At 48.8% G+C, this 60,948-nt stretch overlaps 1 protein-coding gene across 1 annotated transcript; it reads right to left on the bottom strand.

The window, feature by feature from the left end:
• Positions 1-1,194: 1,194 nt before the first annotated feature.
• On the bottom strand, positions 1,195-21,282 carry LOC137095103 (E3 ubiquitin-protein ligase ZNF598-like). The gene is made up of 12 exons (XM_067461354.1): positions 20,973-21,282; positions 15,902-16,014; positions 15,033-15,162; positions 14,710-14,921; positions 13,635-13,852; positions 12,755-12,872; positions 12,035-12,213; positions 11,853-11,937; positions 7,107-7,849; positions 4,259-4,385; positions 3,191-3,329; positions 1,195-1,637 (listed from the first exon to the last, which is right to left on the bottom strand). Exons 1-12 carry the CDS (start codon positions 21,186-21,188, stop codon positions 1,293-1,295), a joined length of 2,625 nt encoding a protein of 874 aa, XP_067317455.1. The 5' UTR covers positions 21,189-21,282; the 3' UTR covers positions 1,195-1,292.
• Between the last annotated feature and the right edge of the window lie 39,666 nt (positions 21,283-60,948).

The following is a 60,948-nucleotide window of genomic DNA, read 5'->3' as shown; positions in this document are numbered from 1 at the left end:
AAGGATTCATTGGCTCCAGAGAAGGAGGGCTCAAGGGCTGTGTGCCAGTGAGTTGCCGTCCCTTTTTTTGCTTAGTTGGTTTCTCTTTTGATTTCAATGGTTTAGTGATCTGTTTGGAAGTTTTAGCCTTTTTTCTCGGCGGTTCCGCAGGGGAGACCATTGCCGAAGGAGAGGCTTGCCTTTCCCCAACAAGAGGGGAGGGAGGCTGGGGAAGCTCCTGAGAGGAGGAGGGGTGAGCAGCGGCATTTGCGGACGCTTGGGGAGCGAGCGCGCGCTCATAAAGGAGCGCTTTAAGCCTGGCGTCTCTCCCTTTACGAGCTCTGGTGGTAAAAGCCAGACAAATATCACATGTTTGGGGGTTGTGGGATTCCCCCAAACAGAGAAGGCATTTAGAGTGCCTGTCTGCTTCGGGGAGCGTCGCTCCACAGGCAGAGCAATTTTTAAAGCAGAGAGAAGACATATCAGGCCTGGAAAAAGGGAGAAGGCAGAAGGAGGGTCACAAAACGGTCCGTTTGTCAGGATTGGAGAAAGGTGGTCGTCGGTAGTCAGAAGATGGTCAAAAGTCCGTAAGAAGCGAGAGGAAAAACCGAGAGATGCTGCTAGCTTGGCGCGGAAAAGGAAACTGGCAAGAAGCCACGCCTGCTGGCTATATACGGAGCGGGGGGGGGGGGGGGGGGAGCGATGGGCGGGCCATTCTTCTCATTCTAAAAGACTTTTTTAACTAGTATATTTCCGAAATGCTGCGCATGCGCGAGGTAGAACCCATAGGTGCTTATTTCACAGACGACACGAAGAATAATAAGGAGGATTCTCTTACCCAAAAACAATATAAAGGCTTAACAGCAGCTTCAAATTTGCCATAAAGAAAGGAGTGAAGAGGGACAGGGCTCGTTGCGCCTATCATCACTTCCAGCCTCCTCCTGCCTGCACTTTTCGCCATTCCCAATGGTTCCCCTTTGTGGCTAACCATCCTAATCTTTTTCAGTAAAAACGTCCCCACCTGTGCTCCATGTCTATATTCAGAAAACAGCAAATCCCCTACCTCTGGTGAGGAGTCAAGGCATAAAGCCTGTAACCCTGTGATGCCAGCCTATTTGGAAAAAGCAGAAAAGCTGCCCTGGCTCCACTGCCCCCCCCAATATGCCAGCGCCTTTTCCTTCCCCTCCAACTCACACAGACATCCACAGTGCCATCTACTCTCTTGAGAGCTCGCCCCCCAAGAAGCATGTGTTGCTTGTTTTTTTTTTTTTAAAGATGGAGACAGCCCTTTTTTATTGGTTCACCTGGCACAGCTAGCTGATGATCCGGCTGATGGCCTGCAGGGACGGGAACTCCTCATCCTCCTGCTCCAAGTGCAAGGCCTTGTGGGAGGCCATGTCCTGCAAAGTCAGCACCTGCTGGCAGGTGGAGCAGACACAACAGTCCAGGTTCAGTCCTGGCTCTGGCTGCCAGGCCGCCTTACGGGGGTTCTTCCGTGGCTTTCCAGCCTTGGCCCGGGCCTCATTGTGGGTGGCCAGCAGTTCCTGCTGCTTGGCCGTGTCCGGCAGCAGCACCAGCAGCTCACTGAAGATCCTTCGGAAGTTCTCGCCAAGCAATTCCTGGCAGCTTCGGTAATACTGCTTTGCAGAAATCTGGCCCTGGAACAGAGAAGGAGAGTTGAACATTTTAGAAAATGGAAGAGTTAGAAGGCAACTCAGAAACCTACATACGCAGAAATTAGTATTTTTAGATTCCTTGCATAATAGTCGCAAAACTGTTTGGAGCAGATTTTCCCTTCCTTCCCCAAAGGCAAGACCATCTAAAAATTATAAATAGAATGGAGGTTTCTGGAACTCGGTTCTTCCCTCCTTCCTCTTGAGATAGTTTTAAAAACCTGGAATGGAAGTCTCTGTAATCTGGATCTTTCCTCCTTCCTCTAAAGAGCTCCATTCCATTTTGTAAACTGCCTTGCCTTGGGAGAAAGAAGGGACTTCATTCCATCTTTCTCTGAGGCAAGGCCGTTTAAAAAAAACAAGCAAACAGAAATAGATCTGTTTGTTTGAGGCTGGATCATCCCTCCTTTTTCTGTCTCACAGGTAAAACCTTTTTAAAAAAATAAATACAAAAGTCAGAAGATTCAAAGGTAGAATTTTTTCACCGCGTAATAGTCACACCCACCTTTTTGATTTTAAAAAAGGGATTAAAAATGTGGCTATTATCTAATGAAATGCCGTAACTGGATTGGAAGAAGAATGCTACAAGACGATGCACTCGACACTAGGGAGACTTTCTAAAGAGTGCAAAGGTAGCTCTAGAAAATGCTGGAAATGTGAGATAAAAGTTGGGACATTTTACCCTATGTGGGGTTCTTGCAAAAGGAACCAGAAATACTAGACTCAAATAACAACAACAGCAAATTATTTGTTACCTGCCTCTGCTCGAGGCAGGGTACAACAAAGTGTAAACATATCAACATAAAATACATAAACTATAATACAAATATTAAAACATGCCATTATAAAATATTAGATATGCTGGAAAAAAACTGTTAAGGTTCCATCATAATGAAATCAGAATGAAACCTGAATAATAAATTAAACCCTTGTGCTGACCAATAGGTCAACGGTTCAAATCTGGAGAGTGGGTTGTGTTCCCTCTGTTAACTCCAGCTCCCCAGGTGTAATGAGAGAAGCCTCCCACAAAGATGGCAAAACATCAAAACATCCAGGCATCACCTGGGCAACATCCTTGCAGATGGCCAATTCTCTTACACCAGAAGTGACTTGAAGTTTCTCAAGTCGCTCCTGACATGAAAAAAAAAAAAAACCAAACTAGAAAGAAAACACGGAGGATTACTACTATATGTGATAATTGCAGTCTCCAACTTTTGGGACAAAACAGAACAAAAGAATTATACTCTGTGAACTTAAGAAGACCACATGCCAAATTTTCACCTTGAATAGACATGTGACAGCCCAGTATAAACAATACAGACAAAATGGGGGAAAGGTTTTCCCTCCAAAAGCCCCTTTTTGTGAAACAAATCATGGGATATTTTCTTTTAGAATATTCAATAAAACATTTAAGAAAAAAATATAGATTCAATTTACAGGCAGGATTTCTTGAGGGAAAGAGCTATTTGAGAGTGGAATGAAGAGAAGTGAGGAATGAGCAAAAGGTGGCAAATGCTTCAAAAGTGTGGGCTCCTCACCTGCCTAAACAGCCCCGAATAGGTCTTGAATTTGTTGAACTGAGACTCCTGAAGGAATTCCTTGATGGACTGGATGAGTTGGATGTTCCGCTGCTGGAAGTTTTCTAGGATCAGGTAGGGTCCTTGGCAAGGTTTTGGCCTGTTGAGGGGTGGGGGGAGAAGTATCTTCAGGTGTTTCTTTTATAAAATATTTTCTGATGCAGATGCTCACAGAGAGGCATCAGAACACTGTGCTGCAGGTGTAATTCATTTCTCCAGCTCCAAATCCAATCAGTTAGGAAACCAATTGGATAGGAAACTCTTTGTTGTGCAATTATAGATAGGAAACCCTTTTTAGTGCAGGAAGATGGCCTCTGATTTTAATTCTGAAGGCATTACAAAGTGTGTAAAATGGTGCCCAAACTTGTAAGTAGCAGTGCCTCTCTCACATATCTATTACAGCGACCTTTATAATTGTGAAAACCTTATCTATGCTTTCCCTTTACCCACTTTCAGAGAGAAAATAGTCTCTCTAGAAATGTATTATGACCCTCCAGGCAACTCTATAGTATACTTTCTCCCTGAAAGTTGCATCGGCGGATCTAGCTTGCACAGACTTGCATTACTTTTCCTCTTCTAAGTCCTCCAGTGCAATGCTATGGCTGGTTGGAACCAGAGATGAGGCAATTCAATGGTATTTTGTTGCCTCTGTGATTTCGCCATAAATGTATCCCCTGCAGATACGGGATCTTGCTGTATAGTATTTCCATCACATACTTCAGTTGAAATGGAGGGGAGGGCCCAAATATAATTCACAAAAAAATATTTCAAGGACTATGGGGCAGCATGTTCCTCAAAGTGAGCCCAAAAAGCGGTCAATTAAACTATGTCTAAAAGGTCTGCGGCAATAAGAAGGCATTTGTTGGCACAGGAAGGGATCTCTAGAAAACGCCTCCAGAATCCGAGGGCCACCATGAGAATACCCGCCTCCTTCTTTGCTGCAGCTGCCTCCCCCCAAACAGAAAGCCTACGTCACTACATAAATGTAGAATAGAGATGATGCAGGAGCTGCCTCAAAGGGCCACTTACTCTTTTGGAGGAGCAGAGGCAGTGTCCGAAACAGGTGTAATTGGAATGAAGCCTGGGGGTGGTTTGCTCAGGGGGGCCAACAGCCCAGGAGGCGGCAGCAGGTTAAGCAGCACCACAGAGTTGAAACCTAGGAGATTCGGAACCAAGGAGAGCCATTATGATGTCAGCCAAGGCGAGCATTTTATTCACAGCTCCTTAGGGCCTTCATGAATTTCCTTCCTATGCACTGAGGTTGAGCCAGAAGTGCCTCCTTGAGTTATTTTCACAGATAGTCTTTACCATTTTAAGGACCATGAACCAAAGCTGGGGAACGGCACAGATTACCGTAAGCATGAAGTGCTAGCTCAATTCCAGTTAAAGGCTCTCAGGGAAAATAATTGTTAAAGGCCTTGGAGAGCCATTTCCTGCCCAAATAGGTAAAAACTCAGCTAGGTGGCCTGTCTCAGTATTAAGAGTGGACAGATCAAAAAACAACCTGGCAAATTGGCACTACCTAAAAGAATCCTCCACCTTGTGCGACTGTAGAGCAGAACAAACAACTCCGCATCTGTATGCTTGCTCATAATACCATGCCTCATGTACAGAGGAAGAACTGTTTAAACCTACAGACAATACGGGCGCTGTTGCCCGTTTTTGGTCAAAAAATATTTAGATGATTTTGGTCCTTCTATTTTTATCAGTTTTATACTTATTTATGCAATGCTTTTGATAAAATAAATAAATAAATAAAGTATTAAGAATGTCCTGTCTGATTTGTGTGAAGGTTTGGGTTCAATTCTATTTCATCCCAGAATGAGCTGTTCAGAGAATTTAGCGATGCTCGGAATCTGTTCCTGGGAAATCTGATTAACAGCAATAATAATAATAATAATAATAATAATAATAATAATAATAATAATAATAATGTGTAGACTCTGCAAGGAAGCATATGAAACAATAAATCACATCTTCAGCTGCTGCAAGAAGATCACGCAGATAGACTACAAGCAGAACCATAACATCGTTGCTCAAATGATACATTGAAACTTGTGCCACAAATAAGATCTGCTTGCGACAAAGAAGTGGTGGGATCACAAGCCGATTTTTTTTTACAGAAAATGAACATGTCAAACTACTCCGGGATTTCCGAATTCAGACTGACAAAGTTTTGGAGCACAATACTCCTGACCTCACAATCGTATTAAAAAATGAAGTATGGATCATTGATGTTGCAGCAGGATTGAAGAAAAACAACTAGAAAAGCTGACACAGTATGAGGATTTAAAGATCGAGCTACAAAGACTCTGGCACAAGCCAGTCAAGGTGGTCCCAGTGGTGATCGACACACTGGGTGCAGTGCCTAAAGACTTTGGCCTGCACTTAAACACAATTGGCGCTGACAAAATTACCATCTGTTAGCTGCAAAAGGCCACCCTACTGGGATCTGCACACATTATTCGCCGATACATCATGCAGTCCTAGACACTTGGGAAATGTCAACGTGTGATCCAATACAACAGCCAGCAGAGTGATCTTGTTTGCTGTGGACTCATCTTGCTGTGTTTCAAATAATAATAATAATAATAATAATAATAATAATAATAATAATAATACCCTCCATTTCTTCAACTGTATGAAACCATTGATTGGCAAACACAGTGCCATTGCTACTAATGGAAAAACATAAGATACACCTGCGATACTAAGATGCATCTAATTTTAATAGATGTTTATGTAGAGAAATGACTTAAAGAAATATAATAACAACGACAACACTACGTAACGTGATTTTTGTTCCTGGATAACCTTTCCTGGATATCCATTCCTAATTGGTTCTATCACAAAAACATGGAAAAGGTTTATTAAACTTCAAAAACTTGTTTTTGTGAGACTCCCTGCAGACCATTTTGCTATAGTTTTTCAATGAATATCTCACAGAGTCTCAACTAATTCAACAGTTTGTGGCAGCCACAAAAACAAAGTTTCTGGAGTAGAACAACTAGTTTTAAAGTAAGTACCACACAATTAAAGAGGAAATAATACTTTCAAACCAGGAACAGGAAAAAAAATCTTCTTAATGTTCAGTTCTTGTGGGTTTTTTCGGGCTATATGGCCATGTTCTAGAGGCATTTCTCCTGACGTTTCGCCTGCATCTATGGCAAGCATCCTCAGAGGTCTGCTGGAGCTGGGAAAAAGGGGTTTATATATCTGTGGAATTTGTATTTCACCCAGCTCCAGCAGACCTCTGAGGATGCTTGCCATAGATGCAGGCGAAACGTCAGGAGAAATGCCTCTAGAACATGGCCATATAGCCCGAAAAAACCCACAAGAACTGAGCGATTCCGGCCATGAAAGCCTTCGACAACTTCTTAATGTTATTTTCATATGCTAGGTTTCTCTGGGATTTTATATCAGTACTTGTTTTATGAAGGTATTGAATGTTTGCCGTTGTTATGTTGGAATTCGCCCTGATTCCCCTCGGAGTTATAGGGTGAAATACAAATACTATTATTATTATTATTATTATTATTATTATTATTATCTTTTATCTGCTCGAGGAGAGGCATGCATAGTTCAAAACACATAATCATAAAATGTATTTTTGGCAGGACATTAAGGCCTACAGTCCCGTACTTTCTCAACCACAGCTGGTGGCATGGCCCTTTGCACATGTTAAGGGGTCTGGCGGTAAAACAGCCATAACCCAGTCCATATGAAAGGAAGAGCTCAGGCTTTGCTCCTGAATCTCATTCAAGCACATATGGAATCCATTTTTGTAGCCACCTGGCATTTTTAAACATTTTTGGGATTAATGAAACAGAACTCCTAATCTTATGGTGCATTCTGAATTCCCACCTGCAGTCCTTACCTGGAGGGGGAGGCATTTGGGGCGGTCCTGCGTTTCCAAGGACAGGAAAATCTTCTTGAGGCAATGGGACCTGGTTCGGGGAAGGGGGCTTCTTGAGGACGGGGAGCTCTTTGGAAGCCTGACTAGGGAGGAAGGCCTTCTCAGAGTGGCCATTCACAACAGCTGCTGCTGGAGTGAGGTCAGGGGAGGGCTTAACATCCGGCCCCGTCTTTCCCGAAGCCAGGTCAGGCATGGCTTCCTGTAACGTGGGGGGCGAGGCCGCCTTTGACTTCTCCGCCCCAACCTCCTTCTTCCGGCCCACTCTAATGAACCCTTGGGAACTGGAGGTGGCCAGCAAGGAGGAAACGTCCACCATAGTTGGGGCCGCGTGGATCTCCTGGGTGGTGAGGCCACCGCCACTTCGGTCCTCCTCATCTCCAGAAAGAAGTACTGCCTTGGTCTTTTTGCTCCCTCTTGCGCCACCACTTGGGGCTGCTTTCCGAGGCGGTTGGCTGGGGTTAACGGTGGCTACGGCCCGGGCCACATTTTTGCCAGAGCTGCAGCTCCAGGCGGAGGTGAGGGCCGAGACCGGGTTCGGCTGGGCGCGGGACACCAAGGCCGGGAAGTCCTCCTCCTGGAAGGCAGACCTCTTGGCGGTGACTGTATAGCTCAAGGAGAGGGCCAAAGAAGTGGCAGGAGCGGAGGAGGAAGAGAGGCTGGGGAAGTCTTCTTCATCCAGCTTGACCGGGGCTGGCTGGGAGGAGCTGCAAGGGGAATATCGCACGTGAGGACTCACCCTGTACAATACCATGCAACCGCAAACTGTTGGAAATGACAACCTTCTTCAATCCTCCACTAGTGATATGTTTATCTATTATCCTGTTGCTTATTTTTTGTATATATGTTCTAGTATGCAGCGTCCTTCATTCTATGGTTCCTGGGAAGTTATAAAAAGGGCTGCAGACCATAGGATCACTTCAGACTATTACAGACTACAGATTACTTCAGACCTTAGATCACACACTGTGAAGGAGCGTAAAATTACTGTCACCAAATTTGTGAGGAAGCCGGGCAATGACCCATATCAGCTTAGGAGCTGGTTTATAAAGGGACTATTATTTACGGAAGTATTTATTTATTTGATAGCGTAGCTCTAATTTGGTTCTTGATTTGACAAAATTCTGAAAATCTACTGAAAATCTCCTCATTGGGATTTTCTCCTTGTGCAGGCTTTTTGGCTTAGAAGTAAGGGTAACAGAGGCAAGGCTTGTAAAAAAGAACAGTAACAAGTTTTATTAGAATATAACCGATTCAACATTTCTTCACTAGAGGCACAAACTTGGTTACAACAGTAAGGTTTCATGAGTAACTTTAGGTACAGACTTTAAGAGGTTTCTGTAAGCAGTTTTATCTTTCCTGGACAACTGTCCTAATAAAACAAATAAGCTAAAAGGCTGATTTAACAGAATTGGCTCCCAGTCAAACCTTGATTCTTAACCCAGAATCAATCACCCCCTGTAGTTTTATCACTACTGTATCCTTTCCTGTAACCCTTTTGGTCACAAATTTGTTTCCTGAATCTCCACCCAGAGATTTCAGTCTTCTCTGCAACTCGTTAGAGTCACATACTCTTCCCTGTTTCTCCCACTAGAGAAATCAGTCCTTTCTGTAACTCTAACGGTCACAGACTAGTTCCCTTAATCTCCCACCAGAGATTTCAGTCTTCTCTGTAATTCTAACGATCACAGACTGCCTATTTCAAACAGATGCACTCAAGCTGTTTGAAGCCAAGTCATTAGCCCAACTCTTGTATGGTGCTCAGCTGGGCCCCTTCCCCAGTTTTGCCCCATTAGAGCTGGTTCAGTCAAAGTTTCTGAGATCGGCCTTGCAGGTCCCTAAATGCGTTTCTAATGCCACCCTGCGACTAGAGATGGGCTTTATGAGAGTGGAGGCCAGGGTGTGGGTGGCCATACTCAACCTCTGGCTCAGACTATCCCGTGCACCCTTTGGTCTTGCCCCACTAACTATGAAGGATGACTTCAAATCGACATGGAAGCAGGTGGTAGCATAAAAAATCTCCTCATTGGGATTTTCTCAAGGTCTACTACTCACTATGGATTACAATAAAGCCAAAGCACTTATTAAACAACGTATACCAGACACAGAGCGCCAACTAGATCTGGCCTCGGTTCAAACTTTCCTTATCAATGAAGACAGCAGATATCTTGCCTCCCCTATGGCATATTTAACAAACTTAGAGGTTCCCATTCATCGAAGGGCTTTCACCCTGGCTCGATGCCACGCTCTCCCATCAGTTGTATTCGAAGGCCGCTACTGGAAGATCCCTTTCCCAGAGAGACTCTGCCCCTGTGACTCGGGTTATGTAGAAACAATAGAACATGTGCTCCTTCAGTGCCCGTTCTACAGGGATATCCGTGCGAGGCTTATCTTACCTCTGTTATACAAGCACCCAGGCCATTCAGGACAATTTTATACCTCCATGCTACTTGCAGATATTAATTCAGCTACAACCTACAATGTTGCAAAGTTCTGTGCAGCAGCATACAAAATCCGTCAGGGAATGACTAGTCCCAAAAGTTAACTGTGTGTCCAATAATCTTCTTCTCTGAATCTAAAATTTGGTGATGGATCTGGGCATTGTATGTTTTTACCCTGTTTCCCCTTCCCTTCTGCTCCCTCACCCATATTGTGCTTCAGTAGTTATATTTATATTTTTAATGTACCAAACATACCAAGTTTGTATGAAAATGTTATTATTTCCTGTGCTGGTCAATGACCGAAATAAATGATTTAATTTGAACAGATGTGCAGTTAGGTGACAGTTGGCTTCACCCCCATTGTTATGGCAACTCAGCTTAAGCCAAGCCAGCCACCATTTCTAACAAAATATAATCCTACATACTTACAATTTATTAACTACTGTTTAAACAACACATAACCATAAAAATAAAAATACTCATCGTCACACACACTTATTTGCTGTTTTTGCTGTAAGAGAAGCCCTGGCCAGATAGCACAGAGATTTATCTCAAACCTATCTGAAACTGGATAGGTTTTAAAACTGTGTATGCTGAATACATGAAAGTTGTGAGTAAACAAAATATGTTATTATACAAAGTCTACTTTATTTCGTCTCTTGAGTGCATAATATAAACAAGTCATTTTTATGGGGAGAGTAGATATATTTTTGGACATTGAAAAACACTTCTGAAGCTCTGCTATTTTGATGCACTGGCAAATCTGTTTTCCTAACATATCAGAGATAACAGATTATTGATTCTAACAACTGAAACCATTACCTTGCATAATTATATCTGGTTGTATACCACAATAGAAGTACTCTAAAGGGTTTTTGGCTCTTCTTTGAAAGGTCACGCTTTTCTAAAAAGTTATGAACTCCAAAAGGTGTTTTTTTCCTCAAAAGGTTATGAATGCCATTTCCCAAAACAAACATTTTGCATAAATGCAGGGAGCCCTGAGGCCATGAACTTGCTTGGGACTCTGGGTTGCTACTGGGTCGTATGGTGGTGGTCAAGTTCAAATCCACTTTCCCAAGAGGCAGAGGATTTGGATTTGTTTCTAAATAGAATCCTAGAGTTGAAGGGATCTCTAAAACCACCCAGTCCAACCCCATTCTGCCATGCAGGAAAACCACAATTAAATCCCCAGTGGCAGATGGACAGCCAGCCTCTGAATCCTAGAGTTTCAAAGGGATCTTTAAAAACCACCCAGTCCAAACCCATTCTGCCATGCAGGAAAAACTAAATTAAAGCACTCACCACAGCTATCCATCCAGATTCTGTTAAAAATCCCCCCCAAAAAAAGCCTCTGCTGCTCTCCGAGGCAGCGACTTCCACCCTTGAACAGTTCCTATGAATTTTTTTCTGATATTCAGGTGGAATCTCCTTTCCTGCCCTTTGAACCCACTGCTCCGAGAATGGCCCAAAACCCAAGTGCTGGGGATTCTAGGGCATGTGCAAAGTGTGGATCAGAATACAAGGGGAAGAGAGGCTTGGGAGACCTCCTGATGAAGAGTCATGGAGGGGAAACAATTTTGATTTCTGAGGGAACAAGCTCTTTCTTTTTTGATGCAGATGAAATTCCCATCCCATGCCCACCCTCATTCTGGCTGTCTGCTAGCTCCATGATCAGAATAACACACTCTGAAGTGAGCCTAAGTGATAACTCCACAAACAGCTCTGTGACAATTAGTCCATAAGTTTTATAGGGAGGGCTGCTTGAGAAATGGAATTTTGGCCTTAGACAGCAGAACAAGAACATTCCTATATCTTATCAGTGCCCTATCCAGATCTAATTACACTGTATATGTCTGCCTATATCCCTTTTTGGTGGATGCAAAGGTTGCTCCCCCCCCCCCCCATGAAAGCTACCTCCCAATGCTCCTCCATGCTCTGTGAAGAGGAAGAGAGTGAATAGAGAAGGCCACAGAGCCAAACACAAACAATTACATCCACAAGGACCACTTAGCAGGTATTATCATTTTGCCTCTGGCTATGGGAAAGTAACCAGGCACTTTGCTGCACTGTCTCCACTTTCCATCAGCAAGGAGAAGGCTGGTGTGTCACAGGATGTTTGATACGGAGGGGGACAATGGCCATAACTACCAAAGAGAGTCTAACTTGCAACTTTCCCCAAGCCACTTCTTTGATCTTACTTGCATAAATTATTTTACATGAACCTACATAAATCTGGCTTGAGCCTGGCCCCGCCAAATCAAGACCTCACCTCTGCAGACAGCCCACAACCGGCGTGCCAATAGCAGGGAAGTCTTCCTGGTTCAGAACGGCATTTGGAAAGGCTTCCTTGGAAGCTTGGGAGAAAGAAGAGAAAGGCAGGTTGAACTAAGAAGGCCTCTGAAGAGTCCTTTCTTCTAGGTAGGCTACCTTCTGATCCCATGGGTGGCTCACCTGGTGCTTCAGCCTGAGGCTTTTGTCCTCGCTTTAAGGCGTTCAAGTCTGGGTCCTTTGCATCCTCCTTCTTCCCATGGACACTCTCGTCTTTTTCTTCCCCGCGCTTTTTCTCCTCTTGCCTTTTGGCAGCGACTGAAGCCCTGACTGCTGCAGCAATGTCTCGGTCTTCTTCTTCCCTGTTTTTTTTTTTTAAAGCAGCAGGAATAAAGTGAGCCAGGAAAGGCAAAATGTTCTCCCCTCTTCTGAAAGCACAGGAAGGCAGTCCCTCTTCACTAGAGAACAAATTGGGGGCAGCTTGGCAGGACACACCAAGGGCTGGTAGGAACAAATTATTCAGGAAGAGACCACTAGCAAGATGGAAATTTCTATTATCACAGAGAACATCTGCTGATCAAAGGCAGAGCACACAAGCTGCAATCAGAGGCAGAATTTATTACGTAACAACTTATTCTGTACTTTCCAGGTGGTTGGTTTATTTTGAAAAGAACTGTTGGGAAGTATTTCACAAAATGAAAATTACACCATGTATTGTATAAATGGAAACAATCTGGAAAAGGTGCTGAAAGCTTTTGCCACAAGAGTAGTCTAGTTCTGTCAGCAAGTTCCAGGAGCATCCTGAAACGATGCAGAGGTTACACTCCTGTTTCCCAGTTTAAATTCCTTCTCACAAACTGTTTTCCAACTTGCAAGTCCCCCCCCCCCCCAAGGCAACATTACCTTTTGTATCTCCAGCTGCCCCTCCTGTTTTGTTGACCACCTCGCAAGCCTGTCCTGCCTCCTCTCATTTGGCGGCTGTATCGATCAACCTCTTTGTAGTCTTCCCCGCTCACGACACCTGGAATTAGAAGATACAGGGCGCATCAGCCTCAAAATGCCCCTTTTTCCCAAAGGATTAATATTCCACACCACAGAGGATTACAACATGCTACAACAGAGGTGGACTGCATGCTCTCCAAGACCTAACTTGTTTCCCTCAAGCCATAAGGAGAGGTGAGTAAGAAATAAAAATTATTATTATTATTATTAGGAGCCCTTGGTGGTGCAATGGGTTAAACCCTTGTGCTGGCTGCTGACCGGAAGGTTGATGGTTCGAATATGGGGAGCAGGGCGAGCTCCTGTGTGTCAGCTCCAGCTTCTCATGCAGGGACATGAGAGAAGCCTCCCACAGAATTATCCAGGCATCCCCTAGGCAACGTCCTTGCAGACAGCCAATTCTCTCACACCAGAAGTAACTTGTATTTCTCAAGTTGTCCTGGATATGAGAAAAAATTACTATTATTAGTAGTAGTAAAATAATAACAACAATGGCCTGCTAGTTAAGTCTTCTTGGATATGAAAAAAAGCCAGAAGACTTTCCACAGACATTATTCAATCATGCTTTCTATGATTCAACCAAGCAAATCCTTGCCCATTAAGAAAGCCAAGACTCTGAAACACACTGCATCCTACATCTACATCTGTATTCAGTATTTTTCCTCTGCCAGGGAAACATGCACAAAGCAAACATTACAAGTACCCTATAGCTGTAGAATTTGAAAGTTAACCCTTGTCCTCTAAAAATTATTGAAAAATGAAAAAACCAGCCAGTCTAGCATACCCTCGTTCCTCCGCTGATGCCTTGGCGCATAGTTGAACTGGAGGTCAATCTGCCGGTTCTGCCGGGCCTCTGCCCGGTTCTTGCTGTGGCAGGCCATCTTGTGGGCCTTGTAGTCTATCTCAGTCCGGAAGGCATGGGTGAACTGCTCGGTGCTGCACTGGCCTTCTTCACAGAGGAAATGCTTCTCGCAGAAGTGTTCCCGGAGGTATTCGTAATCGCTACAGTGGAGAAATAGAGGCAGTGCCTGTTAACTGATCAGCAAACTCAAAAACACAGATGCATTTGCACCAGCAAAAACAGAAATGGAACACCTAACCAATTAGCTTATATTATCAAAAGCACAACAAAGTGTCTTGGTATAAATGTGCCGAAATAGGAACCTTTACACATATGTGGTGACAAGATACAACAAAGGGTGAAATGGAAGAAATATCTGGGCTACAAACAGAGCTGAATAAGAACTAGTTTTTGCCATGAAAATGGAAGGAAAAGATTGTAATAAAGATTGGGTATTATAAAATATATGATAGGAGCGGAACAAGCAACGTTTGTGCTGGGATGGAAAGAGCACAAAAAATGGGAAATTAAAAGTGGCATGAATATTTAGCAGACTATGCTTCAGGATTATATTATTAAATAAATAGATATCCTATGAACAATTGGGTCTCAAAAGAACTGATAGCCAAAGTGAAGGGGAAAGGAAAATACAAGGAACTAAATCAGACCATCTCCATGATACAACAAATAGGATAAAAGCCAAAATTGAATCACAGCTGTTCCTGGAGGGAGGACTAATAAGGAGAAAGGTATAAGTAGGATACTAAGATGGAATTAGAAAGAAGTAGAATTTGAGCTATACCAGAACACTATGCAATCCCTTTCACTTGTATTAATTGATTTTGTTTAATACTTCTGTAATATAATTGTGACAGTTATACTGTACCTATACAATCCAATAAAATGGTAGATAGATAGATAGAAATGGAGACAAATCAACACAGAGCTGGGCCTGGGGAGAACCAGTGGCTCATTTCTAAGAGGACATAGTAGGCCCAGGCTGTTGCTGTGCACAAACCTGTAATATTCCTGTGCGCCGTCAGAATCACAGAAGTGGCAGAAAAAGTGGTCTCTTCTCAGGTGTTTCAGTAACTCATCGTTGTCCAAATAGCGCTCATCACAAAATTTACACAAGGGGTGGCCGCGGTGAGATGTGTCGTCGGGGTCCCCGTGGATCCTATGCCGAGCCAGGTCCTTATGTGAGTACCACTTGCGCTCATAGGTAAAGATCTAGAATGCAAGTGGGAGAGAGAGAGAGAGAAAGCAGAGACTTTGTGCTGTGGCAGGCAGCAAGAGGTTCCTCTTGACTCCAATTGCTCCTGAGGCCTCGTGGCCACTTACCTTTAGGTGCTTCAGGCAGAGTTTGCAGCAGAAGAGTTCGTGCTGCTTCCTCATATGTTGCTCCAAGTCCCCAACAGTGGCAAAAGGCCTGGCTTCCGGGCAGATTGGGCATTCATGCTGCAAAAGCTTCCTGGAAAAAAAGAGCCCCCAAAAAAACAGTTGCAGAGAGCTTTTTCCCAATACAACCCCCTTTGCTTCTCATGAGAAGTGCAAATATCTCTCACAGTCATTTAAAAAATAAATGCCACTGTTTCCTAAGTGTCTCGAGTGTGGGCCAGATTTTATTTTGATTTGCAAATGCATGCTAATTAATGGAGGATAGGCTTAGAATAACATGATGCAAGTTTATTTATTAAGCCAACATGCATTGCATATAACTACATCTCATGAACACATGCTTGCACATAAATGCTGCTCATTTGCAATATTTATTCTGCTTCTGCCTGTTTGCTAGATGGACACGGAACACTTTTCTCTTGAACATGGAAGTCTTGCTTAGTTCTTTTCCTTTCATCAGGCACATATTTTCATCCTTAACTTCCTGGCACTGAGAAAGCAAAAGCATTTACGCAGCTGCTTATTTGGCATTCCTATTCTCACTAAAGGAAGCTGTTTCTGTTTTCATTTCTAGCCTCCGCTAAGGAAACAGTTTGGGACAATACAAATCAGATATAGTTATTGTTATCATGCCTATGGGGATTTCACTGCTACTGTAATTTTAAAGAGCTAGTTTATAGAATAAGTTTTAATGTTTCTATTGGAAATTGTATACTGTACTTTTAAAAGTTCTACATTATTTGATGTCGTGGTCTATAGCTGGCACAATAAACCATTTATTCATTAAAGGAAGCATGCTAAAGAGCAGTTACCTATAGAGAGCACAAACTTTTCCATCAGTAAAATAGATGTCATATTTCTTGTCATGCTGCAACTGGCTGAGGTTGATTGTGGAGAATGATGTCAGCTTCCTCCCAAAGACCACCTAAACAGGACAGGGGGAGGAGAGTTAAAGCATGTGCCAAAATACAAATAGATCAGCATGGGTCCAATGGAAATCATCAAGGAAAGAACACAGACTAAGGGAGTGCTGATGGTAGCTGCAGGAGGAACAAATTCTGATCCCAGATAAACAGAGATTTAATTTTTGCCATATGATTTCCAGAGAGGAAAGAAAAGTGGGATATGTCACTGCTTCCCAAGGTGGGAAAAAAATGAGGAAAAAAACACCTCAATTTTTGCTGGAGTCAGAGAACATAGGATCCCTGTGAGAAAGTGGAAAAACCACAAATATAAATCTGCTATATTTTTTCTCTCTCAGTATTTCTAAGTCCTCCAGTGCAGTTCTATGGCCAACTTCCGGAAAACATTGACTGAAGAATCACACTGAAGACCTTGAAATACTAAGGGAGAATATACTTTTTTGGTCACATATAGGGTCACGGCAAGCATAGTCATCTGCAAATTATCAAATCTATGAATGCTTTACTTCCAAACGTGGAAGGATAACTGAATCTACTAGTTCTACCCAGGTGAGCTATTTAAGCAACCTAACGTTTGAGACACTAGGCTTTGTGTTCAAACTGAATAATCACTGCTGGATCAAAATGTCTGAACAGATACAGAAAAGACTCAAAGCAGGAAACAAAGGGTGTCATTTCTAAAAACCACATGGTCTGCTTAAAGTTTCAGTTTTCTCAAGTCACCAGCATAAACTGACTCATTCTACCTTCTAAAAACACCCCCGATTTGGAGGAACAGATGGTTTCCATTGTTTTGAAGGCAGGGTGAGCTCATGTAGAAGGAACAGGGGTTACAATAATCTAGCATTTCCAGCTAAGTTGGAAAGGAGGTTTCCCGGAGATCTCTGGGTTGCTTCCTCCCTGCTGATGCCCTAATGGCCTTCTCTCTTTCCCTACAATTTGAGAGTTATGAAAAAGGAAATGCCTCTGGCTGGTGACACACTGTACCAAGAATAAATGGGAGACATCATCTAATTGGACTGGAAGGAAAGGCAAGGGAGGGAGTCATACTACAAGAATGTGGGTTTGGGGAGCTCTCCTGAGCAAAACGGGGGAAGAGCAGCCTCAAGGTAAGCCGGATGGACAGGAAGCAAATTTCAAAGCTTTCTGGGTTTCTCCTTGACATATCCAGTTTAAAGAAACAGGTGACAGACTCTGAAAATCACTCTCTTAGCTTCAGAGGAAGGCTAAGGCAACCACTTTCTGAACAAATCTGGCCAATAAAACCCTGTGAAAGGTTTGCCATAGATTTGAGAACACACTGGAAGAACAACAAAGCAATGATATAAGAAACGAGCCCCATTGAGAAGCACGGTCTGTCAAAATTCACAGTAATGGGTGAGATACACAAGGACAGGCTGTATGTCTTAAAAAGGAACCTTGCTGGGTTATGCTTCAAGACCTAGAATTTCCAATTCAACTTGCAAAGCCATAACTAGTAGCCCCATGGCACAACATGATGCCAAGCGTTACACTTGCTTAACTATTAAACCATGTCTACAATTGCTGGTTATGAGTTGCAACAGGAAAATACAGAACAGCTACTTATAATCCTGGGACTACTGGTTTCTAAAAGATTGTCCCCAGAGAAGCTGAACTAAGGGCAGGGGCTTGGAAGGAAATATTCTTTCAATATCCAAGATCTGGATCCTCAAGAGTTTTATAAGATGTTGGTAAACCCCCAACAGAGAGGGTGTTTCTTGGCTCTCTGAACACCTAATGCCATCTCATGTCTTTCCTCTATTCCTGGTTCTAAAGAACAACTTCCACCAAAAAAACCCCCAAATGATCAAATAACATGATCACTGTGCCTGACTCTTGAACTTGGCAACAGCTGGAGCACAATGCAAACAAAATGCAGGCAACATCCCAGGGCATGACAAGGGCAAGCTCACAAGGCTTCCTTGAAAAAGGTGTCAGAGTGACCATCCACACAGTAGAATGATACCATTGAAAAACTTTAATCACTGATAGAGTCATAAGACAGAGCCTGTTCTGACCTGGACAGAGTAAATTCCCCCAAATGGTGATGATATTTGGAAAGTAATATCATCACCATTTGGGGGAATTTACTTTGGAAAGATTGAGAAACGAAACAGGCTTCACTTGCAAACACAGAATTGGCCTGAGTTGGAAGGAAGTGCATAATCTAACAGGGTGAACCTGTACTTCTATCCTTTCTATACAGGAAACATCTGAATTGTCTGGCTTTACCGGCCTTTCAATCCAAGACCATTCGGAGATGTAACCTCAAGGAAAAGAAACAGGTCTTTCAAAAATAAAATGAGCACATTAGAAACAACATGAAATCAGAGACCTGTTGCACAAACATCAAAATTGATGGGACATTAGATAGCATCATATTTGGATTAAATAGTATGAGGTCAATTTCGGGAACATTGAAGACGAGTCAGCTATGGAGGTTCTAAAGATTCTATGGACACAAACTTTGTTCCATGTGCAAAAATACTTTTAAAATATTGTATAAAATGACCTCTAGGCTGTGTGTATCAGCGATCTATGAAACATAAATGAATGTCATGCATGGACTCTCCAATGTATCTCATGACGGAATACAAATTCAGATTGAGCACCCTGTATCTGAAACTCTTGGGACCGGAACCATTCCCTCTTTCAAATTTTTGAATATATAAAGAAATGCGCAATATGAAATACCTTTGAGAAGCAACCCAAGTCAAAACCACACCTGACACATCGTTGGAAGACGATTTTATCACATTGTTATCAATAATGTTGTGCTTGCATAGACTGAACAATTGGAAAGCAAAAATATAAGGACATTTTAAGAATAATTTGGAAGTCCAGATAAGGTGCTCAATCTGTAGCTCCAAAGTGAGGGGAGGGGATCAGATATCCATCGTTGTTGTCATTGTTTGGGGTGGCTTCCCCATTCAATTATAAATAGTGGAAGCAGTCTTTATCTGAAGTTTGAGGCCTGGACTGCTTCTACCACTAATAATTAAATAATAATCCCCTCCATTAACAACAACAGCAACAACAACAACAGACCCCTGCCTTTTTCCCACCCTCACAGCATACACAAAATTGGGTGGAAATGTGAAATCCCAAATACTTTTTAAAGTCATCATGATCATTGTCTGGAGGCGGGGGGGGGGGGGGGGGTCCTCATTCAGTTATTAACAGTGGAAGCAGACTTTCTCTGAAATGTTTGGGGCCAGGACTCCTTTGGTCACAGATAACTGATTGACGAAGAAGAACAAGAAGAGGAGACAGTGTGAGCAGGCCACGCCTGCTTCAACTATTAATCACTTAATAGGGAACCCCCCTCAAAGGCTAATAATAATAATTATGTATTATTATTTATTCATAATTAATCACTGAATTAATAACAACAACAACAATGCATAGATATGTAAGCAGGCCAGGGATATTTAACCATTAATCACTGAATGTAAGAAGAATAAAATAACAGTAATATTAACAATAATAGATAGATAGTGTAAGCAGGCCAGGGCTGCTTCAATTATTAATCACTTAATGTAATAATAATACTAATAGTAGTAGTAGTAGTAATGGCGTACTGGGTGCCGTGTCAAAAGATCTCAGTTTATTGTATACAATAAACATCGACAAAATCACGATCTGTCAACTGCAAAAGGCCACCTTACTTGGATCTGCTCGTATCATTCGAAAATACATCACACAGTCCTAGACACTACGGAAGTGTTCGACTTGTGATTTTTTGATACGAACTACAGTGTATAGATCTCATTTGCTGTGATATACTGTGCTTTTAGATAGACAGACAGACAGATAGTGTTGAAGCAGGCCAGGGCTGCTTCAACTATTAATCACTGAATGTAAGAATAATAATACAAAATAGTGTAAACAGGCCAGGATCACTTCCACTATTAGCTGCTGAATGAGGAACCCCATCAAACACTAATAGAGTATTAATTAATTATAACAATAACAACAGAGTAACAACTGTTGATCATAATAATGGAGTAATAACTGATGGTAATGAGAATGGAGTAATAATAAATGATAAAAATAGAGTAATAATTGATTATAATAATAACAATAATAATTGATTTTATTAATAACAATAATAAAACTATAACAATGATAGAGTAATTGATAATTATGATAAGAGTAATAATTATAACAATAATAAAATTATAATAATAGAGTAATAATTGATTTATTTATTATTAACTTATTTACAGTATTTCTATACCGCTTTTCTCACCCCTAGGGTGCCCTAATGGCACTTCTTCCATGGTGATAATGATGATGATCATAATAATAATAACAGAGTAACCATCGATGATGATGATGATCATAATAATCTTTATTTCTAACCCACCCTCTTTCTCCACATGGGGCGGCTTCCAAAAAAACAAATGGGCAAACATTCAATGCTAAGTGCAGTAACATGATAAAACAAACAAAACAGTCCAATTGAAATAGTCAGATTTAAAATACACAAATAGAATGTGAATAATATAAAATAATATAAAACAACATGGGCTAAAACGTATTATCAATCAGGCCTCGTAAATAACTCATTCAGCAGGTATAAAAATACAGAAGTAACTAAGTGTGGCTCTCCAATGATGACGATGATAATAATAATAATAATAATAATAATAGATAATAATAGTAACAATAATAGATAATCAACCCAGTGTTTCCCTTATTGAACGACCTCAAAGGCTAATACAGGCCAGGGCCAATTTCAGCCCTCTCTCCCTCCAGGTGTTTTGCACTTCCACTCCCACAATTAGGGAAGTTATGCTACCCCTCTATTCTGCTTTGATTAGACCACACCTGGAATATTGTGTCCAATTCTGGGCACCACAATTCAAGAGAGATATTGACAAGCTGGAGGACGGGAGGGAGGGCCGAAGTTGGCCGTGGCCCAGGGGAATAGTACCTGGTCGAGCTCCTCGCGGCAGACGGCGCAGTACCTCCCGCCGCAGAGGGCCCTCATCCGGACGGAGCAGCGGAAGCAGACAGGGTGCTCGCACCGGCCCAGCGCCACCACCTCCAGCTCCCCGCAGCACAGCATGCACAAGGGCCCGGCAGCCGGGGACGGAGGCGCCTTCGCGGCCGAAGGAGAAGCCGCTGGCGGGAGCGGCGTGGAAGCCATGGCAGGGCAGGCCGCCCCGGCTGAGGCAGGCCCACTCGGCCCCGCGCGCAGCCTAGCAACCGCTCCTTCCTCCCTCCCTCCTTCCTCCTGCCTCCCTCCCTCCCGCACCAAGAGAGAGGAACTTCCGCTCGACACCCCGCACTTCCGCTTGTCGCCCCGCCTCCGCCATGACCACTTCCGGCGGGCTGTTAGGAATGCTGGGAGTTGAAGTCCAAAACGCCTGAAGGGCAGGCCCAACCTTGCACCTCCTCCTCTGAAGACCCAAGAAAGTGCTGTTCTTCTTCTTGTTACAGTGATAGCTCAAAACACTAAAAATATTTGAAACTAAGCATTGATTATGTATACATTGCTATGTACTTCTACATTTGATGTGTGTGTGTGTGTATATTATGTAGGCCTGTTCAATGCATGGTTTTAAATCAGTGTTTCTCAACCAGGGGGTCGGGACCCCGGGGGGAGAGGGGTCGCAAAGGGAGTTACAGAGGAGTCACCAAAGACCATCAGAAAACACATTATTTTGGATGGTCTTAGGAACCCTTTTGGCAGAGAGGGCTGAAGATCTCTTTGCCTATCCTTCTCTTTTTGGTGTTGGTGAACTACAACTCCCAGAATTCAAAAACAGCCACCCCAACCCTGCCAGTATTCAATGTTGGCTATGTAGTAGGCCTGGGCGGTTTCGTTCGTTAATTTTGTAATTCGTTAAAATATTTGTTATATTTAACAATTACAAAATGATTTCAAAATATATTTTCAAACCCGGAAGGGTTTTTCAATAACGAAACGGCATCCTCCATACTTTTTATGAGCTTCCACCCGTTTCGGAAATGGGATGGAGGATGCTGGGTGCCCTGGGAGCCAATCCGGCGCTCCCAAGCAGCCAAGCAGTGCACCGTGGCTGATTGTGATTGGGCGGTTAGCCCTTTAAAAGTGGCTCCGCGTGGCCGCATTGCTCATTGTTGCGGAGGCGAGGGAGAAGAGAAGACAGGAGGTCTGGGAGGGCAGCTTGGATTGGCTTGGCTTGGTTGGCTAAGCTTGGATTCATTCCTTGCATTGATTCATTTGCTTTCATTTTTGCATTCCTTAATTCTGTTGTTGGGAGAGCGAGGGCGGTTTTTGTTAATTTGTTAATTTTCCATTTTTAAATATTTTTGAAAAATACCTTTCTTTTATTCTTAAAAAAAATCAAAAAAATATTCTAAAAAAAGAAAAGACCCTTCTGTGGCTGTGTGCTATCGTTTGTCCCTGTCCTGTGGCTGTTTGCTCCACAGCAGGGTGAGCATTTTGTTAATTTTCCATTTTTAAATATTTTTGAAAAATACCTTTCTTTTATTCTTAAAAAAAAATCAAAAAATATTCTAAAAAAAGAAAAGACCCTTCTGTGGCTGTGTGCTATCGTTTGTCCCTGTCCTGTGGCTGTTTGCTCCACAGCAGGGCGAGCATTTTGTTAATTTTCCATTTTTAAATATTTTTGAAAAATACCTTTCTTTTATTTTTAAAAAAAATCAAAAAATATTCTAAAAAAAGAAAAGACCCTTCTGTGGCTGTGTGCTATCGTTTGTCCCTGTCTTGTGGCTGTTTGCTCCACAGCAGGGTGAGCATTTTGTTAATTTTCCATTTTTAAATATTTTTGAAAAATACCTTTCTTTTATTCTTAAAAAAAATCAAAAAATATTCTAAAAAAAGAAAAGACCCTTCTGTGGCTGTGTGCTATTGTTTGTCCCTGTCTTGTGGCTGTTTGCTTCACAGCAGGGTGAGCATTTTGTTAATTTTCCATTTTTAAATATTTTTGAAAAATACCTTTCTTTTATTCTTCAAAAAATTCAAAAAATAATCTAAAAAAAGAAAAGAATCTTGTGTGGCTGTGTGTGCATTTCTCCCTGTCCTGTGGCTGTGTTCGCTCCACAAGAGGGCAAGTTTTTTTGTTAATTTTCCATTTTTAAATATTTCTGAAAAATATTTCTCTTTTATTCTTCAAAAAATTCAAAAAATAACCTTAATAATCGATTCGTTATTGACGGTTTTACGAATAACGAAATTTCGTAAATGCTTTGCGCATGCGTTAACGCGGGCGCCATCTTAACGAAACGATTCGTAAATATTTACGAAATTTCGTAAATACCGAACTTTTTTAAGGGAAAATTTTGTAATTATTTTAAATATCGAAACAAAAAAAACCCCCAAATACAAATTGATTTTAGAAACAAATTTTTCCGTTGTTACCCAGGCCTACTATGTAGGTGTGATGTCAGACACCCCCCCCCTCAGAATTAAGGGATAAGGACTTATAGTTCTGCAAAGGGCAAGGTCAACAGACTACACAACAAGGGTTAAGTCTTGGCCACATTGCCAAGGCACTGACAACAACAAGGACCCCATGAGGCTTTTTGGGAAATGGCTGGATCTTGGGACTTCTGCCCTTTTGTGAGAGTTGTAGTTCCCCAAGGGCTGAACGATGGATTCTGTTATTGGTCAACTCAGCGCCCATCTGCTGATTCCAGCCTGAATCCATGACTCTCTGCTGTGTGGACTGGACTGTTTGCCACAACCCTGGCCATGAACTTTCTATCAATGCTTGATTTGAACTGCTAGCAACCTCTGCTTCCACACGCCCTTCCTAAGAGCATGGGATTTCCAGTTTGGACCTTAGTAAAGATCAAATATTGAAATAAACTTTATGGGGTGGGATGGGGGTTCCTCTTATGAACTAACTCTGTATCAGTTATGCCTATTGCCTATGATTTTGATATATGTATGTAACCTTATGAATTTCCTCTGTAGGAAGGCACTGATTGGCCCCCCAGAGGCGGCGGAGCCCGCTGATTGGTCCGGGGGCGAGGCGTGCTGCCAAGCCTCCTCCCAGCTGTTCCGCGGCCAGCCAATCAGCACGAAGCCGGCCGGCAGAGGGCGGGCGGGAATTTTGAAACTGTTTCCCTTTGTCTGCATGCTATAAATATGCCTGTATTCTTTGTACTGGTATGCTTGCAGTGGAATGATTCCTGCAATGCATCTGATCTCAGCTGAATCACAAATAAACCTCGGTTGCTGGAAACTTCTTCCACTTTGATGAGGCATTATTATTTGTAATATTTTTACTCTTTGGATTGGCTTTCGCCGGCCTCACCAAGGTTCCAGGGCCCTTTTGAGCGGTCCTCAGGGATCTCCTCCGCCGGGAGACCCCCTCCAAAAGAGCTTGATACCAGGTGGTGTGCCAAGTTTTGTGCAGATCCATTATGGGCTGGTTTCAGAGTGCTATTTGTTGGAGGTGAACTATAAATCCCAGCAACTACAACTCCAAAATGCCTAGGTCTATTTCCCCCAAACTCTACCAGTGTTCACATCTGAGCATATTGAGTATTCATGCCAAGTTTGGTCCGGATCCATAATTGTTTTAGTCCACAGTGCTCTTTGGATGTAGGTGTACTAAAACTCCAAAACCCAAGGTCAGTGCCCACCAAACGCTTTTCTCTTGGTCATGGGAGTTCTGTGTGCCAAGTTTGGTTCAATTCCATTGTTAGTGGGGTTCAGAATGCTCCTTGATTGTAGGTGAACTCTAAATCCCAGCAACTGCAGCTCCCAAATGACAAAATCAATCCCCCAACCCCACCAGTATTCAAATTTGGGCATATCAGGTATTCGTGCCAAATTTGGTCTAGTGAATGAAAATACATCTTGCATATCAGATATTTACATTGTGTTTCATAACAGTAGCAAAGTTGCAGTTATGAAGTAGCAAAGAAAATAATGTTATGGTTGGAGGTCACTACAACATGAGGAATTGAATTAAGGGGTCGCTGCATCAGGAAGGTTGAGAAACACTGTTCTAAATGGTTCTAAATTACTTAAAAAACTAAAGTTCTGGTGGTGAAAATTTCAGAACTCTAGCAAAACCCTCAAAATTTCATTATAAATGGCAGTCCCTAATTGGTTCTGTCATAAAAATCTCCAATTATGAAATAATAATAAAATTTTGAAAGAGTTCTGAAATTTTCACCACCAGAACTTTAGTTTCGTAAGTACTTTAGAACCATTAAGAACTATGCATTGAACAGGCCTAGTAGATATAATATATAGTTTGGGACCAGTCTACCTGCGTGACCGCATCTCCTTTTATGAACCCACGTGTTCTCTTCGCTCATCCAGCAAGGCCCTGCTCGCGATTCCACCTGTGTCGCAGGTGTGTTTGGTGGGAACACGGGACAGGGCCTTTTCTGTGGTAGCCCCCCGACTTTGGAACACCCTCCCCAAAGACATCAGACAGGCCCCTACGCTGGCAGTCTTTAGGAAGAGCTTGAAGACCTGGCTGTTCCGATGTGCCTTTCCAGAATAGGAAAACTCCAGCAATATGTCCCAGAAGCACTTTATCAGAGTTTAAGATTGCCTGCACACTGCACTTACCCTAAAATCCGACATACCACCTGTCACACCCAGCACTTTTTAATCTGTACCCATTACATTTGGCCCGGCCCTAGTTTTATTGTGTTATGGTGTATTTTTTTTGTTGTTTTTGTTATTGCTTTAATTGTTTTTGATTTTCTTTAAGTTGTGTATTTGTTATGCAATTGTTTTATTGAGGCCTTGGCCTTTGTAAGCCGCATCGAGTCCTTCGGGAGATGTTAGCGGGATACAAATAAAGTTAATAAATAATAATAATAATAATAATAATAATAATATGCATCTATATATATGTACGTGTGTGTATATAATTTATATAATATATACATCTATATATAATATATAATATACATCAATAAATGTTATATATGTGTGTATATAAATGTACATTGTATCATAGATATATCTCTATATTTACATCTATAATATATACCTATGAATATATATGTTTAAATGTATATATGTGTGTATGTATATATTATAGATATAATATACAGGGTTAGTCAAAATGCATAGGCCAATAAGCCATGTATACATCTATATATACATCTATAATATGCATACCAAAAATGTGTGTGTGTATAATCATAGGTATAATCGGTATAATATATGTGTGTGTGCATATTATTTAGTTATTTACAACATTTATATTCTGCCCTTCTCACCCTGAAGGGGATTCAGGGCGGATCACAGAACACATACACAACAAAAATTCAGTGCTGTTAGACATACAGGATGGACAGACAGACAGAGGTATGTGTCTCAACATTTTTCCAGCTTTAGCATCCTGGAAGTTATGCTTGATTTCAGCCACAGGGGGGTGCTGTCGCTCCATCCTCTATAAGAACGAGCCTTTTTGATAATACACTTTCCTCCTGTTCTTTGCAGGCTTATTTATGGTACCATAAAATACCTTCCTTAATTTAGAATAAATTTAGAATAAAATAAAAAGATCAGGGAAAATACACAGACCAGTTAGATATGATCTCACTAACATTCCTAGCGAATATACAGTGGAAGTGAAGAACAGATTTGAAGGACTAGATTTAGTAAACAGAGTCCCAGAAGAACTATGGACAGAAGTCAGCGACATTGTTCAGGCGGCAGCAACAAAGTACGTCCCAAAGAAAAAGAAAACCAAGAAGGCAAAATGGTTGTCTGCTGAGACACTGGAAGTAGCCCAAGAAAGGAGGAAAGCAAAAGGAAACAGTGATAAGGGGAGATATGCCCAGTTAAATGCGCAATTCCAGAGGTTAGCCAGAAGAGATAAGGAACTATTTTTAAATAAGCAATGCATGGAAGTGGAAGAAGACAACAGAATAGGAAGGACAAGAGACCTCTTCCAGAAAATTAGAAATATTGGAGGTAAATTTCAGGTAAAAATTGGTATGATAAGAAACAAAGGCAGGGACCTAACAGAAGCTGAAGAGATCAAGAGAAGGTGGCAAGACTATACAGAAGATCTGTAGAGGAAAGATAATAATATTGAGGATAGTTTTGACAGTGTGGTGAATGAATTAGAACCAGACATCCTGAGGAGTGAGGTTGAATGGGTCTTAAGAAGCATTGCTAACAACAAGGCAGCAGGAGACGATGGGATCCCAGCTGAACTGTTTAAAATCTTAAAAGATGATGCTGTCAAGGTGATTGCATGCCATATGCCAGCAAATATTGAAAACACAAGAATGGCCATCAGACTGGAAAAAATCAACTTATATCCCCATACCAAAAAAGGAAATGCAAAAGACTGCTCAAACTTCCGTACAGTGGCCCTTATTTCTCATGCCAGTAAGGTAATGCTCAAGATCCTGCAAGGAAGACTCCAGCAATACATGGAGTGAGAGTTGCCAGATGTTCAAGCTGGGTTTAGAAAAGGCAGAGGAACCAGAGACCAGATTGCCAATATCCGCTGGATAATAGAGAAAGGCAGGGAGTTTCAGAAGAACATCTATTTCTGCTTCATTGACTATTCTAAAGCCTTTGACTGTGTAGATCATAATAAATTGTGGCAAGTTCTTGTTGGGATGGGCATCCCAAGCCACCTTGTCTCTCTCCTGAGGAATCTGTACAAGGACCAAGTAGCAACAGTAAGAACTGACCACGGAACAACAGACTGGTTCAAGATTGGGAAAGGTGTACGGCAAGGCTGCATACTCTCACCCAACCTTTTTAACTTGTATGCAGAACACATCATGCGATGTGCGGGGCTTGGTGAATGCAAAGCTGGGGTGAAAATTGCTGGAAAAAACATTAACAACCTCAGATATGCAGATGACACCACTCTGATGGCCAAAAGCGAGGAGGAGCTGAGGAGCCTTCTAATCAAGGTGAAAGAAGAAAGCGCAAAAGCCGGGTTGCAGCTAAACATTAAAAAAAACCAAGATTATGGCAACAAAAATGATTGACAACTGGAAAATAGAGGGAGAAAATGTGGAGGCTGTGACAGACTTTATATTTCTAGGTGCAAAGATTATTGCAGATGCAGACTGTGGCCAGGAAATCAGAAGACGCTTACTTCTTGGGAGGAGAGCAATGTCCAATCTCGATAAAATAGTAAAGAGTAGAGACATCACACTGGCAACGAAGATCTGCATAGTCAAAGCCATGGTATTCCCTGTAGTCACCTACAGATGTGAGAGCTGGACCTTAGGGAAGGCTGAGCAAAGGAAGATCGATGCTTTTGAAATGTGGTGTTGGAGGAAATTCTAGGAGTGCTTTGGACTGCGAGAAGATCCAACCAGTCCATCCTCGAGGAAATAAAGCCCGACTGCTCATTGGAGGGAAGGATACTAGAAACAAAGTTGAAGTACTTTGGCCACATGATGAGGAGACAGCAAAGCCTAGAGAAGACAATTATGCTGGGGAAAGTGGAAGGCAAAAGGAAGAGAGGCCGACCAAGGGCAAGATGGATGGATGGCATCCTTGAAGGGACTGGACTGACCTTGAAGGAGCTGGGGGTGGTGACAACCGACAGGGAGCTCTGGCGTGGGGTAGTCCATAAAGTCACAATGACTGAACAAATGAACAGCAACAAAAAATACCTTCCCACTTAAGTGGTGCCTAATTTCTCTACTCACAGCTACAGCTGTTTTTGAACTGCTTAGAAGGACAGTAAGCTGGGCAGAAGTTCGTGTGCTCACCTGACCTGGGCTTGAACACCCAACCTTTTGGTTGGTAAAGATCTATAGTTTCTAGTGATTAACCAGCAGTTTAAAAGTATCTATATATACATATGTAATATATATATATACTTATAAATATTACATATGTGTGTGTGTATATATATATATATATATATATGCGCATATATATATATATATATATATATGCATGTGTGTATATAATACAGGGTTAGTCAAAATGCATAGGCCAATAAGCCATTCAATTGAATGGCTTATTGGCCTATGCATTTTGACTAACCCTGTATAATTGTATTTATATTATATATTGTATTATATATATATATTATATATATCTATGGATAGTATTATGTATGTATATATGTGTATAGATTTATATATATATATATATATATATATATATATATATCCTGTATTTGGATTATATATTGTATTATTATATATAATATAATAATATAATATGTAATATAATAATATTGTATGTATTATATGTGTTATATATATATATATATATATACATATATATATATATATATACACGTATTATATATTATATTATTATACTGTAATTATTCATTTGTATATGTGCGTATATAATATATGCGTGTATGTACATTTATATATATTTCACTGCAAACTTTACTGCAGTGGTTCTCAACCTGTGGGTCCCCAGATGTGTTGGCCTACAACTCCCAGAAATCCCAGCCAGTTTACAGGCTGTTAGGATTTCTATGGGTCTCCAAAAGAACCCACAGGTTGAGAACCACTGCTTTACTGTGTTCCTTCCACTAGATGGCAAACAACAACATTGGCAAGCTTTGGACCTCAATCCAGTTGTGACTCTGGCTAATATTGCAATATTTACATGCTTTCCAACAATATTTGGATGCTGTGGCCTGCATTTGAGAATGGAATCCAAAATGTGAGGGAATATTCAAACTGAGCACAGATTGCAGCACAACAGAGCAAAGGTATGGCATACATTCAGTGCGGAATGACATATTAAAAGAAACAAAAAGTAGCCACACAATCCAGAGATTCTTCTCTACTGCAGTTGAATTCAGTTTGACTCTGGTTTCATTGCCTTGGCTGCTTGGGGATGATGGGAACTGTTGTCTGCCTCTCTCTAGGTAAATGGTTTCATCATGTGACTCATCCCCAGTTTGGGCCTGGAGTTAGTTGTTCACAAAGTAAACAGCAAAGAGGTTTTGTCATCTTTCGGCAGCTGACTCACTTCATGTTTAATTCACGAACTAAATAAACTGTTTGTATTTCTTACTAAACCGTGTTGGGGTTGAAATGATGGCTAGGCCGATGACGCCCACTTGTGTACATGTTTGTTTGTGTGTTTGTTTGCCTTTGCATTGCCTCTTGACTTAGGAATATTTGTAGGGCACATCCACACTGTGGAATGAATGTTGTTTAAACCTACTATGCTAAATGCTATGGGGGTTGTAGTTTGGCACTCTTGGACTGAGAAGGCTGAAAAACTTGTAAAACTACAACTTAATAGTATTGCATTCAAAGTGGTGACCAACTGCATTCATCCTGCATTGTGGATGCACTCTGACTCTGCTCAGGTCTTGCAAAACCATGGCTTCTCTGTTATTGCACACTGCTACCTCCACCACTAATAAAAAGGGATGTATAGTTAGGAATGTATAGTTTTCCAAGGGCAGCAAGACAGAAAGAGATGAAGCGGCGTCCTCTAGACCCTTGTTTCTTCTCTATCCATCTAACCATAAACTACATTTTATTCCACTCTTTCCCTATACATCTATTAAATATATTCTATTTTACAAGAGACATTTGCCTCTGCCTGACTCTGGCCCCTTCCCACACTGCCCCTATATCCCAGAATCTGATCCCAGCTTATCTGTTTATCCTGTGTTATCTGGCAGTGGGGACTCATTTAATCCATTTAATCCATTTAAGCAAATAATCTGGGATGAGATCCTGGGATATAACATAGTGTGGTAGGGACCTTAGGTCAAGAGGTAAACCACCCAGGTATTATGCCATACTGAGAATCAGCCCCAGGTGTTGATCATAAACAAAGGAGACTTTGGCTATTTCAACATTCTTTATTTGGCTGGCCTGGGAAAAGATATTTACATAACCCCATCATCTCCATGCCCAGAAATAATAATAATAAAAAACAAAGATCAGCAACTACCATATTTGTACCTGTTCCTTTCTGTATAACTTTTATCCTTTTATATAGTATATCTATTTCCCAAGTCTGAAATATATACTAGGGCTGGTCAATTCATTTCGTTAATTCGTAATTCGTTAAAAAATTCGTTAATTTTTGAATTACGAAACGATTACAAAACTTTTTTTTTAACCTGGAAGTGTTTTTAAATATCGAAACGGCAGGCGCCAAAAATTTTTGTATTTCCTTCCATTTCGGAAATACGTAAGATGGCCGCCTGCCGATGCTTGCTGGGAGCTCTCCTCTCTCGGCGCCGGCTGAGCAAGCGAGCGAGAGGGCGAGCGAGAGGGGCGAGCGAGCGGCGAGCGAGAGGGCCCGCCAGAGTGAGTGCCTGCCTTCCCTCCTTAATAATAATTTTAATTTCTCCTCCCTATTCTACTAAATTAATAATTAAATTTAAAAAATATTTAAAAATATTGAAAAAAAAGGGCGCCATCTTTACAAAATGTTTTGTAAATATTTACGAAATTTCGTAAATACCGAACCTTTTTTTTGGAAAATTTTGTAATTATTTTAAATATCGAAACAAAAAAAAACCTCCAATTACAAATCGATTTTAGAAACAAATTTTTGCGTTGTTACCCAGGCCTAATATATACTGTTCTTTTGTTCTACCTTATTGTCAAATACACTAAATATAATCATCATCATAAATTTTACTTCTAGACCACCCTCTCTCCTTGGAGAGACATAGGGCAGTTTTCACATTTAAAAAGGCAAACATTAAAAGCCTTGAAATGTATACATTCAATCCCTCAAATGGATATACAGTATAAGAAACTATCTGAACTGGCTGACTCAAGCCAAGGGTCATCACTCAAGAATGCTTCTCAATCTCAGGCAAAGAATAAAACAAAATATAGGCAGTAGCTCACAACATGTTATGTTCCGCAGTTAATGGGGGGTAGTATAGTGGCATGCCTAGCAGGTGGTGGTGATTAGTATATGGAATGCTTGGCAGCATAATGCTTGCCAGGCAGTTCCCTCACATGATTATATTCTAAACTAGCTGTACCCTGCCACGCGTTGCTGTGGCCTATAGTAAATCTTTTCAAAGTAGAGGTAGATATCTGGAGTATTATGAAAGAGAGGTACCTACCTATTCCTTCCCCCTTTTTCTTCCCGCCTTTCTCTCCTTTCTTCCTTCTCTACCTCTTTCTTTCTTTCTTTCTTTCCTTTTCTTTCGCTCCTTGGTTTCATCCTTCTCTCTTTCCTTCATTCCCTCTCCCTTTCTTCCTTTGCCTCCTTTCTTCCCTCCATGTTTCCTTCATTCTTTCATTTTTTATTTCCTTTTCTCCTTCCTTCTTTACCTCTTTCCTGCCTTTCCTTCCTTTTATTTTTCTTTCCTTTCTACTTTCTCTTCTTCCTTTCTTCGGTACCTCTTTCTTTCCTGCCTTCCCTCCTTCCTTTCTTCCTTCCCATTGCTTACCAAACCCTTCTCGTGCTTTATGTTGGGTCTTGGGAGTCCTACCTCCCCTTTCCCTGCCACGCGTTGCTGTGGCCCACCTTACCTCCCTCTTTCTCACCTTCTTTCCCTCATTCCCTTTTCTTCTTTCCTTCTCTCCTTCCTTCCTTCTCTTCCTCTTTCCTCTTTCCTTTTTTCTTTTGTTCCCTTTCTCTTTCTTCATTCTCTGCCTCTTTGCTTCCTTCCTTCCTTCCTTCCTTCCTTCCTGTGGTTTTTGTTTCCATTCTTCCTTTTGTCGGTCCTTCCCCCCTCTTTCTATCTCTTCCTCCTTTGCTCCTCTTTCCTTCCTTTTCTGTCCTTCTCTCCTTCCTTCCTTCCTCTTTCCTTCTTCCTTTTTTCTTTCCCTTCCCTTTCCCTTTCTTCCTTCTCTGCCTCTTTCCTTTCTTCCTTCCTTTGGTTTTTGTTTCCATTCTTCCTTTTATCTGTCCTTCCTTCCCCCCTCTTTCTCTTTCTCTTTCTTTCTCTTCTTCCTTCACTCCTCTTTCCTTCCTTTTCTTTCCTTATCTCCTTCTTAATCTACTCATTTCTTTCCATCTCTCTTCATTTCCTCTTTCTCTCCTTTCTTCCTTTTTACCTCATTCCTATTTTCCTTCACTCTTTGCTTCCAATTTTCCTTCTCTTTTCCTTCTTTCCTTCAATGTTTTTACTCTTCCTTTATTGGGCCCGCCGCGGGGAAGGAAGGGGGCGTGTCTTACCGGAGGGGAGTGGGAGGAGGGAAGGATTGACTCAGGGAGGGAAGAGGTGGGGGGGGTGAAGGAAGGGGGCATGTCTTACCAGAGGGGGGTGGGAGGAGGGAAGGATTGACTCAGGAAGGGAAGGGGTGGGGGGGTGAGGGGGAAGGAAGGGGGTGTGTCTTACCACAGGGGGGTTGGAGGAGGGAAGGAATGACTCAGGGAGGGAAGGGGTGGGGGGGGGAAGGAAGGGGGCATGTCTTACCGGAGGGGGGTAGGAGGAGGGAAGGATTGACTCAGGGAGGGAAGGGGTGGGGGGGGGGGGAAGGAAGGGGGCGTGTCTTACCAGAGGGGGGTGGGAGGAGGGAAGGATTGACTCAGGGAGGGAAGGGGTGGGGGGGAAGGAAGGGGGCGTGTCTTACCAGAGGGGGGGTGGGAGGAGGGAACGATTGACTCAGGAAGGGAAGGGGTGGGGGGGGCGAAGGAAGGGGGCATGTCTTACCAGAGGGGGGTGGGAGGAGGGAAGGATTGACTCAGGGAGGGAAGGGGTGGGGGGGAAGGAAGGAGGCGTGTCTTACCAGAGGGGGGTGGGAGGAGGGAAGGATTGACTCAGGGAGGGAAGGGGTGGGGGGGGGAAGGAAGGAGGCATGTCTTACCAGAGGGGGGTGGGAGGAGGGAAGGATTGACTCAGGGAGGGAAGGGGTGGGGGGGAAGGAAGGAGGCGTGTCTTACCAGAGGGGGGTGGGAGGAGGGAAGGATTGACTCAGGGAGGGAAGGGGTGGGGCGGGAAGGAAGGAGGCGTGTCTTACCAGAGGGGGGTGGGAGGAGGGAAGGATTGACTCAATGAGGGAAGGGGTGGGGGGGAAGGAAGGGGGCATGTCTTACCAGAGGGGGGTGGGAGGAGGGAAGGATTGACTCAGGGACGAAAGCGGTGGGGGGGAAGGAAGGGGGCGGGTCTTACCAGAGGGGGGTGGGAGGAGGAAAGGTTTGACTCAGGGAGGGAAGGAAGGGGGCGTGTCTTACCAGAGGGGGGTGGGAGGAGGGAAGGATTGACTCAGGGAGGAAAGGGGTGGGGGGGGGGGTGAAGGAAGGGGGTATGTCTTACCGGAGGGGGGTGGGAGGAGGGAAGGATTGACTCAGGGAGGGAAGGGGTGGGGGAGGGGGGAAGGAAGTGGGCGTGTCTTACCGGAGGGGGGTGGGAGGAGGGAAGGATTGACTCAGGGAGGGAAGGGGTGGGGGGAAGGAAGGGGCATGTCTTACCAGAGGGGAGTGGGAGGAGTGAAGGATTGACTCAGGGAGGAAAGAGGTGGGTGGGGGGCGAAGGAAGGGGTCGTGTCTTACCGGAGGGGGGTGGGAGGGAAGGATTGACTCAGGGAGGGAAGGGGTGGGGGGAAGGAAAGGGGCGTGTCTTACCAGAGGGGAGTGGGAGGAGGGAAGGATTGACTCAGGGAGGGAAGAGGTGGGGGGTGGGGTGAAGGAAGGGGGCATGTCTTACCGGAGGGGGGTGGGAGGAGGGAAGGATTGACTCAGGAAGGGAAGGGGTGGGGGGGTGAGGGGGAAGGAAGGGGGTGTGTCTTACCACAGGGGGGTTGGAGGAGGGAAGGAATGACTCAGGGAGGGAAGGGGTGGGGGGGGAAGGAAGGGGGCATGTCTTACCGGAGGGGGGTGGGAGGAGGGAAGGATTGACTCAGGGAGGGAAGGGGTGGGGGGGGAAGGAAGGGGGCGTGTCTTACAAGAGGGGGGTGGGAGGAGGGAAGGATTGACTAAGGGAGGGAAGGGGTGGGGGGGGCGAAGGAAGGGGGCATGTCTTACCAGAGGGGGGTGGGAGGAGGGAAGGATTGACTCAGGGAGGGAAGGGGTGGGGGGGAAGGAAGGAGGCGTGTCTTACCAGAGGGGGGTGGGAGGAGGGAAGGATTGACTCAGGGAGGGAAGGGGTGGGGGGGAAGGAAGGAGGCATGTATTACCAGAGGGGGGTGGGAGGAGGGAAGGATTGACTCAGGGAGGGAAGGGGTGGGGGGGAAGGAAGGAGGCGTGTCTTACCAGAGGGGGGTGGGAGGAGGGAAGGATTGACTCAATGAGGGAAGGGGTGGGGGGGAAGGAAGGGGGCGTGTCTTACCAGAGGGGGGTGGGAGGAGGGAAGGATTGACTCAGGGACGGAAGCGGTGGGGGGGAAGGAAGGGGGCGGGTCTTACCAGGGGGGGTGGGAGGAGGAAAGGATTGACTCAGGGAGGGAAGGAAGGGGGCGTGTCTTACCAGAGGGGGGTGGGAGGAGGGAAGGATTGACTCAGGGAGGAAAGGGGTGGGGGGGGCGAAGGAAGGGGGTATGTCTTACCGGAGGGGGGTGGGAGGAGGGAAGGATTGACTCAGGGAGGGAAGGGGTGGGGGGGTGGTGAAGGAAGGGGGCATGTCTTACCAGAGGGGGGTGGGAGGAGGGAAGGATTGACTCAGGGAGGGAAGGGGTGGGGGAGGGGGGAAGGAAGTGGGCGTGTCTTACCAGAGGGGGGTGGGAGGAGGGAAGGACTGACTCAGGGAGGGAAGGGGGGGAAGGAAGGGGGCATGTCTTACCGGAGGGGGGTGGGAGGAGGGAAGGATTGACTCAGGGAGGGAAGGGGTGGAGGGGGGGGGAAGGAACGGGGCAGGTCTTACCATACGGGGCTGGGAGGAGGGAAGGATTGACTCAGGGAGGGACGGGGTGGGGGGGCGAAGGAAGGGGACATGTCTTACCGGAGGTGGGTGGGAGGAGGGAAGGATTGAGTGAGGGAGGGAAGAGGTGGGGGGGGGTGAAGGAAGGGGGCATGTCTTACCGGAAGAGGGTGGGAGGAGGGAAGGATTGACTCAGGGAGGGAAGGGGGGGAAGGAAGGGGGCGTGTCTTACCAGAGGGGGGTGGGAGGAGGGAAGGATTGACTCAGGGAGGGAAGGGGTGGGGGGGGAAGGAAGGGGGCGTGTCTTAAGAGAGGGGGTGGGAGGAGGGAAGGATTGAGTGAGGGAGGGAAGAGGTGGGGGGGTAAAGGAAGGGGGCATGTCTTACCGGAGGGGAGTGGGAGGAGGGAAGTATTGACTCAGGGAGGGAAGAGGTGGGGGGGGGTGAAGGAAGGGGGCATGTCTTACCGGAGGGGGGTGGGAGGAGGGAAGGATTGACTCAGGGAGGGAAGGGGTGGGGGGGAAGGAAGGGGCTGTGTCTTACCGGAGGGGGGTGGGAGGAGGGAAGGATTGAGGGAGGGAGGGAAGAGGTGGGGGGGGAAGGAAGGGGGCATGTCTTACCGGAGGGTGGTGGGAGGAGGGAAGGATTGAGTGAGAGAGGGAAGAGGTGGGGGGGGTGAAGGAAGGGGGCACGTCTTACCGGAGGGGGTGGGAGGAGGGAAGGATTGACTCAGGGAGGGAAGGGGTGGGGAGGGGGGGAAGGAAGGGGGCATGTCTTACCAGAGAGGGGTGGGAGGAGGGAAGGATTGACTCAGGGAGGGAAGGGGTGGGGGGGTGAAGGAAGGGGGCATGTCTTACCGGAGGGGGGTGGGAGGAGGGAAGGATTGACTCAGGGAGGGAAGGGGTGGGGCGGGAAGGAAGGAGGCGTGTCTTACCAGAGGGGGGTGGGAGGAGGGAAGGATTGACTCAATGAGGGAAGGGGTGGGGGGGAAGGAAGGGGGCGTGTCTTACCAGAGGGGGGTGGGGGAGGGAAGGATTGACTCAGGGACGGAAGCGGTGGGGGGGAAGGAAGGGGGCGGGTCTTACCAGAGGGGGGTGGGAGGAGGAAAGGATTGACTCAGGGAGGAAAGGGGTGGGGGGGGCGAAGGAAGGGGGTATGTCTTACCGGAGGGGGGTGGGAGGAGGGAAGGATTGACTCAGGGAGGGAAGGGGTGGGGGGGGGGGAAGGAAGGGGGCATGTCTTACCAGAGGGGGGTGGGAGGAGGGAAGGATTGACTCAGGGAGGGAAGGGGTGGGGGGGTGGTGAAGGAAGGGGGCATGTCTTACCAGAGGGGGGTGGGAGGAGGGAAGGATTGACTCAGGGAGGGAAGGGGTGGGGGAGGGGGGTAGGAAGTGGGCGTGTCTTACCAGAGGGGGGTGGGAGGAGGGAAGGACTGACTCAAGGAGGGAAGGGGGGGAAGGAAGGGGGCATGTCTTACCAGAGGGGGGTGGGAGGAGGGAAGGATTGACTCAGGGAGGGAAGGGGTGGGGGGGGGAAGGAACGGGGCAGGTCTTACCGGAGGTGGGTGGGAGGAGGGAAGGATTGACTCAGGGAGGGACGGGGTGGGGGGGCGAAGGAAGGGGGCATGTCTTACCGGAGGTGGGTGGGAGGAGGGAAGGATTCAGTGAGGGAGGGAAGAGGTGGGGGGGTGAAGGAAGGGGGCATGTCTTACCGGAAGGGGGTGGGAGGAGGGAAGGATTGAGTGAGGGAGGGAAGAGGTGGGGGGTGAAGGGGGCATGTCTTACCGGAGGGGGGTGGAAGGAGGGAAGGATTGACTCAGGGAGGGAAGGGGGGGAAGGAAGGGGGCGTGTCTTACCAGAGGGGGGTGGGAGGAGGGAAGGATTGACTCAGGGAGGGAAGGGGAGGGGGGGGAAGGAAGGGGGCGTGTCTTAACAGAGGGGGTGGGAGGAGGGAAGGATTGAGTGAGGGAGGGAAGAGGTGGGGGGGTAAAGGAAGGGGGCATGTCTTACCGGAGGGGACTGGGAGGAGGGAAGTATTGACTCAGGGAGGGAAGAGGTGGGGGGGTGAAGGAAGGGGGCATGTCTTACTGGAGGGGGGTGGGAGGAGGGAAGGATTGACTCAGGGAGGGAAGGGGTGGGGGGGAAGGAAGGGGCTGTGTCTTACCGGAGGGGGGTGGGAGGAGGGAAGGATTGAGTGAGGGAGGGAAGAGGTGGGGGGGGAAGGAAGGGGGCATGTTTTACCGGAGGGTGGTGGGAGGAGGGAAGGATTGAGTGAGAGAGGGAAGAGGTGGGGGGGTGAAGGAAGGGGGCACGTCTTACCGGAGGGGGGGGGGAGGAGGGAAGGATTGACTCAGGGAGGGAAGGGGTGGGGAGGGGGGGAAGGACGGGGGCATATCTTACCAGAGAGGGGTGGGAGGAGGGAAGGATTGACTCAGGGAGGGAAGGGGTGGGGAGGTGAAGGAAGCGGGCATGTCTTACCGGAGGGGGGTGGGAGGAGGGAAGGATTGACTCAGGGAGGGAAGGGGTGGGGGGGAAGGAAGGGGCCGTGTCTTACCAGAGGGGGTGGGAGGAGGGAAGGATTGAGTGAGGGAGGAAAGAGGTGGGGGGGGGGGTGAAGGAAGGGGACATGTCTTACCGGAGGGGGGTGGGAGGAGAGAAGGATTGAGTGAGAGAGGGAAGAGGTGGGGGGGATGAAGGAAGGGGGCATGTCTTACCGGAGGGGGGTGGGAGGAGGGAAGGATTGATTCAGGGAGGGAAGGGGTGGGGGAAGGAAGGGGGCGTGTCTTACCGGAAGGGGGTGGGAGGAGGGAAGGATTTACTCAGGGAGGGAAGGAGGGGCCAAGGAAGGGGGCATGTCTTACCGGAGGGGGGTGGGAGGAGGGAAGGATTGACTCAGGGGGGGAAGGGGTGGGGGGGAAGGAAGGGGGCGTGTCTTACCAGAGAGGGGTGGGAGGAGGGAAGGATTGACTCAGGGAGGGAAGGGGTGGGGGGGTGAAGGAAGGGGGCATGTCTTACCAGAGAGGGGTGGGAGGAGGGAAGGATTGACTCAGGGAGGGAAGGGGTGGGGGGGTGAAGGAAGGGGGCATGTCTTACCGGAGGGGGGTGGGAGGAGGGAAGGATTGACTCAGGGAGGAAAGAGGTGGGGGGTGAAGTTAGGGGACATGTCTTACCGGAGGGGGGTGGGAGGAGAGAAGGATTGAGTGAGAGAGGGAAGAGGTGGGGGGGGGATGAAGGAAGGGGGCATGTCTTACCGGAGGGGGGTGGGAGGAGGGAAGGATTGATTCAGGGAGGGAAGGGGTGGGGGAAGGAAGGGGGCGTGTCTTACCGGAAGGGGGTGGGAGGAGGGAAGGATTTACTCAGGGAGGGAAGGAGGGGCCAAGGAAGGGGGCATGTCTTACCGGAGGGGGGTGGGAGGAGGGAAGGATTGACTCAGGGGGGGAAGGGGTGGGGGGGAAGGAAGGGGGCGTGTCTTACTGGAGGGGAGTGGGAGGAGGGAAGGATTGACTCAGGGAGGGAAGGGGTGGGGGGGTGAAGGAAGCAGTCATGTCTTACCGGAGGGCGGTGGGAGGAGGGAAGGATTGACTCAGGGAGGGGAGGGGTGGGGGGAAGGAAGGGGCGTGTCTTACCAGAGGGGAGTGGGAGGAGGGAAGGATTGACTCAGGGAGGAAAGAGGTGGGTGGGGGGCGAAGGAAGGGGGCGTGTCTTACCGGAGGGGGGTGGGAGAGAAGGATTGACTCAGGGAGGGAAGGGGTGGGGGGAAGGAAGGGGGCGTGTCTTACCGGAGGGGAGTGGGAGGAGGGAAGGATTGACTCAGGGAGGGAAGAGGTGGGGGGGTGAAGGAAGGGGGCATGTCTTACCGGAGGGGGGTGGGAGGAGGGAAGGATTGACTCAGGGAGGGAAGGGGGGGCGAAGGAAGGGAGCATGTCTTACCAGAGGGGGGTGGGAGGAGGGAAGGATTGACTCAGGGAGGGAAGGGGTGGGGGGGTGAAGGAAGCGGTCATGTCTTACCGGAGGGGGGTGGGAGGAGGGAAGGATTGACTCAGAGAGGGAGGGGGTGGGGGGGAAGGAAGGGGCGTGTCTTACCAGAGGCGAGTGGGAGGAGGGAATGATTGACTCAGGGAGGAAAGAGGTGGGTGGGGGGCGAAGGAAGGGGGCATGTCTTACCGGAGGGGGGTCGGAGGGAAGGATTGACTCAGGGAGGGAAGGGGTGGGGGGGTGAAGGAAGCAGTCATGTCTTACCGGAGGGCGGTGGGAGGAGGGAAGGATTGACTCAGGGAGGGGAGGGGTGGGGGGAAGGAAGGGGCGTGTCTTACCAGAGGGGAGTGGGAGGAGGGAAGGATTGACTCAGGGAGGAAAGAGGTGGGTGGGGGGCGAAGGAAGGGGGCGTGTCTTACCGGAGGGGGGTGGGAGAGAAGGATTGACTCAGGGAGGGAAGGGGTGGGGGGAAGGAAGGGGGCGTGTCTTACCGGAGGGGAGTGGGAGGAGGGAAGGATTGACTCAGGGAGGGAAGAGGTGGGGGGGTGAAGGAAGGGGGCATGTCTTACCGGAGGGGGGTGGGAGGAGGGAAGGATTGACTCAGGGAGGGAAGGGGGGGCGAAGGAAGGGAGCATGTCTTACCAGAGGGGGGTGGGAGGAGGGAAGGATTGACTCAGGGAGGGAAGGGGTGGGGGGGTGAAGGAAGCGGTCATGTCTTACCGGAGGGGGGTGGGAGGAGGGAAGGATTGACTCAGAGAGGGAGGGGGTGGGGGGGAAGGAAGGGGCGTGTCTTACCAGAGGCGAGTGGGAGGAGGGAATGATTGACTCAGGGAGGAAAGAGGTGGGTGGGGGGCGAAGGAAGGGGGCGTGTCTTACCGGAGGGGGGTGGGAGGGAAGGATTGATTCAGGGAGGGAAGGGGTTGGGGGAAGGAAGGGGGCGTGTCTTACCGGAGGGGAGTGGGAGGAGGGAAGGATTGACTCAGGGAGGGAAGGGGTGGGGGGGGGAGGGAAGGGGGCGTGCCTTACCAGAGGGGGGTGGGAGGAGGGAAGGATTGACTCAGAGAGTGAAGGGGTGGGGGGGAAGGAAGGAGGCATGTCTTACCGGAGGGGGGTGGGAGGAGGAAAGGATTGACTCAGGGAGGGAAGGGGGGGGCGAAGGAAGGGGGCATGTCTTACAGAGGGGGGTGGGAGGAGGGAAGGCTTGAGTGAGGGAGGGAAGGGGTGGGGGGGAAGGAATGGGGCGAGTCTTAACAGAGGGGGGTGGGAGGAGGGAAAGTTTGACTCAGGGAGGGAAGGGGGGGCGAAGGAAGGGTGCATGTCTTTCCGGAGGGGGGTGGGAGGAGGGAAGGATTGACTCAGGGAGGGAAGGGGGGGAAGGAAGGGGGCGTGTCTTACCAGAGGGGGGTGGGAAAAGGGAAGGATTGCCTCAGAGAGTGAAGGGGTGGGGGGGAAGGAAGGAGGCATGTCTTACCGGAGGGGGGTGGGAGGAGGAAAGGATTGACTCAGGGAGGGAAGGGGGGGCGAAGGAAGGGGGCATGTCTTACTAGAGGGAGGTGGGAGAAGGGAAGGCTTGAGTGAGGGAGGGAAGGGGTGGGGGGGGATGGAAGGGGGCGTGTCTTAACGGAGGGGGGTGGGAGGAGGGAAGGATTGAGTGAGGGAGGGAAGGGGTGGGGGGGTGAAGGAAGGGGGCGTGTCTTACCAGAGGGGGGTGGGAGGAGGGACGGATTGAGTGAGGGAGGGAAGAGGTGGGGGGGTGAAGGAAGGGGGCATGTCTTACCGGAGGGGGGTGGGAGGAGGGAAAGATTGAGTGAGGGAGGGAAGAGTTGGGGGGTGAAGGAAGGGGGCACGTCTTACCGGAGGGGTGTCGGAAGAATTGAGTGAGAGAGGGAAGAGGTGGGGGAGTGAAGGAAGGGGGCATGTCTTACCGGAGGGGAGTGGGAGGAGGGAAGTATTGACTCAGGGAGGGAAGAGGTGGGGGGGTGAAGGAAGGGGGCATGTCTTACCGGAGGGGGGTGGGAGGAGGGAAGGATTGACTCAGGGAGGGAAGGGGTGGGGGGAGAGGAAGGGGCCGTGTCTTACCAGAGGGGGGTGGGAGGAGAGAAGGATTGAGTGAGGGAGGGAAGAGGTGGGGGGGGAGGAAGGGAGCATGTCTTACCGGAGGGTGGTGGGAGGAGGGAAGGATTGAGTGAGAGAGGGAAGAGGTGGGAGGGTGAAGGAAGGGGGCATGTCTTACCGGAGGGGGGTGGGAGGAGGGAAGGATTGACTCAGGGAGGGAAGGAGTGGGGAGGGGGGGAAGGAAGGGGGCATGTCTTACCAGAGAGGGGTGGGAGGAGGGAAGGATTGACAGGGAGGGAAGGGGTGGGGGGTGAAGGAAGGGAGCATGTCTTACCAGAGGGGGGTGGGAGGAGGGAAGGATTGAGTGAGGGAGGGAAGAGGTGGGGGGTGAAGGAAGGGGGCATGTCTTACCGGAGGGGGGTGGGAAGAGGGAAGGATTTAGTAAGAGAGGGAAGAGGTGGGGGGGGGGGGGTGAAACAAGAAGGCATGTCTTACCGGAGGGGGGTGGGAGGAGGGAAGAACTGAATCAGGGAGGGAAGAGGTGGGGGGGTGAAGGAAGGGGGTATGTCTTACTGGAGGGGGGTGGGAGGAGGGAAGGATTGATTCAGGGAGGGAAGGGGTGGGGGGGATGGAAGGGGGCGTGTCTTACCAGAGGGGGGTGGGAGGAGGGAAGGATTGACTCAGGGAGGGAAGGGGTGGGGGGGGCCAAGGAGGGGGGCGTGTCTTACCAGAGGGGGGTGGGAGGAGGGAAGGATTGACTCAGGGAGGGAAGGGGTGGGGGGGAAGGAAGGGGGCGGGTCTTACCAGAGGGGGGTGGGAGGAGGAAAGGATTGACTCAGGGAGGGAAGGAAGGGTCGTGTCTTACCAGAGGGGGGTGGGAGAAGGGAAGGAATGACTCAGGGAGGAAAGGGGTGGGGGGGGCGAAGGAAAGGGGTATGTCTTACCGGAGGGGAGTGGGAGGAGGGAAGGATTGACTCAGGGAGGGAAGGGGTGGGGGGGGAAGGAAGGGGTCGTGTCTTACCAGAGAGGGGTGGGAGGAGGGAAGGATTGACTCAGGGAGGAAAGGGGTGGGGGGGTGGTGAAGGAAGGGGGCATGTCTTACCAGAGGGGGGTGGGAGGAGGAAAGGATTGACTCAGGGAGGGAAGGGTTGGGGGGGTGGTGAAGGAAGGGGTCATGTCTTACCAGAGAGGGGTGGGAGGAGGAAAGGATTGACTCAGGGAGGAAAGGGGTGGGGGGGGGCGAAGGAAGGGGGTATGTCTTACCGGAGGGGGGTGGGAGGAGGGAAGGATTGACTCAGGGAGGGAAGGGGTGGGGGGGGAAGGAAGGGGGCATGTCTTACCAGAGGGGGGTGGGAGGAGGGAAGGATTGACTCAGGGAGGAAAGGGGTGGGGGGGTGGTGAAGGAAGGGGGCATGTCTTACCAGAGGGGGGTGGGAGGAGGGAAGGATTGACTCAGGGAGGGAAGGGGGGGAGGGAAGGGGGCGTGTCTTACCACAGGGGGGTGGGAGGAGGGAAGGATTGACTCAGGGAGGGAAGGGGTGGGAGGGGGAAGGAAGGGGGCATGTCTTACCGGAGGGGGGTGGGAGGGAAGGATTGACTCAGGGAGGGAAGGGGTGGGGGGGGGGAAGGAACGGGGTAGTTCTTACCATACGGGGCTGGGAGGAGGGAAGGATTGACTCAGGGAGGGACGGGGTGGGGGGGCGAAGGAAGGGGGCATGTCTTACCGGAAGGGGGTGGGAGGAGGGAAGGATTGAGTGAGGGAGGGAAGAGGTGGGGGGTGAAGGAAGGGGGCATGTCTTACCGGAGGGGGGTGGGAGGAGGGAGGGATTGACTCAGGGAGGGAAGGGGGGGGAAGGAAGGGGGCGTGTCTTACCATCTGGGGGTGGGAGGAGGGAAGGATTGACTCAGGGAGGGAAGGGGTGGGGGGGAAGAAAGGGGGCGTGTCTTACCAGAGGGGGGTGGGAGGAGGGAAGGATTGAGTGAGGGAGGGAAGGGGTGGGGGGGGAAGGAAGGGGGCGTGTCTTAACAGAGGGGGGTGGGAGGAGGGAAGGATTGAGTGAGGGAGGGAAGGGGTGGGGGGGTGAAGGGGGCGTGTCTTACCAGAGTGTTGTAGGAGGAGGGAAGGATTGAGTGAGGGAAGGAAGAGGTGGGGGGGTGAAGGAAGGGGGCATGTCTTACCAGAGGGGGGTGGGAGGAGGGAAGTATTGACTCAGGGAGGGAAGAGGTGGGGGGGTGAAGGAAGGGGGCATGTCTTACTGGAGGGGAGTGGGAGGAGGGAAGTATTGACTCAGGGAGGGAAGAGGTGGGGGGGTGTAGGAAGGGGGCATGTCTTACCAGAGGGGGGTGGGAGGAGGGAAGGATTGACTCAGGGAGGGAAGGGGTGGGGGGGAAGGAAGGGGCCGTGTCTTACCAGAGGGAGGTGGGAGGAGGGAAGGATTGAGTGAGGGAGGGAAGAGGTGGGGGGGGAAGGAAGGGGGCATGTCTTACCGGAGGGTGGTGGGAGGAGGGGAGGATTGAGTGAGTGAGGGAAGAGGTGGGGGGGGGGTGAAGGAAGGGTGCATGTCTTACCGGAGGGGGGTGGGAGGAGGGAAGGATTGACTCAGGGAGGGAAGGGGTGGGGAGGGGGGGAAGGAAGGGGGCATGTCTTACCAGAGAGGGGTGGGAGGAGGGAAAGAGTGACTCAGGGAGGGAAGGGTGTGGGTGTGAAGGAAGGGGGCATGTCTTACCGGAGGTGGGTGGGAGGAGGGAAGGATTGACTCAGGGAGGGAAGGGGTGGGGGGGAAGGATGGGGCCGTGTCTTACCAGAGGGGGGTGGGAGGAGGGAAGGATTGAGTGAGGGAGGGAAGAGGTGGGGGGGTGAAGATAGGGGGCATGTCTTGCCGGAGGGGGGTGGGAGGAGAGAAGGATTGAGTGAGAGAGGGAAGAGGTGGGGGGGGATGAAGTAAGGGGGCATGTCTTACCGGAGGGGGGTGGGAGGACGGAAGGATTGATTCAGGGAGGGAAGGGGGGGCGAAGGAAGGGGGCGTGTCTTACCGGAGGGGGGTGGGAGGAGGGAAGGATTGACTCAGGGAGGGAAGGGGGGGCGAAGGAAGGGGGCGTGTCTTACCGGAAGGGGGTGGGAGGAGGGAAGGATTGACTCAGGGAGGGAAGGGGGGGCGAAGGAAGGGGGCATGTCTTACCGGAGGGGGGTGGGAGGAGGGAAGGATTGACTCAGGGAGGGAAGCGGTGGGGGGGAAGGAAGGGGCGTGTCTTACCAGAGGGGAGTGGGAGGAGGGAAGGATTGACTCAGGGAGGGAAGAGGTGGGGGGGTGAAGGAAGGGGGCATGTCTTACCGGAGGGGGGTGGGAGGAGGGAAGGATTGACTCAGGAAGGGAAGGGGTGGGGGGGAAGGAAGGGGGCATGTCTTACCGGAGGGGGGTGGGAGGAGGGAAGGATTGACTCAGGGAGGGAAGCGGTGGGGGGGAAGGAAGGGGCGTGTCTTACCAGAGGGGAGTGGGAGGAGGGAAGGATTGACTCAGGGAGGAATGAGGTGGGTGGGGGGCGAAGGAAGGGGGCGTGTCTTACCGGAGGGGGGTGGGAGGGAAGGATTGACTCAGGGAGAGAAGGGGTGGGGGGAAGGAAGGGGGCGTGTCTTACCGGAGGGGAGTGGGAGGAAGGAAGGATTGACTCAGGGAGGAAAGAGGTGGGTGGGGGGCGAAGGAAGGGGGCGTGTCTTACCGGAGGGGGGTGGGAGGAGGGAAGGATTGACTCAGGGAGGAAAGAGGTGGGTGGGGGGCGAAGGAAGGAGACATGTCTTACCAGAGGGGAGTGGGAGGAGGGAAGGATTGACTCAGGGAGGGAAGAGGTGGGTGGGGGGCGAAGGAAGGGGGCATGTCTTAACGGAGGGGGGTGGGAGGAGGGAAGGATTGACTCAGGGAGGGAAGGGGGGCGAATGAAGGGGGCATGTCTTGCCAGAGGGGGTTGGGAGGAGGGAAGGATTGACTCAGGGAGGGAAGGGGTGGGGGGGGTGAAGGATGCGGTCATGTCTTACCGGAGTGGGGTGGGAGGAGGGAAGGATTGACTCAGGGAGGGAAGGGGTGGGGGGGAAGGAAGGTGCGTGTCTTACCAGAGGCGAGTGGGAGGAGTGAAGGATTGACTAAGGGAGGAAAGAGGTGGGTGGGGGGCGAAGGAAGGGGGCGTGTCTTACCGGAGGGGGGTGGGAGGGAAGGATTGACTCAGGGAGGGAAGGGGTGGGGGGAAGGAAGGGGGCGTGTCTTACCGGAGGGAAGTGGGAGGAGGGAGGGATTGACTCAGGGAGGAAAGAGGTGGGGGGGTGAAGGAAGGAGACATGTCTTACCGGACGGGGGAATGGGAGGAGGGAAGGATTGACTCTGGGAGGGAAGGGGGGGAAGGAAGGGGGCGTGTCTTACCAGAGGGGGGTGGGAGGAGGGAAGGATTGACTCAGAGAGTGAAGGGGTGGGGGGGAAGGAAGGAGGCATGTCTTACCGGAGGGGGGTGGAAGGAGGAAAGGGTTGACTCAGGGAGGGAAGGGGGGGCGAAGGAAGGGGGCATGTCTTACCAGAGGGGGGTGGTAGGAGGGAAGGCTTGAGTGAGGAAGGGAAGGGGTGGGGGGGGAAGGAAGGGGGCGTGTCTTAACAGAGGGGGGTGGGAGGAGGGAAGGATTGAGTCAAGGAGGGAAGGGGTGGGGGGGTGAAGGATGGGGGCGTGTCTTACCAGAGGGGGGTGGGAGGAGGGAAGGATTGAGTGAGGGAGGGAAGAGGTGGGGGGGTGAAGGAAGGGGGCATGTCTTACCGGAGGGGGGTGGGAAGGATTGAGAGAGAGAGGGAAGAGGTGGTGGGGTGAAGGAAGAGGGCATGTCTTACCGGAGGGGTGTGGGAGGAGGGAAGTATTGACTCAGGGAGGGAAGAGGTGGGGGGGGTGAAGGAAGGGGGCATGTCTTACCGGAGGGGAGTGGGAGGAGGGAAGGATTGACTCAGGGAGGAAAGAGGTGGGTGGGGGGCGAAGGAAGGGGGCGTGTCTTACCGGAGGGTGGTGGGAGGGAAGGATTGACTCAGGGAGGGAAGGGGTGGGGGGAAGGAAGGGGGCGTGTCTTACCGGGGGGGAATGGGAGGAGGGAAGGATTGACTCAGGGAGGGAAGGGGGGGTGAAGGAAGGGGGCATGTCTTACTGGAGGGGAGTGGGAGGAGGGAAGGATTGACTCAGGGAGGGAAGGGGTGGGGGGGAAGGAAGGGGGCGTGTCTTACTGGAGGGGAGTGGGAGGAGGGAAGGATTGACTCAGGGAGGGAAGGGGTGTGGGGGAAGGAAGGGGGCATGTCTTACCAGAGAGGGGTGGGAGGAGGGAAGGATTGACTCAGGGAGGGAAGGGGTGGGGGTGGGGGTGAAGGAAGGAGGCATGTCTTACCGGAGGGGGGTGGGAGGAGGGAAGGATTGACTCAGGGAGGGAAGGGGGGGGAAGGAAGGGGGCATGTCTTACCAGAGAGGGGTGGGAGGAGGGAAGGATTGACTCAGGGAGGGAAGGGGTGGGGAGGTGAAGGAAGCAGTCATGTCTTACCGGAGGGGGGTGGGAGGAGGGAAGGATTGACTCAGGGAGGGAAGGGGTGGGGGGAAGGAAGGGGCATGTCTTACCAGAGGGGAGTGGGAGTGAAGGATTGACTCAGGGAGGAAAGAGGTGGGTGGGGGGCGAAGGAAGGGGTCGTGTCTTACCGGAGGGGGGTGGGAGGGAAGGATTGACTCAGGGAGGGAAGGGGTGGGGGGAAGGAAGGGGGCGTGTCTTACCGGAGGAGAGTGGGAGGAGGGAAGGATTGACTCAGGGAGGAAAGAGGTGGGGGGGGTGAAGGAAGGAGACATGTCTTACCGGAGGGGGGTGGGAGGACGGAAGGATTGACTCAGAGATGGAAGGGGTGGGGGAGGAGGAAGGAGGCATGTCTTACCGGAGGGGGGTGGGAGGAGGAAAGGATTGACTCAGGGAGGGAAGGGGGGGGTGAAGGAAGGGGGCATGTCTTACCAGAGGGGGGTGGGAGGAGGGAAGGATTGACTCAGGGAGGGAAGGGGTGGGGGGGAAGGAAAGGGGCGGGTCTTATTGGAGGGGAGTGGGAGGAGGGAAGGATTGACTCAGGGAGGGAAGAGGTGGGGGGTGAAGGAAGGGGGCATGTCTTACCGGAGGGGGGTGGGAGGAGGGAAGGATTGACTCAGGGAGGGAAGAGGTGGGGGGTGAAGGAGGGGGGCATGTCTTACCGGAGGGGGGTGGGAGGAGGGAAGTATTGACTCAGGGAGGGAAGGGGTGGGGGGCAGGGAAGGAAGGGGGCATGTCTTACCAGAGAAGGGTGGGAGGAGGGAAGGATTGACTCAGGGAGGGAAGGGGTGGGGGGGAAGGAAGTGGCCGTGTCTTACCAGAGGGGGGTGGGGGGAGGGAAGGATTGAGTGAGGGAGGGAAGAGGTGGGGGGGGTGAAGGAAGGGGGCATGTCTTACCGGAGGGGGGTGGAAGGAGGAAAGGGTTGACTCAGGGAGGGAAGGGGGGGCGAAGGAAGGGGGCATGTCTTACCAGAGGGGGGTGGTAGGAGGGAAGGCTTGAGTGAGGAAGGGAAGGGGTGGGGGGGGAAGGAAGGGGGCGTGTCTTAACAGAGGGGTGTGGGAGGAGGGAAGGATTGAGTCAGGGAGGGAAGGGGTGGGGGGGTGAAGAATTGGGGCGTGTCTTACCAGAGGGGGGTGGGAGGAGGGAAGGATTGAGTGAGGGAGGGAAGAGGTGGGGGGGTGAAGGAAGGGGGCATGTCTTACCGGAGGGGGGTGGGAAGGATTGGGAGAGAGAGGGAAGAGGTGGTGGGGTGAAGGAAGAGGGCATGTCTTACCGGAGGGGTGTGGGAGGAGGGAAGTATTGACTCAGGAAGGGAAGGGGTGGGGGGGAAGGAAGGGGGCATGTCTTACCGGAGGGGGGTGGGAGGAGGGAAGGATTGACTCAGGGAGGGAAGCGGTGGGGGGGAAGGAAGGGGCGTGTCTTACCAGAGGGGAGTGGGAGGAGGGAAGGATTGACTCAGGGAGGAAACAGGTAGGTGGGGGGCGAAGGAAGGGGGCGTGTCTTACCGGAGGGGGGTGGGAGGGAAGGATTGACTCAGGGAGGGAAGGGGTGGGGGGAAGGAAGGGGGCGTGTCTTACCGGGGGGGAATGGGAGGAGGGAAGGATTGACTCAGGGAGGGAAGGGGGGGTGAAGGAAGGGGGCATGTCTTACTGGAGGGGAGTGGGAGGAGGGAAGGATTGACTCAGGGAGGGAAGGGGTGGGGGGGAAGGAAGGGGGCGTGTCTTACTGGAGGGGAGTGGGAGGAGGGAAGGATTGATTCAGGGAGGGAAGGGGTGGGGGGGAAGGAAGGGGGCATGTCTTACCAGAGAGGGGTGGGAGGAGGGAAGGATTGACTCAGGGAGGGAAGGGGTGGGGGTGGGGGTGAAGGAAGGAGGCATGTCTTACCGGAGGGGGGTGGGAGGAGGGAAGGATTGACTCAGGGAGGGAAGGGGGGGAAGGAAGGGGGCATGTCTTACCAGAGAGGGGTGGGAGGAGGGAAGGATTGACTCAGGGAGGGAAGGGGTGGGGGTGGGGGTGAAGGAAGGAGGCATGTCTTACCGGAGGGGGGTGGGAGGAGGGAAGGATTGACTCAGGGAGGGAAGGGGGGGAAGGAAGGGGGCATGTCTTACCAGAGAGGGGTGGGAGGAGGGAAGGATTGACTCAGGGAGGGAAGGGGTGGGGGGGTGAAGGAAGCAGTCATGTCTTACCGGAGGAGGGTGGGAGGAGGGAAGGATTGACTCAGGGAGGGAAGGGGTGGGGGGAAGGAAGGGGCATGTCTTACCAGAGGGGAGTGGGAGGAGTGAAGGATTGACTCAGGGAGGAAAGAGGTGGGTGGGGAGCGAAGGAAGGGGTCGTGTCTTACCGGAGGGGGGTGGGAGGGAAGGATTGACTCAGGGAGGGAAGGGGTGGGGGGAAGGAAGGGGGCGTGTCTTACCGGAGGGGAGTGGGAGGAGGGAAGGATTGACTCAGGGAGGAAAGAGGTGGGGGGGGGGGGTGAAGGAAGGAGACATGTCTTACCGGAGGGGGGTGGGAGGAGGGAAGGATTGACTCAGGGAGGGAAGGGGGGAAGGAAGGGGGCGTGTCTTACCAGAGGGGGGTGGGAGGAGGGAAGGATTGACTCAGAGATGGAAGGGGTGGGGGGGAAGGAAGGAGGCATGTCTTACCGGAGGGGGGTGGGAGGAGGAAAGGATTGACTCAGGGAGGGAAGGGGGGGTGAAGGAAGGGGGCATGTCTTACCAGAGGGGGGTGGGAGGAGGGAAGGATTGACTCAGGGAGGGAAGGGGTGGGGGGGAAGGAAAGGGGCGGGTCTTATTGGAGGGGAGTGGGAGGAGGGAAGGATTGACTCAGGGAGGGAAGAGGTGGGGGGTGAAGGAAGGGGGCATGTCTTACCGGAGGGGGGTGGGAGGAGGGAAGGATTGACTCAGGGAGGGAAGAGGTGGGGGGTGAAGGAGGGGGGCATGTCTTACCGGAGGGGGGTGGGAGGAGGGAAGGATTGACTCAGGGAGGGAAGGGGTGGGGGGCGGGGAAGGAAGGGGGCATGTCTTACCAGAGAAGGGTGGGAGGAGGGAAGGATTGACTCAGGGAGGGAAGGGGTGGGGGGGGAAGGAAGTGGCCGTGTCTTACCAGAGGGGGGTGGGAGGAGGGAAGGATTGAGTGAGGGAGGGAAGAGGTGGGGGGGTGAAGGAAGGGGGCATGTCTTACCGGAGGGGGGTGGGAAGAGGGAAGGATTTAGTAAGAGAGGGAAGAGGTGGGGGGGGTGAAGCAAGGGGGCATGTCTTACCGGAGGGGCGTGGGAGGAGGGAAGGATTGATTCAGGGAGGGAAGGGGTAGGGGGGAAGGAAAGGGGCGTGTCTTACCAGAGGGGGGTGGGAGGAGGGAAGGATTGACTCAGGGAGGGAAGGGGTGGGGTGGGGCAAGGAAGGGGGCATGTCTTACCGGAGGGGGGTGGGAGGGAAGGATTGACTCAGGGAGGGAAGGGGGGGGCAAAGGAAGGGGGCATGTCTTACCAGAGGGGGGTGGGAGGAGAGAAGGATTGACTTAGGGAGGGAAGTGGTGGGGGGGGAAGGAAGGGGGCGTGTCTTACCGGAGGGGAGTGGGAGGAGGGAAGGATTGACTCAGGGAGGGAAGAGGTGGAGTGGGTGAAGGAAGGGGGCATGTCTTACCAGAGGGGGGTGGGAGGAGGGAAAGATTGACTCAGGGAGGGAAGGCATGGGGGGGGGAAGGAAGGGGGCGTGTCTTACCAGAGGGGGGTGGGAGGAGGGAAGGATTGACTCAGGGAGGGAAGGGGTGGGGGGGGCAAGGAAGGGGGCATGTCTTACCGGAGGGGCGTGGGAGGAGGGAAGGATTGACTCAGGGTGGGAAGGGGTGGGGGGGCCAAGGAAGGGGGCGTGTCGCGTGGGCGGGGTAAGATGAAGGAGGGGGAGGAGGGATGGTTTTGACACGGCGGAAAGCGGCGCGGCGGGGCTTGGAGCGGGTGGGGCTTCGGCAGGGAAGATGAAGGAATGGGGGAGGGTTGTTTTTGACAGGGCGGGAAGCGGCGCGGCGGGGCTTGGAGTGGGTGGGGCTTCTTTGGAGGCTGCGTGTTGTGGCGAGATAGTGTGGGTCGGGCAGGGAGAGGGAGGGGCCGTGGTGTGGGGTGATTGCAGGGGGCGGGGCAACGGAGGATGGGGGCATGGCTTGCGCGGAGGGAGCATTGGCCGGCAGGCCATGCGCGCGCACCAAGGAACTTGCGGCTGGGTGCCATTGCGCATGCCTAATTGTTTTGTCATTTTGTGAGTGTGTTGTTGTGTTGTTTTTTATTTTGATTCAATATGTTTGTACCTTGTGGGTTGTGGTATGTGCATGGGAATTTTGGTTAATTTTCGTTGGGGGGGGGGTTGAGTTTTACTGTCCCGTTGGACGCCCCTTACAGATTTATAGATATAGATTCCATATCATCCCTGCTGAAGTCAACCCACTTTTGTTGTAATCTTTTATAACTGCAAATTATTATTATTATTATTATTATTATTATTATTATTATTATTATTATTTTGCAATAAATCACATTATGTGTTCAAAGTATGATAGCTACAATTCAACTATCTTGGCTTGGGGAATATTTCAGACCCATTATCATTTAAATATCATTGAGTGATAATGAGAAATGATATATGCCCTTGGACCCATTGCTTTGACTTACCAGATCCATAGAAAGCTCCAGTCCAATTCCAAATAATTTCAGCACCTTAAAGTTCAGACTAAAATCCGAAACAGAGCCACCATCTTGAGAAATAGCAAAGTCCCTATATTGGAAGAAAGACAGAATAATCAATATAAAGTAAATATTAAATAGATAGATTGCTGCAATATATGGGTCAGTCCTGTTCCCATTGATGTTGACAGTATTTACATTTGTTTGGATCTGTCATCTTGTTCTTTCATTTTGTTTTCTGATTGAATATTAAAATATGTATTGTTTTTCCCCTCCCAAACGTTGACTGTGGCAAGTTAATGCCTAATCAATGCAGATTAATGCCTAATCAATTCAGATTTGTTTACTTGCATATTTATTTATCGTGTCATCTACAACCAGAACATTGTATTACATTTCTAAGAGAACAAAACAAACAAACAGATAAAAAAACCAATACAAATTTTGCAAACTTGGTAGTTGATTAAATGTCCTTTGACCAGTATCTGGCCACTTGGAGTGCCTCTGGTGTTCGCCACAAGAAGGTCCTCCCTTGTGCATGTGGCAGGGCTCAGATTGCATTGCAGCAGGTGGTCAGTGGTTTGCTCCTCTCCACACTTGCATGTCGTGGATTCAACTGTGTAGCCCCATTTCTTAAGATTGGCTCTGCATCTTGTGGTGCCAGAGCGCAGTCTGTTCAGCGCCTTCCAAGTCGCCCAGTCTTCTGTGTGCCCAGGGGGGGGGAGCCTCTCATCTGGTATCACCCACGGATTGAGGTTCTGGGTTTGAGCCTGCCACTTTTGAACTCTCACTTGCTGAGGTGTTCCAGCGAATGTCTCTGTAGATCTAAGAAAACTATTTCTTGATTTAAGTCGACGTGCTGGCTGATACCCAAACAAGGGATGAGCTGGAGATGTCTCTGCCTTGGTCCTTTCACTATTGGCTGCAACTTCCCAGTAGATGTCAGGTGGTGCAATACTGGCTAAGCAGTGTAATTTCTCCAGTGGTGTAGGGCGCAGACACCCTGTAATAATGCGGCATGTCTCATTAAGGGCCACATCCACTGTTTTAGTGTGGTGAGATGTGTTCCACACTGGGCATGCGTACTCAGTAATAGAGTAGCATAGTGCAAGGGCAGATGTCTTCACTGTTTACTTGCATGTCATTAGACTGTCCCCTCTGCACATCTACAGAGGTCTGAATCTCAAGTCATATCACAAAACAAATAGCAAATATGAAACAGGTCTGAATGAAACCATTCTTCTAATTAAGGGAAGTATTTATAAAATGGGATGGCATTACATTTCATTAAATGAACCGCCGAATAGTTCAGCACCTATCTTTCTGAGAGTTTTTCTGTCAAGATTCCTCCAAGATTCCTCCAAAGGGGATTTGCCTTTGACCTCTTCTGAGGCAAAGTGAGTGGGGCTGGCCAAAAGACACCGAGTGGGTTCAGAGCCACAGTCCCAGGTTCTCAAATCACTACACCCACTTTGTCAGCCTTTAGGAAAAGCTCGAAAACCTGGCTGTTCTGGCTTGCTTTTGATGAATGAACAACAAATCCCCATACATGACTGTCCCAGCATAACTTGTCCTTTCGATGTACTTTTCCTCATCCCGTAGCGGGAAAATTAAACCCCATAGCTTATCCCATCCATATCTACCACCAGATAAACTATTCAATTTTCCTATCTCATTCAATCCCCCGTTTTTATTCTTTGCATTTGGCTGAGCCCATTTTGTTCAACTCTTTGTTTTTAACTTTTCATCTTTCTCTATGGGTCACAGCTTGTGCAAGCCTGGTATACATGCATCCTAAATATCTTATCAAACGGCAACTCCCATGCCTCCATAGAATCATAGAATCATAGAATCAAAGAGTTGGAAGAGACCTCATGGGCCATCCAGTCCAACCCCCTGCCAAGAAGCAGGAATATTGCATTCAAATCACCCCTGACAAATGGCCATCCAGCCTCTGCTTAAAAGCTTCCAAAGAAGGAGCCTCCACCACACTCCGGGGCAGAGAGTTCCACTGCTGAACGGCTCTCACAGTCAGGAAGTTCTTCCTAATGTTCAGATGGAATCTCCTCTCTTGTAGTTTGAAGCCATTGTTCCGCGTCCTAGTCTCCAAGGAAGCAGAAAACAAGCTTGCTCCCTCCTCCCTGTGGCTTCCTCTCACATATTTATACATGGCTATCATATCTCCTCTCAGCCTTCTCTTCTTCAGGCTAAACATGCCCAGTTCCCTAAGCCGCTCCTCATAGGGCTTGTTCTCCAGACCCTTGATCATTTTAGTCGCCCTCCTCTGGACACATTCCAACTTGTCAATATCTCTCTTGAATTGTGGTGCCCAGAACTGGACACAATATTCCAGATGTGGTCTAACCAAAGCAGAATAGAGGGGTAGCATTACTTCCTTAGATCTAGACACTATGCTCCTATTGATGCAGGCCAAAATCCCATTGGCCTTTTTTGCCGCCACATCACATTGTTGGCTCATGTTTAACTTGTTGTCCACGAGGACTCCAAGATCTTTTTCACACGTACTGCTCTCGAGCCAGGTGTCCCTCATTCTGTATCTTTGCATTTCATTTTTTTTGCCAAAGTGGAGTATCTTGCATTTGTCACTGTTGAACTTCATTTTGTTAGTTTTGGCCCATCTCTCTAATCTGTCAAGATCGTTTTGAATTCTGCTCCTGTCCTCTGGACTATTGGCTATCCCTCCCAATTTGGTGTCGTCTGCAAACTTGATGATCATGCCTTCTAGCCCTTCATCTAAGTCATTAATAAAGATGTTGAACAGGACCGGGCCCAGGACGGAACCCTGCGGCACTCCACTTGTCACTTCTTTCCAAGATGAAGAGGAAGCATTAGTGAGCACTCTCTGTGTTCGTCCACTTAACCAATTACAGATCCACCTCACCGTAGTTTTGCCTAGCCCACATTGGACTAGTTTCCTTGCCAGAAGGTCATGGGGGACCTTGTCGAAAGCCTTACTGAAATCCAGGTACGCTACATCCACGGCATTCCCCGCATCTACCCAGCTTGTAGCTCTATCGAAGAAAGAGATCAGATTAGTCTGGCATGACTTGTTTTTGATAAATCCATGTTGACTATTAGCGATGACTGCATTTGTTTCTAAGTGTTTGCTGACCGCTTCCTTAACAATCTTTTCCAGAATCGACGTGAGGCTGACCGGACGGTGAGGCCGGTATCGACGTGAGGCTGACCGGACGGTAGTTGTTTGGGTCATCCTTTTTTCCCTTCTTGAAGATTGGGACCACATTGGCCCTCCTCCAATCTGCTGGAACTTCTCCCGTTCTCCAAGAACTCTCAAAGATGGTTGCCAATGGTTCCGAAATGACTTCCGCTAGTTCCTTCAATACTCTGGGGTGTAGTTGATCTGGGGACTTGAACTCATTAAGAGCGGCCAGGTATTCCTGGACGACTTCTTTCCCAATTTGGGGTTGGATGTCCTCCAATCCCTCATCCACTCCATCTTGCTGAGGTTGAAGACTCTCTTTTTGTGAGAAGACCGAGGCAAAGAAGGCATTAAGTAGTTCTGCCTTTTCCCTATCCCCTGTCAGCATTGCCCCATCTTCTCCTCGAAGAGGTCCTATCGCCTCCTTGTTTTTCCTTTTTCTACTGACATAAGAATAGAAGCCCTTTTTATTGTTTTTAATGTCCCTGGCAAGTCTGAGCTCGTTTTTTGCTTTAGCTTTGCGGACCTTATCCCTACAGGTGTTGGCTATTTGTTTGAATTCTTCTTTGGTGATTTCTCCCTTTTTCCAATTCTTGTGCATGTCTCTTTTGTGTCTTAGCACAGTTAGAAGTTCTTTGGACATCCATTCTGGCTTCTTTGCACTTGTCCTATTTTTTCTCTTTGTTGCCACGGTTTGCAATTGCGCCTTGAGTATTTCACTCTTGAGAAATTCCCATCCATCCGTAACTCCCTTGTCTTTTAGTATCTGTGTCCACGGAATGCTGCTCAGCGTTTCCTTCATTTTTTGGAAATCAGCTCTCCTAAAGTCCAAAATGCTGGTTTGACTTGTCTTAGTTTCGGCCTTCCTTTGTACCTCAAATTGCAGGAGCACATGGTTACTTGCCCCTAAGGATCCTACCACTTCGACCGCATCAATCAGGTCCTCCGCATTTGTTAGGATGAGATCAAGAGTAGCCAATCCCCTTGTTGCCTCTTCTACCTTCTGGACCATGAAATTGTCTGCAAGGCAAGCGAGGAATTTGTTGGACCTTGTAATCTTGGCCGAGTTTGTTTTCCAGCAAATATTGGGATAGTTGAAATCGCCCATGACTACTACATCTCTTTTCTGTGCCTGTTTGGTCAACCCTTGGCAGAAGACTTCATCAAGATCTTCCTCCTGGCTTGGGGGTCTGTAGTAGACGCCTACAACGACATCTTTTTGAGTCCCAGTTCCCTTGATTCTTATCCAGATGATTTCAAGCTGGTTTCCCAGATTGCTGTCTTGAATTTCTTCTGCAGCATAAGAGTTTTTGACATATAAGGCTACTCCGCCTCCTCTCCCCTTTGTTCGGTTTCTGTGAAAGAGGTTATACCCCTCGATATCTACATTCCAGCGATAGGAGTCATCCCACCAGATTTCAGTGATGGCTATGATATCATATTTGTGGTGTTGTGCTAGAAGTTGGAGTTCGTCTTGTTTATTTCCCATGCTCTGTGCATTAGTGTAAAGACATGTGAGCCCCTGGGATCTTCCCTTGAGCTGTTTAATTATTATTGTGCTTTTGGTACTTGGTCCTTGTTGTGTTTGTGCAGCCCTCCGTTTAGCCTTCTGGCGATTCCCAGACATTATGGGTAAAGTAGTGTTCGCAAGGCTGTTGTCCCCCTCCCCCGGTGGACCTAGTTTAAAGTGCGTCTAATGAGGTTTGCGAGTCTGTGAGCAAAAAGGTGTTTTCCTACTTGTGTGAGATGCACCCCATCCCTTGCCAGTAGGCCATCCTCCTGGAATAGCAGGCCATGGTCGAGGAAGCCAAAGCGTTCCTCCTGACACCATTTTCTAAGCCAGTCATTGACCTGTACTATTTTTCTGGCTCTTGTGGGTCCGTGTCTTACAACAGGGAGGAGGGATGAAAAGACCACCTGTACATTACATTCTTTTAGCATTGCTCCTAGAGCTCGAAAATCATTTGTGATCTTTTGAAACGTATGCCTTGCAGTATCATTGGTTCCTACATGAATCAACATAAGGGGAGGACGGTGATAGGGCTTGAGGAGCCTGGTGAGCCTCTGAGTGATATGGTGTATTTTTGCCCCCGGTAGGCAGCATATTTCTCGAGCCATCCCATCTGGTCTGGAAATGACAGCTTCCGTTCCTCTAGGGAGTCGCCTACTACCAAGACCTGTTTACTTTCAGGAATGACAGGGCCCCTTTTGTGCAACGTAGTGTGAAGGTCTCCAGAAAAGTGATCCTGTTGGTGTGAATTGTGTAGGTGAAAAGTGTTGTCCTCCTCCTCGACATCCCCGGTGCATTCGTCAAGGACAATCCATTGAGATTCGTCCAAGAGCCTATGGTTCTCCTGTTTGTGTTCCTGTTGCTCATGGTCTATGGTTGGGGATGGTACACCTGCACGGTTGTGCAAGTGTGAATGTTGTGAAGTGTTGTCCCAGTCAGGGCTATCCCCTGCACACTGATCAAGGATGAGCCACTGATCAGTATCTAAGCCATTCTGGTCTTCCCCAATATGTTGTGTTTCTTGGTCAGGTGCTAGTTGTGTGAGAATTTGGAATCTATTGTGTAACTGCAGCTGAGCGGAAGTATTCTGAGGAGGCTTCCGAGTCCTATGTGTCCTTCTAAGGGTGACATTTCTCCAAGCCTGAGGGTTGTCCACATCTGAGGTGCTGTTCTGTTGAGCCTCCCCGTAATGTTGGTGTGATATGGGCTGCGTGTCTAGGCCAGTGTGGTGTGTGGTGTCTAAGAACAGCTCAAGTTCCTGAATGTCCTTAAGGGTCTTAATACAGTCCTCGAGTTGTCGTATCCTGTGTTCCACGCGAGTGATCTGTGTACACTTGGGGCAGATGTAATTGAGTAATTGTAGTGTGAAAAAGCTGAACATGCCACAGCTTGTGCATGAGATGGGAAGTTTTCGTGTTTGTTCCATCTGGAGGTTGCTAATGACCTCCTCTTGGTGTGTGTTTGATGTTGTTGTCTGTATGCAGGGGTGAAAGTATAGGTTACTGAGGGTACGAGTTCGCTCAGAAAGCCCAGCTGCCCCTTGGGTTCAGACACTGGTTTATATAGGATAACCAGGAAGCCCCGCCTCTCAAACAAAGCAGTTAATTTTTAAACTCAGGAAGCCCCTCCCCTCAAACAGAGCAGTTAATTTTTAAACTCAGGAAGCCCCGCCTCTCAAAGAAAGCAGCGCTGAAAGCTGTTAAATTTAAACAAAGCTTACCCTGAAGCAGAAGGAAACAAAATGGGTTCCTGCTTCCTCAACTTCTGTGGAAAGCCCAGCTGCCCCTTGGGTTCAGACACTGGTTTATATAGGATAACCAGGAAGCCCCGCCTCTCAAACAAAGCAGTTAATTTTTAAACTCAGGAAGCCCCTCCCCTCAAACAGAGCAGTTAATTTTTAAACTCAGGAAGCCCCGTCTCTCAAAGAAAGCAGCGCTGAAAGCTGTTAAATTTAAACAAAGCTTACCCTGAAGCAGAAGGAAACAAAATGGGTTCCTGCTTCCTCAACTTCTGTGGAAAGCCCAGCTGTGACAGTTAATAAGTTGATAAGATATTTAGGATGCATGTATACCAGGCTTGCACAAGCTGTGACCCATAGAGAAAGATGAAAAGTTAAAAACAAAGAGTTGAACAAAATGGGCTCATAAAGACTGTTTAATAAGGGAAATTTCTCTAAAGGCTTCAAGTTGGTTTGAACCGCAGCGGAGAGTTCCGCAGTTCCTGGAAGCAAAGATTGGGAACAACTGATGAAATGTGCCCCAACAAACAGCTCAAAACTAGGACTGCATTCAGCCTTTATCACTTTTCCCCAAGCCCTAACTTTGTATCTAATCCCTAATAAAAGTACTTGAAAATTGCAACTTTTTAACTTTTCTGCTTGATACTTTGTGTCCTTCACTGCCTAAGCTAACCCTTGCATGAAATAAACCTCTTTCTAGGCTCCAGGGAATCGTGAGCCTGCCTGGGATGCCTCTCTGGCATCCCGGGGAGGCCGGATTTGCGTCAATTGGAACCGCGGATACGGAGATCTCCCTTTCGGACCCCCGTATCCGCTAAAATCTCAAAATGTTGGATCAGCTCCATTTTAACGCCATATTTTTCTATGCTTAATTCTTAATTAAACTGCTATTTTGCTTTTCTCATTTTGGACCCCTACACCTGGGAAATAATCTTTTTATTTTAAAGAATATAATTTGACAAAAAACAGCTGATTGTCAAAAATCGCCAGCTCTGTGCAAGCAGCCAATTTCTCCTCGCTACTGCTCGCCCCTGCCTAGCTCCGCACCCGGGGACTTGATGCGGTTGCCCCCATGAGACCTCGGAGAGAGGGCCGGGCAGGAGGCCCAGTCCTTGGGAAGGAGTTATAGTTCCCTAAGGATCAAGCTGTGGATTTTGTCACCGATCAACTCAGAGACCATCCTGCTAACTTTTGCCGAGGAAATAACTTTCTGCTGCTTGTCTTGGATCACCAGCCATGTCTATTTCCACGAACTTTTTCAAGAAACTCCTGACTCCACGTTTTCAAATAAAATGATAATTTTCCTGTATTAAATATTTGGGATGAGGGATGGAGACGGGATCCTTCCCTGTATGAAATATGTTGATTATGTATGTATGAAATCTATTTGCCCTTTTTGTCTTACCTCGCCCTTTGCCCCCAAAAATGCGACCTGGAACTCTTCTGTGACCGAGGGAGGGCTGCAACCCCCCCCCCCTCGAAACCAGTCAAATCACCAAACATTTGCATGGACAATAGCAAGTGAAATATCCTTTTGTTTGCTCTCTGAGTTCGTCTGGCAGACAAGGAAGTTTCTTTGGACATCATGATTGCTTTACAAAGGGATGAGGCTGACCGCCGGGGTCCCCTCGCCCCGGCTCTGTTTGTTTCCTCCACAAGGCTCATCAAGGACACTCTATCAGATCTAAGGCAGAAAAGCCTTTCTTAATAAAATCAGCTTTTGCCAGCCAAAACAATGGCGCGGCTGATGTGATCATGTCATCTAACATGCCTGAGAATTTAGTCCAATCTTCCTTTCTGAAATTGAATCTTCATTTAAGTCGAACTTCCTGAGGCATTGTTGGGAACAGTTGGCATAGTATTGGTCGGTGCTGTGTGTTTGGGATTGGTGGTCCCACTGATTTGGTGCATTGCTGTACGATGCTATCGCTCACAAATAAGAGGTCTGGGTTATAACCTTGGTGCCATCTCCCGCTGTTGTAGGATAGTGGGATCTTGCTATCATGGATGATAGTGTGTGCAGTTCAGACCAGGAGAGGACAGCCTCTCCATTTTTATCCTCTTGGGCATAGCCCATACGTGGCTATGGCTGTTGAAGTCACCAATTACTACCGCCCTTTGGTGCCTATCAAAGTTCTCGGGGGAGGAGAAGCAGAACTCTTCATTTGGGGGCTTGTACACAGAGGTGATTGTGATGTTATTAAGCTCTACTGTTATAACCTCTATATTGTTTTCTTCAGTGTTGTGGGCACTGCTGACTTGGAGGCCTGGTTTGACAAAGACAGCACTTCCATACTGCGCATGTGGTCTTTCCGCTACTAAGGCCATTCCTGGGACTTTGGGTTGTTTCTGTTATTCATCCCTGTGTGTGTCTTGGACACACAGCATATCACATTTCTTATCTCGGCACAGTTCATGGAGCAGTTGTTCTTTGGCAGCTGACATGCCTTTGATGTTGATTGAGATTATTGTCATGGTTGGTCCTGAAAAGGACCGTTGGTTGTTTTGCTTGCTTGCATGCTGGTCACTTCT

The sequence above is a fragment of the Anolis sagrei genome, chromosome Y, assembly GCF_037176765.1.
Source record: "Anolis sagrei isolate rAnoSag1 chromosome Y, rAnoSag1.mat, whole genome shotgun sequence".
In the NCBI taxonomy this organism is placed as follows: domain Eukaryota; kingdom Metazoa; phylum Chordata; class Lepidosauria; order Squamata; family Dactyloidae; genus Anolis; species Anolis sagrei.
Note: the sequence above shows the minus strand (reverse complement) of the source record. Positions and strands in the feature narration are given on the sequence as shown.

What these genes read in the sequence shown, in the direction of transcription:
- LOC137095103 (XM_067461354.1), bottom strand. Translation starts at nt 21,188, where the DNA reads ATGGCTTCCACGCCGCTCCCGCCAGCGGCTTCTCCTTCGGCCGCGAAG. An exon ending in CCAAATGCCTCCCCCTCCAG is followed by an intron (nt 4,386 to 7,106) that starts GTAAGGACTGCA and finishes CGAATCTCCTAG; the next exon opens with GTTTCAACTCTGTGGTGCTG. An exon ending in GCCTCTGCTCCTCCAAAAGA is followed by an intron (nt 3,330 to 4,258) that starts GTAAGTGGCCCT and finishes ACCCCTCAACAG; the next exon opens with GCCAAAACCTTGCCAAGGAC.